Raw genomic sequence first — 72,089 nt, 5'->3', positions numbered from 1 at the left:
AAAGGAATGGCAGAAAATCTTTAATGTGATGAACAGAAAAAAAATATGCAGCCAAGAATCCTTTATCCAGCAAGTCTGTCATTCAGAATAGAAGGAGAGATAAAGGTCTTCCCAAACAAAAACTGAAGGAATTCATCACCACTAAACCAGCCCTACAAGAGATCCTAAGGAGGATTCTGTGAGTGAAATGTTGCAAGGACCACAAACTACCAGAGACATCACTACAGGCATGAAACCTGCAGACATCACAATGACTCTAAATCCGTATCTTTCAATAATAACACTGAATGTAAATGGAATAAATGCTCCAACCAAGAGACATAGGGTACCAGAATGGATAAAAAAACAAGACCCATCTATTTGCTGTCTACAAGAGACTCATTTAGACCTGAGGACACTTTCAGATTGAAAGTGAGAGGATGGAGAACTACCTATCATGCTACTGGAAGTCAAAAGAAAGCTGGAATAGCCATACTTATATCAGACAAACTAGATTTTAATTAAAGCCTGTAACAAGAGATGAAGAAGGGCATTATATAATAATTACAGGGTCTATCCATCAAGAAGAACTAACAATTATAAATGTCTATGTGCCGAATACGGGAGCCCCCAAATTTATAAAACGATTACTCACAAACATAAGCAACCTTATTGACGAGAATGTGGTAATTGCAGAGACTTTAATACTCCACTTACAACAATGGATAGATCATCTTGACACAAGATCAATAAAGAAACAAGGGCCCTGAATGATACATTGGATAAGATGGACTTGACAGATATGTTTAGAACTCTGCATCCCAAAGCAACAGAATATACTTTCTTCTTGAGTGCACATGGAATATTCTCCAAGATAGATCACATACTGGGTCACAAAACAGCCCTTCATAAGTATACAAGAATTGAGATCATACCATGCACACTTTCAGACCACAATGCTATGAAACTTGAAATCAACCACCGGGAAAAGTCTGGAAAATCTCCAAAAGCATGGATGTTAAAGAACACCCTACTAAAGAATGAATGGGTCAACCAGACAATGAGAGAAGATATTAAAAAATGTATGGAAACAAATGAAAATGAAAATACTATCCAAACAGTTTGGAATGCAGCAAAGGCAGTCCTGAGAGGAAAATACATTGTAATCCAGACATATCTCAAGAAACAAGAAAAATCCCAAATACAAAATCTAACAGCACACCTAAAGGAAATAGACGCAAAACAGCAAAGGTACCCCAACCCAGCAGAAGAAGAGAAATAATAAAGATCAGAGCAGAAAGAAACAATATAGAATCCAACAACAACAACAAAAAAGAAAGTAGAGCAGATCAATGAAATCAAGAGTTGGTTTTTTGAAAAAATAAACAAAATTGATAAACCTCTAGGCAGGCTTCTCAAAAAGAAAAGGGAGATGACCCAAATGGATAAAATCATGAATGAAAATGGAATGATTACAACCAATCCCTCAGAAATACAAGGAATTATCAGGGAATACTATGAAAAATGATATGCCAACAAACTGGACAACCTGGAAGAAATGGACAAATTCCTAAGCACCCACACACTTCCAAAACACAAACGGAAAGAAATTGAAAACTTGAACAGACCCATAACCAGCAAAGAAATTGAATCAGTTATCAAAAATCTCCCAAAAAATAAGAGTCCAGGACCAGATGGCTTCCCAGGGGAATTCTACCAGACATTTAAAGCAGAGATAATACCTATCCTTCTCAAGCTATTCCAAAAAATAGAAAGGGAAGGAAAACTTCCAGACTCATTCTATGAAGCCAGCATTACTTTGATTCCTAAACCAGATAGAGACCCAGTAAAAAAAGAGAACTACAGGCCAATATCCCTGATGAATATGGATGCAAAAATTCTCAATAAGATACTAGCAAATCGAATTCAACAGCATATAAAAAGAATTATTCACCATGATCAAGTAGGATTCATTCCAGGGATGCAGGGCTGGTTCAACATTTGCAAATCAATCAACGTGATACATCACATTAGTAAAAGAAAAGATAAGAACCATATGATCCTGTTAATCGATTCAGAAAAAGCATTTGACAAAATTCAGCATCCTTTCTTAATAAAAAACCCTCGAGAGGGTCGGGATAGAAGGAACATACTTAAACATCATAAAAGCCATTTATGAAAAGCCCACAGCTAATATCATCCTCAATGGGGAAAAACTGAGAGCTTTCCCCCCGAGATCAGGAACACGACAGGGATGTCCACTCTCACCGTTGTTGTTTAACATCGTGTTGGAAGTTCTAGCATCAGCAATCAGACAGCAAAAGGAAATCAAAGGCATCAACATTGGCAAAGATGAAGGAAAGCTTTCACTTTTTGCAGATGACATGATATTATACATGGAAAATCCGACGGACTCCACCAAAAGTCTGCTAGAACTGATCCATGAATTCAGCAAAGTCGCAGGATACAAAATCAATGTACAGAAATCAGTTGCATTCTTATACACTAATAATGAAGCAACAGAAAGACAAATAAAGAAACTGATCCCATTCACAATTGCACCAAGAAGCATAAAATACCTAGGAATAAACCTAACCAAAGATATAAAAGATCTGTATGCTGAAAAGTATAGAAAGCTTATGCAGGTAATTGAAGAAGATATAAAGAAATGGAAAAACATTCTGTGCTCATAGATTGGAAGAATAAATATTGTCAAAATGTCAATACTACCTAAAGCTTTCTACACATTCAATGCAATCCCAATGTAAATTGCACCAGCATTCTTCTCGAAACTAGAACAAGCAATCCTAAAATTCATATGGAACCACAAAAGACCCCGAATAGCCAAAGTAATTTTGAAGAAGACCAAAGCAGGAGGCATCACAATCCCAGACTTTAGCCTCTACTAAAAAGCTGTAATCATCAAGACAGCATGGTATTGGCACAAAAACAGACACATAGACCAATGGAATAGAATAGAAACCTGAGAATTAAACCCACAAAAGTATGGGTCTTGTCTTTGACAAAGAAGGAAAGAATATCCAAAGGAAAAAAACAGTCTCTTTAACAAATGGTGCTGGGAGAACTGGACAGCAACATGCAGAAGGATGAAACTAGACGATTTTATTACACCATTCATAAAAACAAACTCAAAATGGATAAAGGACCTGAATGTGAGACAGGAAACCATCAAAACCCTAGAGGAGAAAGCAGGAAAAATCCTCTCTGACCTCAGCCGCAGCAATTTCTTACTTGACACATCCCCAAAGGCAAGGGAAGTAAAAGCAAAAATGAACTATTGGGACCTCATGAAGATAAAAGGCTTCTGGACTGCAAAGGAAACAACCAACAAAACTAAAAGGCAACCAACGGAATGGAAAAGGATATTTGCAAATGACATACTGGACAAAGGGCTAGTATCCAAAATCTATAAAGAGCTCACCAAACTCCACACCCAAAAAACAAATAATCCAGTGAAGAATGGGCAGAAAACATGAATAGACACTTCTCTAAAGAAGACATCCAGATGGCCAACAGGCACATGAAAAGATGCTCAACGTCACTCCTCATGAGGGAAATACAAATCAAAACCAAACTCAGATACCACCTCACGCCTGTCAGAGCAGCAGGAGAGTATAGATGCTGGCGAGGATGTGAAGAAACGGGAACCCTCTTGCACTGTTGGTGGGAATGCAAATTGGTGCAGCCACTCTGGAAAACAGTGTGGAGGTTCCTCAGAAAATTAAAAATAGATCTACCCTATGACCCAGCAATAGCACTGCTAGGAATTACCCAAGGGATACAGGAGTGCTGATGCATTGGGGCACTTGTACCCCAATGTTTATAGCAGCACTTTCAACAATAGCCAAATTATGGAAAGAGCCTAAATGTCCATCAAGTGATGAATGGATAAAGAAATTGTGGTTTATATACACAATGGAATACTATGTGGCAATGAGAAAGAATGAAATATGGCTTTTTGTAGTAACGTGGATGGAACTGGAGAGTGTTATGCTAAGTGAAATAAGACATACAGAGAAAGACAGATACCATATGTTTTCACTCTGAGATCCTGAGAAACTTAACAGAAGACCATGGGGGAGGGGAAGAAAAAGGAAGGTTAGAGAGAGAGGGAGCCAAAACATAAGAGACTCTTAAAAACTGAGAACAGAGGGTTGGTGGGTGGTGTGAGGGAGGGGAGGGTGGTTAAAGGGTATTGAGGAGGGTACCTGTTTGGATGAGCACTGGGTGTTGTATGGAAACCAATTTGACAATAAATTTCATATTTAAAAAAACCCTCAAGAAAGTAGGGATAGAAGGATGACACTGCAAGATCATAAAATTATATATGAAAGACCCACTGCTAATATCCTCAATGGGGAAAAACAAAATGGACATTTTAGGAGAGTGACATCACCACGATGATGACACAGATTGTTCCTGACATCATTCCACCTCCCAAGAACAGCTAACAACCATTCAAGGACAACTATTCAATAACTACTGGGAGAACACCACTGGGAGTGTGACTGCTGCACCCCACTGTAAGAGAGACCAAAACAGACCACATTATAAGGGGTAAGAGGAGCAGCTACATGTTGACTTTATTGCCTTGGACTCCCTCAGGCCAGGGCAATATCATGCAGAGTGCTTCGTTAATGCTCTGGTTCATTCAGTGGGAAAAGAGAACCCAGGGAGAATAACCAGACCTCCCAGCATTGTGGGTCACTTTATAGGAACACTTATTCTGATCTCAACCTATGGAGACTGCAGGGGAATCTGCAGTGGTCAACCACTGGGAGCCCATGACAAGATGGGGAGGGGCTTACAAAATCCAGTACACATATCTTGGCAAAGTTCATACCTGAATGCCTAAGTAGTAATCCCAACCAGTGGTTTTGGTCAGTTGCAGAACCAAGTTAGTGGCACACTCTCACCACGAGCTCAGGACAGGTGCAGGTCTGCGTATTTCAGATCCTCAAATGGTCAGTTTTGCCTGCCCTAGAGCCTGACCTGGAAGCTATGTTAGCCAGTGCCACTTGTGTTAAAAGAAGGGCAAGCAAGCCAATAGTTTGCAGAGAAAAGCAGTGAACCTGTTTGACCAGGAAATTTAGGATATGGGTCAGCTTGAGTTAAGATAATAAAGAGGTTTAATAGCGTTAGAACTGCTGCTTCCATTCACTGGGCAGCAAAACTAATTCAGAGCCCTGCTCATTGCTGGTTATAGCCTCTAGCCTGCCAGACCAGGGAAACTAAGCAGAGCATATGGGATGCTGTATAGCCAACCCAACAGCTTTGCCTACATTGGCACTTTAACAGCATGCACAGTTTATGGATTTCCTTATCTGCAGAAAGGAACTAGTATCATCACTTGGCCAGGGAATTCAGTGCATATTTTTATGTGATATACAAACAACACATACAATCCCTGAGTCCCAGCCTGCTGCTCTGTCAGGGCAGGAAAGCTAATTCATATCTCCATCTACTACTAAATACAGTACACAGTCCCAACTACCTAATCAGGATGACCAGAAAACCCACACAACCTTATAGTCCATCCTACAGCTTCACTTGAGTACGGGACCAAGACACAATCAACTGTTTTCAGCCAGTGGCACACCAACCCATCTTTGACTTCCATCTTGAAGAATTGTCCCTCCCCCCAAAATAGAGAGTAATAACAGGCCCCACATGCCCACAGACATTACTGAAAGACATGCCTAGAAACCCAAAATGAGTTGGCTGGGGAAGATCTGTCTCTGCTTTTTTAGCAAACCTAAAATGTATGGAGGATAAACCTGATGAATCAAATGATACAAATGTAAGGAATAAAACAAAAAGCTCGGTAAATATGACACCACCAAAGGAAACTAATAAAGCTTTAAAACCGATCTAAAAGAAACAAAGATCTATGAATGTTAGACTAAGAATGCAGAATAATCCTCTTAAAGAAGCTGAGTGAACAAGAAGAAAATACAAACTAAATGAAATTAGGAAAACGCTACATGAACAATATGAGAAATTCAACAAATTGGTAGAAGCCCCCCCCCCCCCCACACACACACAGAAAACCTAGCATTAAAAAACACAGTAATTAAACCAAAGAATTCAGTAGAGTTTCAAAAGCAGACTTGACCATGCAGGGAAAAAAAAATATCAGTGACCTGGAGAATAGGAAATTAGAAATAATCCATTCCAAAGAGCAAAAAGAAAAAAGAATTATTTTTTTAACATTTATTCATTTTTAAGAGACAGAGACAGAGCACCAGTGGGGGAGGGCAGGAAGAGGGGGAGACACAGAATGCAAAGCAAGTTCCAGGCTCTGAGCTGTCAACACTGAGCTCGACAGGGCTTGAACTCACAAACCCCAAGATCATGACCTGAGCCAAAGTTGGACGCCCAGCAAACTGAGCCAACAGTCACCCCAAGAAAGAAGAATTAAAAAGAGTAAAGAAGGGCACCTGGGTGGCTCAGTCGGTTAAGCGCCAGACTCCGGCTCAGGTCATGATCTCACAGTTCATGGGTTTGAGCCCGCATTGGGCTTTGTGCTGACGGCTTGGAGCCTGGAGTCTGCTTCAGATTCTGTGTCTCCCTCTCTCCCTCTCTCTCTCTGCCCCTTCTCGGTTCTCTCTCTCTCTCTCTCTCAAAAATAAATAAATGTAAAAAAATTTTTTTAAAAAGAGTGGTTTATGAGAATTATAGAACACAATGTAAAGAAACAATATTCACATGATGGAAACTCCAGAAGGAGAAGAGAAGCAGAAAGGGACATTAAGAAATTATATTTAAACCTTTAATGGATAAAGTTTCCCAAATGTGAGAAAAGAAATGGACATCCAGATCTATGAGACCCAAAGGCCCCAAATAGGTTGAACTTAAATTGACCTAAACTGAGACACATTGTAAATTATATTGTCAAAAATAAAACAAGAAGAAATTGTTTTTAATGTTTATTCATTTTTGAAAGAGAGAGAGAAAGAGAGAGGGGGAGAGAGAGATAGTAAGCAGCAGAAAAGCAGAGAGAGAGGGAGACACAGAACCTGAAGCAGGCTCCAAGCTCTGAACTGTCAGCACAGAGCCTGATGCAGGGCTTGAACCCATGGACCACAAGACCATGAGCTGAGCCAAAGTGAGATACTCAACTGAGCAATCCAGGTGCCCCTAAACACAAAGAAACTTAAAAACAGTAGAAGAAACAGAAATTTTAGACACATGGGAACCTCCATAACATTACTGGCAGATTTCTTAACAGAAATACTTCAGGGCAGGACAATGGGATTATATATTCAAAATATTGAAAGATAATATCTGTCAACCCAGAATCCTATACCCAGTGAAGCTATTCTTTAGAAATGAAGATAAAAACCTGTAAATAAACAAAATCTGAGAGAGTTTATTACCACTAGACCTCCCTTACAAGATAAAGTAAATAGAGTTCTTTGAGTTGAAGTAAAAGGATGGTAATTAACATCATAAAGACATAAAAACATGGCATAAAACTCACTGGTAAACACATAGATATATAGTAAAAAATTATGTAATTAGATAATGGTGGTAATAATTCACTGACAACAATAGTTTAAAAAATAAAGGATGAACATTGTAAAAATAACCGTAATTAAAATAATCTGTTATTAGTTACATAACATTAAAAATATGTAAATTGTGGGGCACCTGGATGGCTCAGTCAGCTAAGCATTTGACTTCAGATCAGGTCATGATCTCGCAGTTCATAAGTTTGAGCCCCCCATCAGGCTCTGTGCTGACAGCTCAGAGCCTGGAGCCTACTTCTGATACTGTGTCTCCCTCTCTCTCTGCCCTTACCCTACTTACACTCTCTCTCTCTTTGAAAAATAAAGATTAAAAAAATGTAAATTGTAATAGCAATAACCTAAAATATGAGGGAGAATATAAGTAAAAGTATAAAATTTAGAAATTCCATTAAAGTTGTTATCAACTTAAAATAAGGTGTTTTCCTTTTAAGATATTTTATGTAAGCCTCATAGTGTGAGCACAAGGGAAAAATCTGTAACTATTAAACAAAAGAATATAAGAAAGAAGTCAAAGAATAATGATATGAAAAGACATCAAAACCTGAAAAAGACAGCAGGATAAGAAACCAGGAAAAAGTAAATCTATAAAACAAACAGAAAACAACAATATGGCCATGGTAAGTCCTTACCTATCAATCACTTACTTTAAATGTAAACAGGTTAAATTCTCCAATGAAAAGACACATAATGGCAAAATGAATTGTAAAAACACTATTCAATAATACATTGCGTACAAATAGCACACTGGCTTTTTTGTTTAAACATTCTTTTATTAATTTAATTTCTTTTTAAGTAGGCACCACTCCCAATGTGGGTCTTGAACTCATGAAGCTACGGTCAAGAATCACAAGCTCTACCTATTGAGCCAGCCAGGCACCCAAGCACACTAGCCTTAAAGACACATTTAGAATGAAAGTAAAAGGATTCAAAGGGTCATTTCAAGCAAATGGTACTCCTTCTCCCTCCCAAAAATACTGGGGTAGTTATACTTAGACAAAATAGACATTAAACTAAAAATTGTTAAAAAAGAAAACACAAAGGTCAAGACATAAGGATAAAGAGGCCAATCCACTAAGAAGATGTGGCTGTAGGGGTGCCTGGGTGTCTCAGTTGGTTTAGCGACCGACTTTGGCTCAGGTCATGATCTTGCAGTTTGTGAGTTTGAGCCCCATGTCGGGCTCTGTGCTGATAGCTCAGAGCCTGGAGCCTGCCTCAGATTCTGTGTCTCCCTCTCTCTGACCCTTCCCCACTCATGCTCTGTCTCTCTCTGTCTCTCAAAAATGAATAAACGTTAAAATTTTTTTTTAAAAAGGAAATATGGCTGTAAATATTTATGTGCTAAACATCACGGCACCCAAATATATAAATCAAAAACAGAGCTAAAGAAAAAATAAATAATATAATAGTAGTTGGGACTTCAGTATCCCACTCATAACAATGAATAGGTCATCCAGACAACCAATCAATAGGGAAACTGGAAAAAAACTATAGATCTGATACACTTAACAGACATATACAGAACATTCCATCCACTGACAGCAAGAACCCATTCTTTTCACATGCACATGGAAACTTTTGTAGATTATAGCATATGTTAGGCCAAAAAACAAGCATAAATAGAGTCAAGAAGACTGAAATCATACCAAGTATCTCCTCTGACCACAATGGCATGAAATCAGATATCATTAAGAGGAAAATTGAAAAATTCACAAATTCATGGAAATTCAACAACACTTTACCTGAACAACCATTGGATGAAATTCAGAAACTAAAGGAGAAATACAAGAGTTTACTGAGATGAAGAAAAAATGGAAACACAACACATTAGAAATTATGGCATGCAACAAAAGCAGTTCTAAGAGGATAGTTCATAGCAATAAATGCCTACATTAAGAGGAGAAAGAGAGTCCAGGAACAAGAAGGCATCATAGGAAGACCCTGAGCTTACCTACTACCATAGACACATTGAATCTGCTCCTACATATAAAGCAATTCTTCCCAAAGAAGAACCAAGAGCATACTGAACACCTTCAGCATGATGAGAGATAGAGAGATAACATAGAGAACAGCAGAAGAAATGGAAACATGGTAACGATAACACCACACTTGACACTGTAAACTACAGTGGGAGTGAGAGTACTGAGGCACTTGCAAGCAGATTCACCTGCCCTGGGGCATAGGGGAAATTATGTGTTTTAAAGGAGAAGTGGACTAAAAGTGAAGAAAACCCATTCATTATCCCTTGAGCATATGCCTAACTCAGATAACATCTGGAATTACCTGTAGGGTCAGAAGTGCTATTATTATGTTTCCCCCTCCACATAGATAGTGTATGGGAGAAGGGTCCAGGTGCTCTAGACAGCCTGTTGCCTCAGTAATCCCCTAACCCACATCAGGTCCAGCCATCTCCCCAAAGCAGTCCCACACCTGCACCTGCCTGAGCTTCAGCCATCCTGCCAGGGTACCCCCTGCATGGAGTGCTCCCAGATCTCCAGCCCACATCCATTTCAGCACCAGCTGTTCCCCCAAGGGTTTCCCAATGCAGAGCACCCTGGGAATCCTGGGACACCCCAAGCCCACACCTCACTTAGCTCTATTTGTACCACCACAGTGGCCTTGGTAATGAGTGCCTTAAGGTCTCAAACCCATGCTCACTAGATTTATAGCCAGGCACCATACCCACCAGGACATGTAGTCTACACAGGGTACCTTTCTACACAAAGCCATTGCTTCAGACTGCGAGAGGTAGCTGCTTTACATAACTCATAGAAACAAACACAGAAAGTCAAATAAAATGAAGAGACCAAAGAATATGCTCCAAATGAAAGAAAAAGACAAAACTTAGGGAAATAAAAACTAAAGATAAGAAGTGCAAAGTAATGGTCTTAAAGATGCTCATCAGATCTGAATGAAGAGGGAATGAACTCAGAACTTCTACAAAAAAAGAGAAAACATAAAAAAGACTCAGAATTGAAGAATACAATAACTAAAATGAAAAATACTAGAGGGAATCAACATCAGATTAGAAAATGCAGATCAGTGATCTGTAAGATAGGGTAATGGAAAATGCTCGAGCCGTATAGCAAATAAGGAATTCTTTAAAATGAGGATAGGTTAGGGGCACCTGGGTGGCTCAGTTGGTTAAGGGTCCGACTCTTGATTTTGGCACAGGTCATGATCTCACAGTTCGTGAGTTCAAGCCCCATGTAGGGCTCTTTGCTGACAGCTCAGAGTCTGGAGTCTGCTTCAGATTCTGTGTTTTCCTCTCTCTCTGCCTCTCCCCGGCTCACATTCATTCTCTCTCTCTCTCTCTCTCTCTCTCTCTCTCTCTCTCTCTCTCTCTCTCTCTCTCTCTCTCCTTCTCTCTGTCTCTCAAAAATAGAATAAACATTTAAAAATAAAATAGATAAAATAAAATTAAAAATAAAATAAAATAAAATAAAATAAGGATAGGTTAGGGATTACTGGAACAACCTCAAGCATGATAACATTTTCAACATAAGCGTCCCAGAAGAAGAAGAGGAAGGAAAGGGCAAAAAAAGAGAATGTTTTGAAGAAATAATAGCTGAAAATTTCCTAATCTAGGGAAGGAAACAGACATCCAGGTCAAGGAAGCACAGTGAGCCCAAAACAAGATGAACCCAATGAAGTCCACACCAAGACATGTAATAATTAAAACTCCAAAAATTAAGGATAAAGAGAGAATCTAAAAAGCATCAAGAGAAAAGTGACTAGTTATATCAAAGAGAAACCCCACAAGGTTATCAGCAGATTTTTCATTAGAAACTTGGCAGGCCAGAAGGGTGTGGCATTATATATTGAAAGTAATGAAAGGGAAAAAACAATACAACTAAGAATATTCTACATGTCAAGGTTATCATACATAATTGAAAGATAAAGTTTCCGGGTTCCTGGGTGGCTCAGTTGGTTAAGTGTTTGACTCTTGATCTCTGCTCAGGTCGTGATCTCATGGTTTGTGAGTTTGAGCCCCACATCAGGCTCTGCACTGGCAGCACTGAGTCTGCTTGGGATTCTGCCTTTCCTTCTTTCTGCCCCTCCCTCCTTCTTTCTCTCTAATTAAATAAACTTAAAAAAAAAAAAGAACGATAAAGTTTCCCAAACAAAAGGTAAAGGACTTTATCACCACTAAACCAGTCTTATAAGAAATATTAAAAGGACTTCTTTATTTAGAAAAGTAAAGAACATGCACAGAAAGAAAATCATGAGGGGTGCCTGGGTGGCTCAGTTGGTTAAGCCTCTTGACTTTAGCTCAGCTCATGATCTCGTGGTTTGTGAGTTTGACCCCATGTCGGGCTCTGTGCTCACAGCTCGAGCCTGCAGCCTGCTTCAGATTCTGTCTCCCTCTTTCTCTGCTCCTTCCCCACTTGCTCTCTCTCTCTTTCTCTCTCTCTCTCTCTCTTTGTCAAAAATAAACAAACATTAGAAAAATTTTTAAAAAAGAAACAAATTCAAAGGTAAAAACATAAATAAACACAGATCACTCACTTATAAAGCTAGTACAAAGGTTAAAAAAACCAAAGAAGTAAAAGCAATTGCATTTAAAATATTAAGAGGTTTACAAAATAAAGGATATATAAAATATGACATCACATACACAAAATGTGGAGGAAGGAGTAAGAGTGTAGTATGTTTAGAATGTGTTTGAACTTAAGCAACCAGCACTTAACATACACTGCAATATACTTTGGATGTTATATATCAAACTCATGTTAACCACAAACCAAATTGTCAAAAAATAAAGATAAAAGAATTCAAGTATAACACTAAAAACATCATCAATCACTAGGGAAGAATGAAGAAACAGAAAAAGAACAACAAAAACAACCAGAAAACAATTAACAAAAGGGGAATAAGCACATACCTATCAATAATTACTTTAGAGGTCGGTCGGAAGATGGCGGCTTAGAGGGCTCTGGGCTCACCGCGCGTCCTGCTGATCACTTAGATTCCACCTACACCTGCCTAACTAACCCAGAAAACCACTAGAAGACTAGCAGAACGGAGTCTCTGGAGCCAAGCGCAGACGAGAGGCCCACGGAAGAGGGTAGGAAGGGGGGAGAGGCGGTGTGCGCTGCACGGACTGATGGGAGGGAGCCGGGGCAGAGAGACAACCTGCCGGCCAAGCAGAGCCCCCGAGTCTGGCTGGCAAAAGCGGAGGGGCCAGACGGACTGTGTTCCGACAGCAAGCGCGACTTAGCGTCTGGGAGGTCAGAAGTTAACAGCTCTGCTCAGAAAGCAGGAAGGCTAGAGGACAAAGGGAGGGAGAGCTGCTGAGCCCCCGGACGACAGAGCTCAGTTTGGTGGGGAACAAAGGCGCTCCCAGCGCCATCTCCCCCGCCCAACCCCCAGCCAAAATCCCAAAGGGAACCAGTTCCTGCCAGGGAACTTGCTCCCTCCGCGCAAATACCCAACTCTGTGCTCCTGCGGAGCCAAACCTCTGGCAGCAGATCTGACTCCCTTGCTGCCACAGGGCCCCTCCTGAAGTGGATCACCTAAGGAGAAGTGAGCTAAGCCTACCCCTCCTGCCCCCATGCACCTTGCCTACCCACCCCAGCTAATACGCCAGATCCCCAGCACCACAAGCCTGGCAGTGTGCAAGTAGCCCAGACGGGCCACACCACCCCACAGTGAATCCCACCCCTAGGAGAGGGGAAGAGAAGGCACACACCAGTCTGACTGTGGCCCCAGCGGTGGGCTGGGGGCAGACATCAGGTCGGACTACGGCCCCGCCCACCAACTCCAGTTATACACCACAGCACAGGGGAAGTGCCCTGCAGGTCCTCACCACTCCAGGGACTATCCAAAATGACCAAACGGAAGAATTCCCCTCAAAAGAATCTCCAGGAAATAACAACAGCCAATGAACTGATCAAAAATGATTTAAATAATATAACAGAAAGTGAATTTAGAATATTAGTCATACAATTAATCGCTGGGCTTGAAAACAGTATACAGGACAGCAGAGAATCTCTTGCTACAGAGATCAAGGGACTAAGGAACAGTCAGGAGGAGCTGAAAAGCGCTTTAAACAAAATGAAAAACAAAATGGAAACGACGACGGCTCGGATTGAAGAGGCAGAGGAGAGAATAGGTGAACTAGAAGATAAAGTTATGGAAAAAGAGGAAGCTGAGAAAAAGAGAGATAAAAAAATCCAGGAGTATGAGGGGAAAATTAGAGAACTAAGTGATACACTAAAAAGAAATAATATACGCATAATTGGTATCCCAGAGGAGGAAGAGAGAGGGAAAGGTGCTGAAGGGGTACTTGAAGAAATAATAGCTGAGAACTTCCCTGAACTGGGGGAGGAAACAGGCATCGAAATCCAAGAGGCACAGAGAACTCCCTTCAGACGTAACTTGAATCGATCTTCTGCACGACATATCATAGTCAAACTGGCAAAATACAAGGATAAAGAGAAAATTCTGAAAGCAGCAAGGGATATACGTGCCCTAACTTATAAAGGGAGACCTATAAGACTCATGACTGATCTCTCTTTTGAAACCTGGCAGGCCAGAAAGGATTGGCACGAGATCTTCAATGTATTTAACAGAAAAAATATGCAGCCAAGAATCCTTTATCCAGCAAGTCTGTCATTTAGAATAGAAGGAGAGATAAAGGTCTTCCCAAACAAACGAAAACTGAAGGAATTTGTCACCACTAAACCAGCCCCACAAGAGATCCTAAGGGGGATCCTGTGAGACAAAGTACCAGAGACATCGCTACAGGCATAAAACATACAGACATCACAATGACTCTAAACCCGTATCTTTCTATAATAACACTGAATGTAAATGGATTAAATGCACCAACCAAAGACATAGGGTATCAGAATGGATAAAAAAACAAGACCCATCTATTTGCTGTCTACAAGAGACTCATTTTATTTTATTTATTTTTTTTTTCATAGTTGTTTGTTCTTGGAACCCTTTTTTATTTATTTATTTATTTATTTATTTATTTATTTATTTATTTATTTATTTTTTAATATATGAAATTTACTGTCAAATTGGTTTCCATACAACACCCAGTGCTCATCCCAAAAGGTGCCCTCCTCAATACCCATCACCCACCCTGCCCTCCCTCCCACCCCCCATCAACCCTCAGTTTGTTCTCAGTTTTTAACAGTCTCTTATGCTTTGGCTCTCTCCCACTCTAACCTCTTTTTTTTTTTTTTCCCTTCCCCTCCCCCATGGGTTTCTGTTACGTTTCTCAGGATCCACATAAGAGTGAAACCATATGGTATCTGTCTTTCTCTGTATGGCTTATTTCGCTTAGCATCACACTCTCCAGTTCCATCCACGTTGCTACAAAAGGCCATATTTCATTCTTTCTCATTGCCACGTAGTATTCCATTGTGTATATAAACCACAATTTCTTTATCCATTCATCAGTTGATGGACATTTAGGCTCTTTCCATAATTTGGCGATTGTTGAGAGTGCTGCTATAAACATTGGGGTACAAGTGCCCCTATGCATCAGTACTCCTGTATCCCTTGGATAAATTCCTAGCAGTGCTATTGCTGGGTCATAGGGTAGGTCTATTTTTAATTTTCTGAGGAACCTCCACACTGCTTTCCAGAGCGGCTAAACCAATTTGCATTCCCACCAACAGTGCAAGAGGGTTCCCGTCTCTCCACATCCTCTCCAGCATCTATAGTCTCCTGATTTCTTCATTTTGGCCACTCTGACTGGCGTGAGGTGGTATCTGAGTGTGGTTTTGATTTGTATTTCCCTGATGAGGAGCGACGTTGAACATCTTTTCATGTGCCTGTTGGCCATCCGGATGTCTTCTTTAGAGAAGTGTCTATTCATGTTTTCTGCCCATTTCTTCACTGGGTTATTTGTTTTTCGGGTGTGGAGTTTGATGAGCTCTTTATAGATTTTGGATACTAGCCCTTTGTCCGATGTGTCATTTGCAAATATCTTTTCCCATTCCGTTGGTTGCCTTTTAGTTTTGTTGGTTGTTTCCTTTGTTGTGCAGAAGCTTTTTATCTTCATAAGGTCCCAGTAATTCACTTTTGCTTTTAATTCCCTTGCCTTTGGGGATGTGCCGAGTAAGAGATTGCTACGGCTGAGGTCAGAGAGGTCTTTTCCTGCTTTCTCCTCTAAGGTTTTGATGGTTTCCTGTCTCACATTCAGGTCCTTTATCCATTTTGAGTTTATTTTTGTGAATGGTGTGAGAAAGTGGTCTAGTTTCAACCTTCTGCATGTTGTTGTCCAGTTCTCCCAGCACCATTTGTTAAAGAGACTGTCTTTTTTCCATTGGATGTTCTTTCCTGCTTTGTCAAAAATGAGTTGGCCATACGTTTGTGGGTCTAGTTCTGGGGTTTCTGTTCTATTCCATTGGTCTATGTGTCTGTTTTTATGCCAATACCATGCTGTCTTGATGATGACAGCTTTGTAGTAGAGGCTAAAGTCTGGGATTGTGATGCCTCCTGCTTTGGTCTTCTTCTTCAAAATTACTTTGGCTATTTGGGGCCTTTTGTGGTTCCATATGAATTTTAGGATTGCTTGTTCTAGTTTCGAGAAGAATGCTGGTGCAATTTTGATTGGGATTGCATTGAATGTGTAGATAGCTTTGGGTAGTATTGACATTTTGACAATATTTATTCTTCCAATCCATGAGCAGGGAATGTCTTTCCATTTCTTTATATCTTCTTCAATTACCTGCATAAGCTTTCTATACTTTTCAGCATACAGATCTTTTACATCTTTGGTTAGATTTATTCCTAGGTATTTTATGCTTCTTGGTGCAATTGTGAATGGGATCAGTTTCTTTATTTGTCTTTCTGTTGCTTCATTGTTAGTGTATAAGAATGCAACTGATTTCTGTACATTGATTTTGTATCCGGCAACTTTGCTGAATTCATGTATCAGTTCTAGCAGACTTTTGGTGGAGTCTATCGGATTTTCCATGTATAATATCATGTCATCTGCAAAAAGCGAAAGCTTGACTTCATCTTTGCCAATTTGGATGCCTTTGATTTCCTTTTGTTGTCTGATTGCTGATGCTAGAACTTCCAGCACTATATTAAACAGCAGCGGTGAGAGTGGGCATCCCTGTCGTGTTCCTGATCTCAGGGAAAAAGCTCTCAGTTTTTCCCCATTGCGGATGATGTTAGCTGTGGGCTTTTCATAAATGGCTTTTATGATCTTTAAGTATGTTCCTTCTATCCCGACTTTCTCAAGGGTTTTTATTAAGAAAGGGTGCTGGATTTTGTCAAAGGCCTTTTCTGCATCGATTGACAGGATCATATGGTTCTTCTCTTTTTTTTTGTTAATGTGATGTATCACGTTGATCGATTTGCGAATGTTGAACCAGCCCTGCATCCCAGGAATGAATCCCACTTGATCATGGTGAATAATTCTTTTTATATGCTGTTGAATTCGATTTGCTAGTATCTTATTGAGAATTTTTGCATCCATATTCATCAGGGATATTGGCCTGTAGTTCTCTTTTTTTACTGGGTCTCTGTCTGGTTTAGGAATCAAAGTAATACTGGCTTCATAGAATGAGTCTGGAAGTTTTCCTTCCCTTTCTATTTCTTGGAATAGCTTGAGAAGGATAGGTATTATCTCTGCTTTAAACGTCTGGTAGAACTCCCCTGGGAAGCCATCTGGTCCTGGACTCTTATTTGTTGGGAGATTTTTGATAACCGATTCAATTTCTTCGCTGGTTATGGGTCTGTTCAAGCTTTCTATTTCCTCCTGATTGAGTTTTGGAAGAGTGTGGGTGTTTAGGAATTTGTCCATTTCTTCCAGGTTGTCCAATTTGTTGGCATATAATTTTTCATAGTATTCCCTGATAATTGTTTGTATCTCTGAGGGATTGGTTGTAATCATTCCATTTTCATTCATGATTTTATCTATTTGGGTCATCTCCCTTTTCTTTTTGAGAAGCCTGGCTAGAGGTTTGTCAATTTTGTTTATTTTTTCAAAAAACCAACTCTTGGTTTCGTTGATCTGCTCTACAGTTTTTTTAGATTCTATATTGTTTATTTCTGCTCTGATCTTTATGATTTCTCTTCTTCTGCTGGGTTTAGGCTGCCTTTGCTGTTCTGCCTCTATTTCCTTTAGGTGTGCTGTTAGATTTTGTATTTGGGATTTTTCTTGTTTCTTGAGATAGGCCTGGATTGCAATGTATTTTCCTCTCAGGACTGCCTTCGCTGCGTCCCAAAGCGTTTGGATTGTTGTATTTTCATTTTCGTTTGTTTCCATATATTTTTTAATTTCTTCTCTAATTGCCTGGTTGACCCACTCATTCGTTAGTAGGGTGTTCTTTAACCTCCATGCTTTTGGAGGTTTTCCAGACTTTTTCGTGTGGTTGATTTCAAGCTTCATAGCATTGTGGTCTGAAAGTATGCATGGTATAATTTCAATTCTTGTAAACTTATGAAGGGCTGTTTTGTGACCCAGTATATGATCTATCTTGGAGAATGTTCCATGTGCACTCGAGAAGAAAGTATATTCTGTTGCTTTGGGATGCAGAGTTCTAAATATATCTGTCAAGTCCATCTGATCCAATGTATCATTCAGGGCCCTTGTTTCTTTATTGACTGTGTGTCTAGATGATCTATCCATTTCTGTAAGTGGTGTGTTAAAGTCCCCTGCAATGACCACATTCTTATCAATAAGGTTGCTTATGTTTATGAGTAACTGTTTTATATATCTGGGGGCTCCGGTATTTGGCGCATAGACATTTATAATTGTTAGCTCTTCCTGATGGATAGACCCTGTAATTATTATATAATGCCCTTCTTCATCTCTTGTTACAGCCTTTAATTTAAAGTCTAGTTTGTCTGATATAAGTATGGCTACTCCAGCTTTCTTTTGGCTTCCAGTAGCATGATAAATAGTTCTCCATCCCCTCACTCTCAATCTAAAGGTGTCCTCAGATCTCAAATGAGTCTCTTGTAGACAGCAAATAGATGGGTCTTGTTTTTTTATCCATTCTGATACCCTATGTCTTTTGGTTGGCGCATTTAATCCATTTACATTCAGTGTTATTATAGAAAGATACGGGTTTAGAGTCATTGTGATGTCTGTATGTTTTATGCTTGTAGTGATGTCTCTGGTACTTTGTCTCACAGGATCCCCCTTAGGATCTCTTGTAGGGCTGGTTTCGTGGTGACAAATTCCTTCAGTTTTTGTTTGTTTGGGAAGACCTTTATCTCTCCTTCTATTCTAAATGACAGACTTGCTGGATAAAGGATTCTCGGCTGCATATTTTTTCTGTTTAGCACACTGAAGATATCGTGCCAAGCCTTTCTGGCCTGCCAAGTTTCAAAGGAGAGATCAGTCACGAGTCTTATAGGTCTCCCTTTATATGTGAGGGCACGTTTATCCCTTGCTGCTTTCAGAATTTTCTCTTTATCCTTGTATTTTGCCAGTTTCACTATGATATGTCGTGCAGAAGATCGATTCAAGTTACGTCTGAAGGGAGTTCTCTGTGCCTCTTGGATTTCAATGCCTTTTTCCTTCCCCAGTTCAGGGAAGTTCTCAGCTATAATTTCTTCAAGTACCCCTTCAGCACCTTTCCCTCTCTCTTCCTCCTCTGGGATACCAATTATGCGTATATTATTTCTTTTTAGTGTATCACTTAGTTCTCTAATTTTCCCCTCATACTCCTGGATTTTTTTATCTCTCTTTCTTTCAGCTTCCTCTTTCTCCATAACTTTATCTTCTAGTTCACCTATTCTCTCCTCTGCCTCTTCAATCCGAGCCGTCGTGGTTTCCATTTTGTTTTGCATTTCGTTTAAAGCGTTTTTCAGCTCCTCGTGACTGTTCCTTAGTCCCTTGATCTCTGTAGCAAGAGATTCTCTGCTGTCCTGTATACTGTTTTCAAGCCCAGCGATTAATTTTATGACTATTATTCTAAATTCACTTTCTGTTATATTATTTAAATCCTTTTTGATCAGTTCATTAGCTGTTGTTATTTCCTGGAGATTCTTCTGAGGGGAATTCTTCCGTTTGGTCATTTTGGACAGTCCCTGGAGTGGTGAGGACCCGCAGGGCACTTCCCCCGTGCTGTGGTGTATAACTGGAGTTGGTGGGCGGGGCCGCAGTCCGACCTGATGTCTGCCCCCAGCCCACCGCTGGGGCCACAGTCAGACTGGTGTGTGCCTTCTCTTCCCCTCTCCTAGGGGCGGGATTCACTGTGGGGTGGTGTGGCCCGTCTGGTCTACTTGCACACTGCCAGGCTTGTGGTGCTGGGGAGCTGGCGTATTAGCTGGGGTGGGTAGGCAAGGTGCACGGGGGCGGGAGGGGCAGGCTTAGCTCGCTTCTCCTTAGGTGATCCACTTCAGGAGGGGCCCTGTGGCAGCGGGAGGGAGTCAGATCCGCTGCCGGAGGTTTGGCTCCGCAGAAGCACAGAGTTGGGTGTTTGCGCGGAGCGAGCAAGTTCCCTGGCAGGAACTGGTTCTCTTTGGGATTTTGGCTGGGGGATGGGCAGGGGAGATGGCGCTGGCGAGCGCCTTTGTTCCCCGCCAAGCTGAGCTCTGCCGTCTGGGGGCTCAGCAGCTCTCCCTCCCTTTGTCCTCCAGCCTTCCCGCTTTCTGAGCAGAGCTGTTAACTTCTGACCTCCCAGACGCTAAGTCGCGCTTGCTGTCGGAACACAGTCTGTCCGGCCCCTCCGCTTTTGCCAGCCCGACTCGGGGGATCTGCTTGGCCGGCGAGCCGCCCCTCTGCCCCGGCTCCCTCCCGCCAGTCCGTGGAGCGCGCACCGCCTCGCCGCCCTTCCTACCCTCTTCCGTGGGCCTCTCGTCTGCGCTTGGCTCCGGAGACTCCATTCTGCTAATCCTCTGGCGGTTTTCTGGGTTCTTTAGGCAGGTGTAGGTGGAATCTAAGTGATCAGCAGGACGCGCGGTGAGCCCAGCGTCCTCCTACGCCGCCATCTTCCGGAACTCCCAAGAGACTCATTTTAGATCTGAGGACACCTTTAGACTGAGAGTGAGGGGATAGAGAACTATTTATCATGCTACTGGAAGCCAAAAGAAAGCTGGAGTAGCCATACTTATATCAGACAAACTAGACTTCAAATTAAAGGCTGTAACAAGAGATGAAGAAGGGCATTATATAATAATTACAGGGTCTATCCATCAGGAAGAGCTAACAATTATAAATGTCTATGCGCCGAATACAGGAGCCCCCAGATATATAAAACAATTACTCATAAACATAAGCAACCTTATTGATAAGAATGTGGTCATTGCAGGGGACTTTAACACACCACTTACAGAAATGGATAGATCATCTAGACACACAGTCAATAAAGAAACAAGGGCCCTGAATGATACATTGGATCAGATGGACTTGACAGATATATTTAGAACTCTGCATCCCAAAGCAACAGAATATACTTTCTTCTCGAGTGCACATGGAACATTCTCCAAGTTAGATCATATACTGGGTCACAAAACAGCCCTTCATACGTATACAAGAATTGAAATCATTCCATGCATACTTTCAGACCACAATGCTATGAAGCTTGAAATCAACCACAGGAAAAAGTCTGGAAAACCTCCAAAAGCATGGAGGTTAAAGAACACCCTACTAAAGAATGAGTGGGTCAACCAGGCAATTAGAGAAGAAATTAAAAAAATATATGGAAACAAACGAAAATGAAAATACAACAATCCAAATGCTTTGGGACGCAGCAAAGGCAGTCATACATTGCAATCCAGGCCTATCTCAAGAAACAAGAAAAATCCCAAATACAAAATCTAACAGCACACCTAAAGGAAATAGAAGCAGAACAGCAAAGGCAGCCTAAACCCAGCAGAAGAGAAATAATAAAGATCAGAGCAGAAATAAACAATATAGAATCTAAAAAAACTGTAGAGCAGATCAACGAAACCAAGAGTTGGTTTTTTGAAAAAATAAACAAAATTGATAAACCTCTAGCCAGGCTTCTCAAAAAGAAAAGGGAGATGACCCAAATAGATAAAATCATGAATGAAAATGGAATGATTACAACCAATCCCTCAGAGATACAAACAATTATCAGGGAATACTATGAAAAATTATATGCCAACAAATTGGACAACCTTGAAGAAATGGACAAATTCCTAAACACCCACACTCTTCCAAAACTCAATCAGGAGGAAATAGAAAGCTTGAACAGACCCATAACCAGCAAAGAAATTGAAACGGTTATCAAATATCTCCCAACAAATAAGAGTCCAGGACCAGATGGCTTCCTAGGGGAGTTCTACCAGACGTTTAAAGCAGAGATAATACCTATCCTTCTCAAGCTATTCCAAGAAATAGAAAGGGAAGGAAAACTTCCAGACTCAGTCTATGAAGCCAGTATTACTTTGATTCCTAAACCAGCCAGAGACCCAGTAAAAAAAGAGAACTACAGGCAAATATCTCTGATGAATATGGATGCAAAAATTCTCAATAAGATACTAGCAAATCGAATTCTACAGCATATAAAAAGAATTATTCACCATGATCAAGTGGGATTCATTCCTGGGATGCAGGGCTGGTTCAACATTCGCAAATCGATCAACGTGATACATCACATTAACAAAAAAAAGAGAAGAACCATATGATCCTGTCAATTGATGCAGAAAAGGCCTTTGACAAAATCCAGCACCCTTTCTTAATAAAAACCCTTGAGAAAGTCGGGATAGAAGGAACATACTTAAAGATCATAAAAGCCATTTATGAAAAGCCCACAGCTAACATCATCCGCAATGGGGAAAAACTGAGAGCTTTTTCCCTGAGATCAGGAACACGACAGGGATGCCCACTCTCACCGCTGTTGTTTAACATAGTGCTGGAAGTTCTAGCATCAGCAATCAGACAACAAAAGGAAATCAAAGGCATCCAAATTGGCAAAGATGAAGTCAAGCTTTCGCTTTTTGCAGATGACATGATATTATACATGGAAAATCTGATAGACTCCACCAGAAGTCTGCTAGAACTGATCCATTAATTCAGCAAAGTTGCAGGATACAAAATCAATGTACAGAAATCAGTTGCATTCTTATACACTAACAATGAAGCAACAGAAAGACAAATAAAGAAACTGATCCCATTCACAATTGCACCAAGAAGCATAAAATACCTAGGAATAAATCTAACCAAAGATGTAAAAGATCTGTATGCTGAAAAGTATAGAAAGCTTATGCAGGTAATTGAAGAAGATATAAAGAAATGGAAAGACATTCCCTGCTCATGGATTGGAAGAATAAATATTGTCAAAATGTCAATACTACCCAAAGCTATCTACACATTCAATGCAATCCCAATCAAAATTGCACCAGCATTCTTCTCGAAACTAGAACAAGCAATCCTAAAATTCATATGGAACCACAAAAGGCCCCGAATAGCCAAAGTAATTTTGAAGAAGAAGACCAAAGCAGGAGGCATCACAATCCCAGACTTTAGCCTCTACTACAAAGCTGTCATCATCAAGACAGCATGGTATTGGCATAAAAACAGACACATAGACCAATGGAATAGAACAGAAACCCCAGAACTAGACCCACAAACGTATGGGCAACTAATCTTTGACAAAGCAGGAAAGAACATCCAATGGAAAAAAGACAGTCTCTTTAACAAATGGTGCTGGGAGAACTGGACAGCAACATGCAGAAGGTTGAAACTAGACCACTTTCTCACACCATTCACAAAAATAAACTCAAAATGGATAAAGGACCTGAATGTGAGACAGGAAACCATCAAAACCTTAGAGGAGAAAGCAGTAAAAGACCTCTCTGACCTTAGCCGCAGCAATCTCTTACTCGACACATCCCCAAAGGCAAGGGAATTAAAAGCAAAAGTGAATTACTGGGACCTTATGAAGATAAAAAGCTTCTGCACAGCAAAGGAAACAACCAACAAAACTAAAAGGCAACCAACGGAATGCGAAAAGATATTTGCAAATGACATATCGGACAAAGGGCTAGTATCCAAAATCTATAAAGAGCTCATCAAACTCCACACCCGAAAAACAAATAACCCAGTGAAGAAATGGGCAGAAAACATGAATAGACACTTCTCTAAAGAAGACATCCGGATGGCCAACAGGCACATGAAAAGATGTTCAACGTCGCTCCTTATCAGGGAAATACAAATCAAAACCACACTCAGCTATCACCTCACGCCAGTCAGAATGGCCAAAATGAAGAAATCAGGAGACTATAGATGCTGGAGAGGATGTGGAGAAATGGGAACCCTCTTGCACTGTTGGTGGGAATGCAAATTGGTTTAGCCGCTCTGGAAAGCAGTGTGGAGGTTCCTCAGAAAATTAAAAATAGACCTACCCTATGACCCAGCAATAGCACTGCTAGGAATTTATCCAAGGGATACAGGAGTACTGATGCATAGGGGCACTTGTACCCCAATGTTTATAGCAGCACTCTCAACAATAGCCAAATTATGGAAAGAGCCTAAATGTCCATCAACTGATGAATGGATAAAGAAATTGTGGTTTATATACACAATGGAATACTACGTGGCAATGAGAAAAAATGAAATATGGCCTTTTGTAGCAACGTGGATGGAACTGGAGAGTGTGATGCTAAGTGAAATAAGCCATACAGAGAAAGACAGGTACCATATGGTTTCACTCTTATGTGGATCCTGAGAAACGTAACAGAAACCCATGGGGGAGGGGAAGGAAAAAAAAAAAAAAAGAGGTTAGAGAGGGAGAGAGCCAAAGCATAAGAGACTGTTAAAAACTGAGAACAAACTGAGGGTTGATGGGGGGTGGGAGGGAGGGCAGGGTGGGTGATGGGTATTGAGGAGGGCACCTTTTGGGATGAGCACTGGGTGTTGTATGGAAACCAATTGGACAGTAAATTTCATATATTAAAAAATAAAAAATAATAAATAATAAAAAATAATAAAAAAACTGAGAACAAACTGAGGGTTGATGGGGGGTGGAGGGAGGGGAGGGTGGTTGATGGGTATTGAGGAGGGCACCTTTTGGGATGAGCACTGGGTGTTGTATGGAAACCAATTTGACAATAAATTTCATATATTGAAAAAAATAATTACTTTAAATTTAAATGGTCCCCATGCTCTAATCAAAATCACAGGGTAACTGAATGGATCAAAAAAAAAAAACAAAAACGGACACATCAACATACTGTGTAAAGAGAATTCAGCTTTAGACCTAACGATACACACTAAAAATGAAGCTATGGAAAAAAAAAAATCCATGCAAATAAAAATGAAAAAATAGGGGGGGAAAAAGCTGAGCTGGCAATATTTATATAAGTCAAAAGAGACTAAAACAAAGTCTATAACAAGAGAAAAAAGTACATTACATAACGATAAAGAGATCTACCCGAGAATAGAACAATTATAAATATTTATAGACCCAACATAAGAATGCCTAATATACAATCAAATATTAACAGATACAAAGGGAAAAACTGACAGTAATAGTATTACTTACATATAAGCAATAATATTACTTATATTACCCTACTTATATGGATTGAATGATCATCCACAGAGAAAATCAATAAGGAGACTGGTTTTGAAAGACACATTAGACCCGATGGATTTAACAAATATATACAAACATTCCATCTAAAGACATCAGAATACGTATTCTTTTCAAGAACATATGGAACATGGTAGGCCAAAAAACAACTCTCAATAAATTTACAAGTTTGAAATCATACCAAGTATTTTTCTGACCACAACAATTTGAAACTAGAAATCATTTATAAGAAACAAAAATGAGAAACACAAAAAGATGGAAGCTAAACAACATGCTACTAAATAAACAATGGATCAATAAAGAAATCAAAGAGGAAATAAAAAATACATGAGGACAATGAAAGGGCAAACAAAATGGTTCAAAATCTTTGAGATGCAGCAACAGCAGTTCTAAGAGGGAAATTTATAGCAATACAGGCCTCCCTGTAAAAACAAGAAAGGATCTCAAGGGCGCCTGGGTGATTCAGTCAGTTAAGCATCCAACTCTTGATTTCAGCTCAGGTCATGATCTCACAGTTCATGGGATCACGCCCCATGTGGGGCTCTTTGCCATCAGCTGTGCTGATAGCACAGAGTCCTGCTTGGGATTCTCTTCCTTGCTCCCTCTCTCTGCCCTTCCTTCACTCTCTCTGACTCTCAAAATAATTAAATGATAAAAACATTAAAAAAAAGAATCTCAAATAAACAATCTAACCCTACACCTAAAGGAAATAAAACAAACAAACAAACAATGCCCAAAGCAATGAAATAAAGACAAAAAAACAACAGAAATATCAATAAAACCAAGAGCTGGTTCTTTTTTATTGTTGTTTATTTATTTATTTTGAGAGAGAGAGAGAGAGAGAGAGAGAGAGAGAGAGAGAGAGAGAATCCCAAGCAGGCTCCACACTTTCAGCATGGAGTCCAACATAGAGCTTGAACTCACGAACTGGGAAATCATGACCTGAGTTGAAATCAAGAATTGGCCGATTAACGGACTGAGCCACCCAGGCTTCCCCCAAGAGCTGGTTCTTTAAAAAGATAATTAAAAACACAATTGATACACCTTCAGCCAGAGTTATAAAGAAAAAAAAAGAGAGAGATCTCACAAAAAGAAAATCAAAAATTAAAGAGAGGAAACAACTAACACCACCAAAATACAAAGGATTATGAGCGAATACTATGAAAATTGTATGCTAACATATTACACAACCTGGAATAAATGTATAAATTATTAGAAATATATAATCCCTATCAAAATACAGATTTTTTTGAAAAATTAGAATAAATAATACTAAAATTTGTGTGGAACCACAGAAGACCTCAAAAAACCAAAGCAATCCTGAGAAAGGAGAAGAAAGCTGGAAGTATCACAACCCCAAATTTTAAGATGTACTGCAAAGCCGCAGTAATCAAAACAGTATGGTACTGGCACAAAAACAGACACATAAATCAATGGAATAGCATAGAGATAAACCTACATTTATAGGGTCAAATTATGACAAAGAAAGCAAGAATACACAATGGGGACAAGGCAGTCTTTTCAATAAATGGTGCTGAGAAAACTGGAAAGCTACATGCAAAAGAATTAAACTGGATCACTTTCTTATACCATAAACTAAAATAAACTCAAAATGGACTAAAGACCTAAACATGATACATGAAGCCATAAAAATCCTAGAAGAGAACACAAGCAGTAATGTCTCTGCTATCAACCCTGGCAACATTTTTTAAGATAGGTCTTCTAAGGCAAGAGAAACACAGCAAAAATAAACTATTGGACCTACATCAAAATAAAAAGCTTTGCACAGAAGAGGAAACCATCAACAAAAGGACAGCCTACTGAATGAAGTGAAAATATTTGCAAATGATCTATCCAAGAAGGGATTAATATTCAAAAAATATAAATGACTTACACAACTCAACACCAAAAATTCTGATAAAAATTGAACAGAGGACCAGAACAGACATTTTTCCAAAGAAGACATACAGATGGGCCAACAGACACATTAAAGATGTTCAACATCACTCATCATCAAATGCAAATGCAAAACCACAATGAGATAGCACTTCACTACTGTTAGAATGGTTAAGATCAAGAAGACAAGAAACAAGTGTTGGTGAGGATATGAAGATAAAGGAACCCTTCTGTGCTGTTGGTAGGGATGTTAATTATATAGCCACTGTGAAAACAGTATGGAGTATCCTTAAAAAGTTAAAAATATATGGGGCGCCTGGGTGGCTCAGTCGGTTGAGCGTCTGACTTCAGCCCGGGTCACAATCTCGCGGTCCGTGAGTTGGAGCCCCGTGTCGGGCTCTGGGCTGATGGCTCAGAGCCTGGAGCCTGCTTCCAATTCTGTCTCCCTCTCTCTCTGCCCCTCCCCCGTTTATGCTCTGTCTCTCTCTGTCTCAAAAATAAATAAACGTTAAAAAAAAATTTAAAAAGTTAAAAATATAAATACCATATAATCTAATAATTCTGCTATTGGTCATTTGCCCAGGGAAAACACAAATACTAATTTGAAAAGGTATGAGCTTCCCTATGTTTATTACAGCGTTATTTACAAGAGCTGAGATGTGGAAGCAACCTAAGTGTTCATGAATAGACAAATGTATAAGGAAAGTGTGGTAATATATATACATAGTGGAATATTACTCGGCTTTAAAACAGAATGGGATTGTGCCATTTGGGACCACATGGATGGTCCTGGAGTGTATTATGCTAAGTGAAATAAGTCCGGCTGAGACAGACAAATACAACTCGATTCCACTCATAAATGGGATCTAAAGAGTGAATAAACAGAAACAATCGGACTATAAATACAGAGAACTGATGGTTGCCATGATGGAAAGGAGCAGGGGGATGGGCAAAATGGGTGAAGGAGAGGGGGGGGGATACAGGTCTCCAGTTATGGAAGTAAATTACAGAAATAAAAAGCAGACCATAAGAAATATAATCAATGATATGGTAATGATGATGTAATTGGACAGATGGTGACTATACTTGGGGTGAACATAGCATAAAGTATAAACTTCTCAAATCACTGAATTGTATACTTGCAACCATACTTAATAAAACAAAGAGACATACCATCTCCCAAGACTGAATCAGGAAAAAATAGAAAATCTGAACAGACTGGTTATTAGTAAAATAAGAGAATTGGCAACCAAAAAAAATCCCAAAAAACAGAAGTCAGGACCAGATGGTTTCACAGGTGAATTCTGTAAAACATTTAAAGAAGAGTTAATACTTTTCCATAGGAATAAACTTCTTAATATGGCTCTTGGTAATCATTTTTGGATAGGACACCTAAAGCACAAGCAACAACAGAAAAAATAAGTGGATCTACATCAAACTAAAAAACTTCTCCACAGCAAAAGAAACCACCAACAAAGTGCAAAGACAGTGTACAGAATGGGAAGCCACATATCTGATAAGGGGTTAATATCCAACATATATAAAGAATTCATTTAACTCAATAGCACAATAATAAATACTCCAATTACAAAATGGGCAAAGGACCTGAACAGACATTTTCCAAAGAAGGTATGTGAAAAGCCAATGGGTACATGAGAAGATGCTCAATATCACTAGTCATTAGGGAAATGCAAATCAAAACCACAGTAAGATTACTTCCTGCCTATTAGAATGGCCATCATCAAAAGACTAGAGATGACAAATACTGGCATGGATGTGGGAAAAGAGAATCCTGTGCATTGAAGATGGGATTGTAAATTGGTATTGCCATCATGGAAAACAGTATGGAGAATCTTCAAAAAAATTAAAAATAAAAACTACTATATAATTTGGCATAAAAGGTATTATGCTAAGTGAACAAGGTTAAAGAAAGATACATAGTGTATAATCTCACTTATGTGTGGAAGCTTAAAACAAAACAAAACCCTACCAAATTCATAGAAAGAGAGATCAGATTTGTGGTTACCAGAGGTGGAGGGTGGGGGAAGTTACAAACTTCCAGTTATAAGAAATAAGTACTAGGGCTGTAATGTACTACATCATAACTATAGTTAACACTGCTGTATGATACATAGGAAAATTGTTAAGAGTAAATCCTGAGTTCTCTTCATAAGGAAACCTGTTTTGTTTTTTTTTCTTTTTTAATTGTATCTATATGAAATGATAGATGAACCTATTGTGGCAATGATTTCACAATATATGTATATAAATGAAACCATTACGATACATGCCTTAAATTTATACAGTGGTGCATGTCAACTATTTCTCAATAAAACTGGAAAAAAACGAACAAAAATTATGCATTTTGAGAAAAGGAAACTTGAAAGGCCAATAATCATCTGAATAGGTGCTTTTCACTAGACATGTTACAACCACAACTTATGTCATTTATTGGTCACACGGCAAGGAACTACATGTGGCTTCTCGGATCTGAAAGCTATCTCTATCCACAACCACACAAACTTTCAATCCACAACGACAAGGAATAAACTCTGCTAATAACCTGGAGCACCTTATAAGCAGATCTTTCCCATCTGAGCCTCCAATGTGACTTCAGCCCTGCCTGGCTCATAGCCCTCAGAGACCCTGAAACAGACGAATTAGCTAGATTGCTGCCAGGAGTTCTGATGTACACAGACTGAGAGGTAATAAATGTGTTTTTGTTTAAGACACTAAATTGTGTTAATTTGTTATACATAAATAGAAATCTTATATAATCATTGTTCTCAGTTTCTTCAAAGGTAATGTGGAGATAATAGTATTTAGTTCACAGTACAGTTTTGAAAATTAAATATATATTCATTTATATCATATTTGAAAACCATTATTCTTTTATTTTTCCATATCTGAATTTAATTTCTTTTATGACTCCTCATTCCTTTGGGTGTCAGGAATACAAATTCAGTTAATTCTTAATTTTCCTGCAATATATATATATATTATTAATCTGATTTCTAGGGCTGGCAGTTAGAGTTGCAACAACCTTCAGTTTTCAGGGGGTTATGTGCCTTACAACCAATGAGGAGATGTGCACTTTTCTATTGAATAAAACTAGTGTTTTGCCATAGCATCTTTTGAAAAATGGGTTTGGATATTAAATTTATTTCTGAACAAGTGTAGGCTGGTGCTTTCTTCTACAATTCTCTTTGCATTGCATTATTTTATCTGTTTTTGCTGTAAAAGTGTAATTCTGAATGATACCTAAGTACTTTTGGACTCTACTCTTATAGAGATAAATTTAAAAGAAACTTATCCTAGAAGGCACTGTTTTACACTTGCTCAGGAAAAAAAATCAAATGGTTTACCAGAAAGTTCACAGTGCTTTGTTAACAAATTGCATAAAGTGTTGATCTTTTATTCCACTATCGGATAAAGCTTCTTATTAGTCAATGCACTAGAGACTGCCAGTCCAATAAAATCCATTTTTCAGACATACACCTATCTTTTTCCTCTGCGTTTTTAAGAAAACATAACTCTCTTACTTTAAGTTACCCTAGCACATACTGAGTCACACTCACTGTGCATTCTCATTGGTGTCTTTTTATAATTTTTAATTTTGGAAAGTTCTTCTCTAAGTTATAGTGTATGCCATGCTAATAGTTAACAGTTATTATCAATTTACTTTTATAAATTGGCCATGCAATGCAACAACAGTTAACAGTGAAAAGTAAAATTAGTCTTACATTTAAAATGTGTGAAATATAGATGAACAAAATTATATTTCCTTGCTATTTTTTTTCTCAGACACCACTAGTTTGTAGACTGTAGAAAACCACCTGTGTTCTTTGGACAAATTTTAAGAAAACTACTCATGGGGAAGAATGTAAAACATTTTACTTGTGCTCCTTGGCTCCTGAGACATGATTTATGCTTGTGTCAGGATAGTATATTAAGATGTTAATTTTTGTCTCCTCACATATGTAAAAGGGAAAAATGAAAAAAATTCTAATATCCCTTTCCCCATCTCTCACCCATTAAAACATTCTCATCAAGCCTAGTTTTCTAAGGTATAGGCTTTTCTTATTTCCAGAAGAACTGTCTTTGAGTTTCCAAATCCTATTTAGAGAAAATCTTCAGCCAGCTGATGAATCGCTCAGCATCATTAAAGGCAGCAAGAATATTTCTAATTATCCTGTTATAAAAAAAATCTGCTGTGAAGGGCAAATCTCAGCTTTAAAAGTTGTCAAAAGTTGGCATAGAACAGAGGACAAGACCAATAGTTTCTTGTAGCAGAAGCAGGAAAGACAAGCCGTGTCCATCACCATGTACTAAGGGCTCTTCCCATTTCCAGAGACAACATAAATCCCTTTGAGTTCTGTCCTAAGCAATAGAAAAGAACAAGGACCCCCAAGATTACCTACACTAGATGCCTCAGTATCCATGATAAGTAGGTAGGGTGCTCCCATGAGATTTAATTTCATTTAGAAATTTTAAAACATAGTTGTTTTTTGTATATAAGTTTTATGAAACAAACTCTCATCTATCTATATGTTGGATATCTGACAATAAAAAAAAATACAAATGGATAAATGAAGGTTGAAAAAGGTAGAAAGAAAACTTAAATAAGAAAAAGGCCCCTTGGCTGGTAACTTGGGACTCATTTAGTAATGAGATTGCAATATTCAGTTTTACTCATAAATAAAGTATTCTTGATCCTCTAAAAGTTTTTCAGTAATGTCATAGTGAGATATAAAAGTGGTGAGAAGAGATTACGACCACTGAATCTTTATTTGGTTACATATTATGGGAAACAATTCTCTTTAATCCTTTGTCAGACTTAAACCTAACAAAATCTCAGGGTTACCTAAGATTTATAGATGCTATAGATAAAGGTCTCTTTACTCCTCAATAGGCACTAAATAGTACTTCTTTTAGGAGGTAATAAATGGTTACTGGTGAATCTTTTAAATTCCTCAGTGATTTTATTTACTTACTTACTTATTTATTTATTTATTTATTTATTTATTTATTTATATTTATTTTTAAGTTTATTTTGAGAGAGAGAGGGCATGCATGCACATGTGTACATGAGCAGGAGAGGGACAGAGAGAGAGGGGGAGAGAGAGAATCTTAAGCAGGCTTCCGCTGTTAGTGCAGAGAACAACATGAGGCTTGAGCCCATGAACCGTGAGATCATGACCTGAGCTGAAATCAAGAGACAGATACTCAACTGACTGAGCCACCCAGGACCCCCAGGTATAAAGATAATTTTAAAAGTTGTTTAGCTAATTTATGCCTAAAATATGTACTGCATTTTTCACAAATGCAACTTAAAATGTAATCTTGTTAGCTCACAGTACAATGTTACTTATATTCTGTTAATTATTATATATTCACAACTTTAAAACTTTAATTAAATTAAAGGTGAATTAATATCTGAAATGTATGACTTTTATGTTCTGCACAGTTCTGCCCTTTTCCTTCTGAGGATGTATCCTCGAGTTGTCTTTCTTTGATTCAGAGAATGATATAACCACATGTTGATTATCCAGGAAACTATACAAAAATGTTGGCAGTGGGAGAAGATATTGAAACCATCAGGCAAACTGAGCAAATATTTTAACATTAAGTTTTGAAGTACAAAAAACATGTATAGAAATAATTCTGAAAAAATCTAATGAACTCATTATATTTTGTGGAAATACTTTTCTATTTTGAAGTGTAAATGAAGTGTCTTCCCTCAAATTTCAAGTTAAAATTTAAGTATAACCAATTTTTCAGGAATCCTTGGAATCTTGATTCTTTAGAAACAAATAAACAAGGATATTATAATTTTATGTTAAAAATGACTGGATTTAAACTCTTCTAAGAAACTAGGACTTAAAAATCAGGTCCTTAAAGTCCTTAAAAGCAGGACTTAAAAATCATGAAAAACATTAACAAAAGATATATGGGGCTTCCTTTTTCTAGCAGAGGCAGCTTCAGCAATTAGCATCAATTAATTAACTGTAAATTTAGATATAAACACAACAAGAATGAATAAAATAAAAACAACATGGCAAAGAGACAACAAAGTTTTCATTAATACCCTAGACACATCTGATTGAAATCACAGAAAACCAAAGAGAAAAATATAAAAGTAGACACAAATAATTACCTTTAAATGACTGACATCTGACAGCTAGAAGACAGTAAAATATCTTCAATCTGCTGGGGGAAAAATGTGCCTTCTTAGATATCTATTACCAGTGACAGTATCTGTCAAGTTTGACGACAAAATAGAATTGAGATAAATAAAAACTGAGAGTTCACTACCAAGAGACTCACAGTAAAGGGAATTTTAGAGGATGTATTTCACCTAATAGGAAATGATTCCAGTAGAGGCTATGTGTGACTCAAGTAATGAAGGAAACCTGAAATAACAAAACAAAACGAAATGAGATAAATAAAAAAAAATCTGTGTTAAATAATGATAGGGATTCTTTATAACTTACAATTTTCCTTCTTATAGAGATGAGAAAATGAGAGACTAGTAAGTTAAATAACAGCTAATGATTTTAAATTATATAGTGGAAACAAAATCCTCAGGAGTGATTCTCTTTTTTTTTCTAATTTTTTTTGATGAACATGCAAAACTTGTATAATAAAATAGAAATTATGAAACTGATTGAGTATGGAGATTATTATCACCAATAAGAATTAATTGAGTTCAGTCCTCAAATTTAATGAGTGTCTGCTAAAGTGTTATCACCATTTTTTTTTTACAGCTTCAGATTAATTTGGGACTGATGTGCATCAAAATATGTGGTAAATGAACAAGGTTAAGTAATCAGCATGCATAAATCCAGATTCTTCTTTGCCATTCTAATAAGCTGGAGTACTTAATGAAGTTCACCAAACAGATCAGAGAATACACTTGTAATAAATGATGGACATAATTCACATCAACATTGTAAACAATATATAAATTTAATTTTTGGCTTATATAATAATTATGTATTCTAAATTTAAGTGTAATTAGAATTTTTTAAAAGGCTTCCTATATCCCATTTAAACTTTTCTCACAAATCATTTATGATTCAAAAGCCTGAGGAGTATGTGAGTCCCAAGGAAGGGATTTCTTTACTACTTCAGTAAAAATTACTCATTTCCAAAAGAGTAAGTATTCTTCTCAATCTTCAAGGCTAGGATTTATATGATTAACAGACATCTCATGATCAAATTAGAAATACTAACATCAGCAACATTTTCCAACTATCCATCATGGAATAAATTTACTAATACTACATTTATAGTTACAAACTATTTGAATAGTAAATGCTTTCCTATATATTTTTTTCTATGTTTCACGATGATTGAATTATTTACTAAGAGAGCATCTATATAATGTGTCTCCTGTTACATTTAATTGACGCATTAAACTCTGATTTTTACTCTCTGAACTTTTAGGAGAGAAGTTTTAAATTTTTATTTGGGTTTGAGGGTGCCTTGATGACTCAGTTGGGTAAGCCTCTGACTTTGGCTGGGGTCCCGATCTCATGGTTCACGAGTTCAAGCCCCGCATCGGATTCTGCCAATGTCTATCTGATCCTCTGTTTTCCTTTCTCTCTGCCACTTACCCACTCACATATGTGTGCTCTCTCTACCTCAAAGTAAATAAACATTTAAAAAATGTTTTCATTTGGTTTTTACATATATTAGAAAAATTCATAAATGCCATGGTGTGGTGAAAAGAAATATGGCAGAGAGAATTAATACTTTTGATCTGATAAGACAGTGTAAAAGGCAAAAGCCAAGAAGAAGTGGCAAATAAGGAGAGAGCGTAATCTATAAGGGAAGAAGCATAGGTTTTGAGTATAAGGTCAATTACATACTACAGATCTATATTGTAAAGCTAAAAAGTCTTGTCTTTAGGGTACCTGATTTGATAAGTAACAGAATTAACACTGAATTGATAGAAGCAGATAGAAAATCAAATGAGTCTGGCAGGTTTAATGAAGCCAACAAAGAGTAAGAAAAATTAGTTTGGAGCCTACTACAACAATTCAAGGTTGAGGGGTATTATAAGCTAATAAAGTAAATGAGGTATTTTGAATAATAATGATAAAAATAAAAATTATATGAGAACTGAAAGTTACTACATGAATAGTATATGCATGCTTTTTTGAAAAACAAAAATATTAAGAAATGATTTCCAATAAGTAAAACAGGGGAAATAAACAGATAACTTCTCTAAAAATGGAGAATGAATAATTGAGGTATCACTAATAGAAGTAAAGGGCTTAGGAAAAAAGATTCATTTATTCATTGACTAATTTAACTGGTATTTATAGATTTTCTACTATGCATAGAGAATTATGCTATATGATGGGTGTAAAAGTATGAAGAACAAAAAGAGTTGCTGCCCTAGTGGAATTTAAAGTTGATGTGTGAAATAGGCATTCATTAAAAAGTTCACACGGAGATGTGAAATTACAACCACAATTAAGCTTACAAAGAGTTTCATGTTGGTAGGAAGCACACTGTAAGGAAGATTTGGTCTGACGGAAGAGTGGGAATGATTTTCTGAAGTTCACTTGGGATAGAATGACAGTAGGCAAAAGCTTAAGGCTATGACCAAACGTTGAAGAATTCCCACAGGAAGACACGGTGATAAAATACTTCAATAAAAAGGTCTTAGCAGAGTTTTTTTGTTTGTTTTGTTTTTGTTTTTTTTTTAAACTGAGAAGAATGAAGAAAGATTTTATAAAATGAGTTGCTGGTCAAACAAAAATGATATTTAAATAAAAATGTGAAATTTTGGATTTTCCTTAAATGTGGCACCCTGATAAGCATTGAGATAACAGGTGAAGTAGCTCACTATAGACTTTACCTTTCTAGTCCTTTTTTATAATAAAAATTTCCCAGATGTAAATGTATCATTTTCCAAATATCATATTTAGGATTTTAGACTATCTGAATTACACAAATAATGAGATTATTACTGCTACAATTTCTGTTATAACACAATACACTCTCTTCCTGCAAAGCATCTTATATAAATTACCACAATCTTAATGTTAAATGTTATTTTAACACTTGTGTTTGAACTCCAACATAGAATTATATTACTTACTTTATTAGCTCATTTACCACCTACTATGCTATATTATTAGATCATACTTTGAACATGATTTGTTTGGGGTTACTTCTGGTAGTAATTTAAGCACCCCTTTGGCATGCCATTTACTGTCTGTTTCTATAACTGTTGCATATCTGTGGTCTTTGTTAAAAAAATAAGCTAATTCAATCATTCTTTAAGACAAGTGTTAGATTCAGATGAGGAATTGATTAGTCCCGAAGTCATATTACCATGTAATTTGTAAATTCTTTATCAAAAAGAATGTATTCAAGCCATCACCTTTTATTGGATTATTTATGCTAACATACATTTTAAATGATTTTTATAACTTTTAATAATTTATGACCTTTTCCTTCTATATTTACAATACACGAAGTAATCAGATCTGTCTACTCTCATTGTTTATATGTAGGCTTTATAATTACAGACATAAATATCATTTAGTATACCTATAACTAGCAGCAGTGGTAACTGATTCACATCTTCCACATTCATCAAATTTACATAATATATATAACTTACATTATATATATATTTATATATATGTATGTGTGTGTATATATATATATATATATATATTTATATACACACATGCCTTACTGTGTATTGTAGATAATATGATTATATATATAAAAATTATATATACAAAAATTAAGAAGTGAAACTATTTGCAGATAACATGATAGATAGTATATACAGAAAACCCTAAAGACTCCACCACAAATCTGTTAGAATGAATAAACAAATTCAGAAAAGTTTTAGGATACAAAGTCAATAAAAGAGATATTAAGAAAAGAAGCCTATTTACAATTGCATCAAAAAGAATAAACTACTTAGGAGTAAACTTAACATAGGAGTTGGAAGAGCTGAATACTGAAAACTATAAGGTATTGAAAGAAATTGAGACACAAATGGAAAGACATCTGTGCTCATAGATTGAGAATATTGTTAAAATACCCATACTACCCAAGCAATATATTTTCAATGCAATTCATATAGAATTCCAAAGGCATTTTTTTTTACAGAAATAGAACAATCCTAAAATTTGTATAGAACCACAAGACACCAAAAGTCAAAGCAACCTTGAAAGAGCAAAGCTAGAGGCACCATGCTTCCTGATTTCAAACTATATTACAAAGCTATAGTAATCAAAACAGTATAATATTGGCATAAAAATACAGGCCCATAAATCAGTGGAAGAGAATAGAGGGCCCAGAAATAAATGCAGGCATATTTGGTGAATATACCACAAAGGAGCCAAGAATATTCCACTGGTGGAAAAAGACAGTCTCTTTAATAAGTAGTACTGGGAAAACTGGACAGTCATATGCAAAAGAAATGTAACTGGATCCCTATGTTACACCATGCATAAAAATGAACTCAAAATGGATTAAAGACCTGAACCTAAGACCTAAAACCATAAAATTCCCAGTAGAAAACCCAGGTGTTAAGCTCTTTAACAATGGTCTTGGTGATGATTTGGGGAGTTTGGGAGCAACAAAAGCAAAAATAAACCAGTGGAACTACCTCAAACTAAAAAGCTTCTGCACAACAGAGGAAATCGCTTACAAAATGAAAAGGCAACCTATGGAATGAGAGAAAATATTTTCAAACCTTGTATCTGATAAGTGGTTAATGTTCAAAATATACAAAGAACTCACACAACTCAATAGCAGTAATCATCATACTCATCTGATTTAAAAAAAAAATGGGCAGAAGGTCTGAATAGACTTTTCCAATGAAGATTTACAGATGATCAACTGGTACTTGAAGATGTGACCAACATTGCTAACCACCAGGGAAATGTAAATCAAAACCACAAGGAGGTATCCTCTCACACCTGTTATCTATTGTCAAAAAGAGATGAAATAGAAAGTGTTGGTGAGGATGAAGATAAAAGGGAATCCTTGTGTATTGTTGGTGGGATTGTACACTATTAAAACTATGACGGAGTTTCCTCAAACAAGTAAAAATAGAACCACATATGATTCAGCAATTTTACTTCTAGGTATTTACCCCAAAGGAAATGAAAACACTAACTTGAGAAGATGCAAGCATTCTCATGTTTACTTCAGCATTATTTATAATAGCCAACACATGGAATCAAGTGTCCATCGAGAGGCAAATAAAATACGATACACAGAGACATAAAAAAGAAGGAAATCTCGTCATTTGCAACAACGTGGATAGACCTTGAGGGCATTATGCTAAAGGAAATAAGTCAGAGAAAGACAAATACTGTATGATCTCATTTATATGTGGAACCTAAAAAAAAACTAACAGAAAACCAACAAAACCCCACTAGCTCATAGATGCAGCAAATAAACTGGTGGTTGCCAGAGTGGAGGGATAGAGTTGATAAAATGGGTGAAGGTGGTTGAGTGGTACAGCCATCTGGTTATAAAATAAATAAGTCATAGTGACTATAGCTAACATACTGCATTGCATATTTGAATATTACTAAAAGTGTGGATCTTAAACATTCTCAAATTCAGACAAAGCGTTTATAATTGTATGTGATGATGGATGTTAACTGGATACATTATTGTGATTATTTTGCAATGGATACAAATATCAAATCATGATGTGGTAAATCTTAAATTAATAGAATGTTATATGTAAATTATATCTCAATTTTTTTTAAATAAGCACCTAAAGCCTGTAACTGGTTACATGAACCACTGATGTGATTTATAAGGTATTTGCAGATTAGAATTTTTACACACTGGTGGCTTTTTTACGGCATCATAGAATTTTTACAAACAGGTAGTTTTTACCCCACTAGGATTTTCTCTTTCTTTGCTTGTGTGGAGAAGAATAAATACACACACCAAAACAAAAACCAGCAAGGATTTGTAAATGGAACATTTCCTGAGAAGGGGTAACACCAAGCATTATTCTACTAGAAATGCATCAAAGCCCAAATAGGTGCTATCTCTAAAGACTCTATGCCAAGCGATTCAAAAGCACAGCACCATCACCACAGTCTTTTGGTTCAGCTATTAAAACTCAGAAGGAAAAAAAAATTAAGAATCACATTAAATTATACTAATGGAGAGCAAAGAGAGGTACTGAACTGAGTTATATATAGGTATATTTCTTTAAATCTTACTACAATTATTTGATATTGTTCTATGAATATAGAACTATCTAGTGTTCAAACTAATATCCTAAGAGATATACTTTGGTCAGGAAAAGTATAAAATGAATGGAAAAATAAGTTAAAACTCAGCCATCCACTCCTATTAAGAGCCAAGGTTTTCAATTAGACCAGACCAGACTCTAAGCACCACCCTGAAATACTCAAATTACAAAATAGTACTTCAGAGTTCATTAACATAGCATCTAGGATTATCCTTGCAAACCCCAGTTAAATAATGGGAAGGACTCTATATTTTCTCTGTATCTTACCATGGATAAGACAGTAAGAAATTTTGAAGTCACATAGTCCATTCATCCACATATTAATCCTGTCTTTTTTCCATATATTATGACATTTTAAAAATCTTGTTTGCCAAGAAGAGACCAATCCAACCAATTCTTAGAGATAGAAAAGAGCTCACAGGGTGTGTGCCCTTATACACAAACCAACCAATTCTGAGTCTATACACCAAACTCCCTTTACCTAACTCTTACACACCAAGCCCGTATTTCCATGGCTCAGATCATCCCAGAACCAGGAACAAGGCAACTAGAGACCAATCTTATGGCCATAAGCCTGCCAGAACTATTCTTACTAACCAGCCCTATGCTGTTTGTTCTATTTTGCCTTGCCTTTGGAAACCCCATTAAAAGGTTTAGCTCAGGCTGTCCCCAGGCTGCTTTTGCCTCCTGATCAAAACCTATGCTTCTCTTGTGGCTCTACACAACATAGCATTTTCTGTTTTCTTTGGAAATGTAAGTTATTAATTCCCCTTTCAAAAAGAAAAAAGAAAAAAAAGAAGACTTTAATAAGATTATTTTTCATGCCTCACAAAGGCAAAAATTTAAAAAGTTTGACAATACACTATTGACGAATCTATAGGAAAACACCCTTTTATAAACTGCTGGAGGGCATGTAGCAATATGTAAAAAAATGTACATGTTGATGTACTCTTTGGGCCAATAATCTCACTTTTAAGAATGTATCATAAATGTAATTTTTATTTGTAGATGTGTATTGCTAAATAAATACAAAACCAAAATTGGCACTATTATTCATTGGGTCATTATGTGTAACAGCAAAATGTTGTAAACAATCCAAACTCCCATTCATAGAAGACATCCTTACAATAGAATAGTATGTGGCTATTAAGAATAAAGGGAAGGTTGCTAAAAACCAGTATGTAGTTATTATGAGAATATATTTAGCATTAGAAGCACAGTGAAAAGAATGAGAATAAGACTTTGCTAAGAATTTCTTTTTATATTATTTGAGAGTTGAAGCATATTAAAATTATATATATTCCAAAAATAAAATAAATCTAACTTGGTTAAAAACTCAGATCATGAAATCAAATACAAAAGAAGACCCTGATGTATGGAACCACAAAAAGAAAAAAAAAAAACAAAAACAGAAAACAAAAAACAAAAAACAAAAACCCTGAATTCCCAAAGAAATCTTGAGAAAGAACAAAGCTGAAAGCACACTCCTAAATCTCAAACTATCTTACAAAACTATAGTATTCAAAATAGTATCGTGCTGACAAAAAACAAACACAGATCAATGGAACAGAATAGTGAGCCCAGAAATAAACCCATGCTTATATGGTCAATTACACTATGTCAAAGGAGGCAAAGGCGGGGCGGGGGGCGGGGTGACACGAAGACGGTCTCTTCAATAAATGGAGCTGAGAAAACTGGTCAGCTACATGAAAAAGAATGAACCTGGATCACCTTCTTACACCATACACAAAAATAAACTCAAAATGGACCAAGGACCTAAAAAAGACATACCAACAAAATTCTTCAAACAAAACATGAGCAGGAAACTTTAGGCCACTAGTCCTGGCAATATTTTTTGGATCTATCTCTTCAAGCAAGGGAAACAAAAGCATAAATAAACAACTAGGACTACATCCAACTAAAACTTTTTGCACAACCAAGGAAACCATTTACAAAATAAAAAAGCAATGTGCTGAATGGTAGAAGATATTTGCAAATGATATATTCAATAAGGAGTGAATATACAAAATATATATTTAAAAAACTCCTACAACTCCATGGAAAGAAAATAATCCAATTTAAAATGGACAGATCTGAATAAACATTTTTCCAAAGAAGACATACAGACAGCTGATACATGAAAAGCTCAGTATCACTCATCGTCAGGCAAATGCAAATCAAAACCACAATGAGATACCGCTTCACACCTGTCAGAATGGCTACTATCAAAAATACAACAAATATTGGTGAAGATGTGGGGAAAAAATCCTTATGCATTGTTGGTGTATATATTTATGCATTATGCAGTTTTAAAAGAAATAAGTCACAGGATATGAAGTACAGTACAGAGAATGGACTCAATATCACTGTAGTAACTTAGTGTGATGACAGATGATAACAGACTTACCATAGTGATCATTTCATGCTGTATATAAATGTTGAATCACTATGTTCTAAAGCTGAAACTAATACAATATTGTATGCCAACTATATTTCAATAAAAAATTAAAAAAATTAAGAAAGCAATGTAAAAAATATCAAATATTTCCTATGAACTAGGTAATCTACTCTTCATAGGCGTGTATGTATGTATGCATGTGTGTATGAGTGTGTATATATGTATGTTTTTACAGAAGTTCTCCTGAGTATATATAAAAAATAAGACATATTTTCAAAGGAAAAAGAGAAACCTAATAGCTTATTAAATTGGTATAATGAAGCTATATATTATGCAGCTTTGAACAGAGTTCTTAGACTACATTATTATAGGGATATAGCTCAAACCAAAATGAACTCTAGAGAAGACTTAAATGTCACTTAGAAGGTTATTTGCATTTTAAAATGCTTTATCTGATTATGAATACTAGGAGATAAAATGTGTTAAATGCATAGAAAATAATATGGTTAAATTATTCCTAAAATATGTTCAATTTCAGAATCAGACTCTTCTGAATAATTTTTAACTCAGATATTGTTACTTTCATTTTACACATATTTTCGTGTTGGTGGCTGCTTGCTTATGTTACAATGAATGACAATCAAGTCATTCTATTTTTGGTGAGGTTATTCTTTTAATTGTTCAGATGCATGTTCATGCAGTGTATCAAGAACTGAAACATTTGCTGGGTTAAATCAGTATCTTGGATGTCTAGTCAAAATGAATTTTAACCAGCCTCATTTCTTGTTCATATTCCCTGAGCTGTGGAGAAAATTCTGCTTTCAATATTGTAAAGGAAATCTCTCCCCTTTCATGTTTGTGTAGTTCTCTTACACTAGTGAAGTTCCTTCTCTTGAAAAGACAGATTTTTTTATGTTCTATGCACATAATTGAAGTTGCAATAATATAAACAGCTATGACCAAAACTGTACATAATTGAGTAATACCTATGATATTATTGCCTAGCAAGCAGAATTTGTTAAAGCAAGCAAATAAATGTCAATTGAAGTAATTTTTCTTAATAGATACTAGAATGTGGAAAAATACATCATTTGGAATTTATGAAATATGGTGAATCAGTTTCCAACTTTTGTTTTAATATCCTGGAACACTTCATATGGTTCAAAATGTAAAAATTATTTATTCGTTGAATGTTATTCATTCATTGAATGTTTGCAGGAGCCTGGGTGGTTCAGTCAGTTAAGCATCTGATTCTTAATTTTGGCTCAGGTCATGATTTCATGGTTTGTGAGACTCAGCCCTGAGCTGGGCTCTGCGCTGCCAGCACTGAGCCTGCTTGGGATTCCCTCTCTCTCTCTCTCTCTCTTTCTCTCTCAAATAAAGTTTAAAAAACAAATAAAAAAAAAGTTTGAAGAATCCCTCCCATCGTCATAGTCAATAATCATTATCGTATATGGTATAGTTTTCAATATCTTACAGTTCTTTTAGGCCAATTAGGTAGTTCATCAATTGTTGATTTAATTATGATTACTTTTAACATTTTTACTAAAAGCATTGGTTTTATCAGTATTTCAATATTATCATCACAGGGTATACCTACATTCTAACAGTGATTTCAAATAAAATAAAATTCAAGCAAAATATTTTCAGAAGGGATAAAACTTTAACTTACATTGACAAATTTTTTTTATTTCTAAGTATTTCTAAGTATACTAAATACATATACACACCCCATATATATGTATATATATGTATGTATATACACACATATTTATATTCAGAGTTCTTAGGTTAGTTCATAAATGTTAATGGTTGTACATATACAATATTAAATATTATGCATAATATGAAATATTATGTATGAAGATGTAAGACATGAGTTATTCAGTTATATTTCAGTTGTATACCTCCTTAGGTATACAAACAACAGCGACCACAAAATAAGAGGAGACAATGTAGATGCAGGCTTTCACAGAGGGGTTTGCCCAAAGCTAAATTTTCACACATTTTCTCTTCCTCTCTTGACCTACCCTGTGTTCTGTTTTCATCTAATCCCACGGTTTAAAACCACATTTAGTTGGGTGTTCTCAATTTTCTATATCAGGTGCATCTAACTCTACTGAGCTACAGACTCTAGACGGACACTGTCACTCTTACTTAGATCTTAATGCACACCACATCCTAGACATGTCCTCACACCAATCCCCAAGGCCGGTGACCCTTTGCTTTCCTCCTGATTTCTCTGCAGCTCTCACAGAAAGAGATAACAGTGAGATTAAAGCCCAAGTTTTCATGGAAAGCCTTCATCGACCTTCTCTGTATCCTATGACCTGCGTGTGCTCCCGATGCAAGAGGTCCTGAACCAATGCCAGGATATGAAATATGAATATTAAGAAATATCATATACAATATGAAATAACATATATATGAAATGTCATATACAATATGAAATGTCATATACAATATGAAATGTCATATACAATATGAAATATCATATATATGAAGACATAGACATAAGTTATTCAGTTATATTTCACTTGTATACCTCCTTAGGTATATAAACAATAGCGACCACAAAATAAGAGGAGACAATGTAGATGCAGGCTTTCACAGAGTGGTTTGCCCAAAGCTAGATTCTCACACATTTTCTCTTCCTCTCTTGACCTACCCTGTGTTCTGTTTTCATCTAATCCCACAGTTTAAAAACCATATTTAGTTGGATGTGTTCTGAATTTTCTACATTGGGTCCTTCTAACTCCCCTGAGCTACAGACTCTAGACGTACACTGTCACTGTTACTTAGATCTTATGGGACACCACAGCCTAGACATGTCCTCACACCAATCCCCAAGGCCGGTGACCCTTTGCTTTCCTCCTGATTTCTCTGTAGCTCTCACAGAAAGAGATAACAATGAGATTAAAGCCCAAGTTTTCACGGAAAGCCTTCAATGCCCTTCTCTGTATCCTATGATCTGCATGTGCTCATGATGTCAGAGGTCTTGAACCAATGCCAGGATATGAAATTTTATATATAGTATAAAATACTATATATAATATGAAATACTGTATATAATATGAAACAATATATGAAATATAATATGAAATACTATATATAATTTGAAATACTAACATAAAAAATATATAATGTGAAATATTACATATAATATTTGAAATATATATAATATGAAATATATATAATTTGAAAATATTGTATATAATATGGAATATTATATATAATTTGAAATAATGTGATATGAAATATATAATTTGAAATAATATATAATATGAAATATGCATAATATGAAATATACATAATATTATATTCATATTATATATTTATACTATATATTATTTATATTTATATTATATATAATATGATAGACTATATATAATATGAAATACTATATATACTAGTATAGACTATGCTGTTAGACTATATATGTGAAATAATATATATACTATGAAATAATTTGTATACTATGAAATACTATATATACTAGGATAGACTATATATAATATCAAATATTATATAAACTATGATAGACTATATATACTATAAAATACTATATATAATATGATAGACTATATATACTATGAAATACATACATACTATGAAATACCATATATACTATGATAGTCCATATATACTATGAAAAACTATACATACTACGAGATACTACATATACTATGATAGACTGTATATACTATGAAATACTACATATACTATGAAATACTATATATACTAAGAAATATAGTGTAGCGTAATATATACCATGAAATACTACATATAGTATGAAATACTACATATAATGTGAAATACTATATATAACATGAAATAGTATATATAACGTGAAATACTATATATAATCTGAAATACTATATATAATATGAAATACTATATATAATATGAAACTTTATATATAATATGAACTATTATATATAATATGGAAATATGGGATTAAATGAAAACAGAACACAGGGTAGGTCAAGAGAGGAAGAGAAAATGAAAATCTAGCTTTGGGCAAACCACTCTGTCTGTGAAAACATGCATCTACATTGTCTCTTCTTATTTTGTACTTGCTGTTGTTTGTATATCTAAGGAGGTATACAACAGAAATATAACTGAATAACTTATATCTTACATCTTAATATATAATATTTCATGTTATGTACAATATCTCATATTATGTATAATATCTCATATTACATATATCTCATAATATGTATAATATGTCATATTATGTAAAATTAGTCATATTATGTGTACTATGTCATATTATGTATAATATCATATTATGTACAATATCTCATTATGTATCATATCCAGGCATTGGTTCAGGACCTCTGGCATCAGGAGCACATGCAGGTCATAGGATACAGAGAAGGGCATTGAAGACTTTCTGTGAAAACTTGGGCTTTAATCTCATTGTTATCTCTTTCTGTGAGAGCTGCAGAGAAATCAGGAGGAAAGCAACGGGTCAACGGCCTTGGGAATTGGTGTGAACATATGTCTAGGATGCGGTGTCCCGTAAGATCTAAGTAACAGTGACAGTGTAGTTCTAGAGTCTGTAGTTCAGTGGAGTTAGATGGACCCGATGTAGAAAATTCAGAAGACATCCAACTAAATGCGGTTTTAAACTGTGGGATTAGATGAAAACAGAACACAGGGTAGGTCGAGGAAGAGAAAATGCATGAAAATTTAGCTTTGGGCAAACCACTCTGTCTGTGAAAACCTGCATCTATATTGTCTCCTCTTATTTTGTGGTCGCTGTTGTTTGTATACCTAAGGAGGTATTCAACGGAAATAAAACTGAATAACTTATATCTTATGTTTTCATATATAATATTTCATATTATATGTAATATTTCATATAACATGTAATGTTTCATTTTATATGTAATGTTTCATAATTTTTGTAATATTTCATAATATATATATTTCATATTATATGCAATATTTAATAATATATGTAATATTTCTGATTATATATATTTCATATTATATAATGTATATTTGTATATACATTACTTATATATCATGTATAATATATATTATATGTATATAATATATATGTATATAATGTACATATAATAAATATATATATTATGTATAATTATGTATAATATGTATATAATATTATGTATATTAATATATTATACATATTTCATATTATATACATACAACCATTAACATTTATTAACTAACCTAAAAACTCTGACCATATTATTTTAAAATTATAGTAAAAGATGTTAAAACATAAAATATTTATTACGAAAAATGGAAAAATTTATTAGGCCTATGTGATACAAAAATATTTCATTCAATCACAGATCATAAACTCAATTCATGCTAATGTAAGGAAGACATTATTACAGACATGTGGAAAGTGGCGGCCCTGTAGTACCATACACTATAGTGAGTTTATTTTTGAACTAAACATAATCCAATCCTCAGGTAAGCTTCAAGTCATTTTATAGCACAAAAGAATAGTTATGCTGATACCTGAAATTGGTGGAAAAGTGAATCCAGCCTGCGTACTGACTAGTTCATAGTAAAATTTTATACAAGTTTGTTAAATGAATAATTAGTGCTCAAGAGCAAGAATATGCAAAATACAATAACTGGACCCAATCTGGTCCACCACCTTTGTTTGTAAATAATGTTTTATTGGAATTCAATAACGTTTATTTGCTTATTGACTGTCTAGGTCTGTTTTCATGCAAAAAAATTGAATAGTTACGATAGTGACTCTGTGGCCTTTTACCAATAAAGTTGGGAGACTCCAGCTGTATTTCAGCAGCTGGATGCAGATGAACGAAAGACCTCAGGCAAGACCAGAACTATGCAGTCAACTGACAAAATCAGATAATAAATCACAATATTTTTAAAACATTAAGTGTTGGGGTGGAATGTTCTACAGTAGTAGGTATCTGAAACAGTTAATGGGAAAAAAAAACAAGGTAAAGAATAGAGGGCCCCATATATTTCTATTGTGTAACTACAGAAGATAGATATATAGCTGTAGACAGAGGTATATAATAATGAGTTTTTATTTGTAAAGAAAATGTACTTAAATATATAGGTATTTGAACAGTGATTGAGTTACTTGTCTTGAGTGTTCTTTGTAGTTATTATTACATACATTTTTTACGTGTAGAAAACATCATTGAAATTTTTTCCTGCATTTTTACTACATTTTTGCTATTATTATATTTTAAATTTTTGGCAATTAAATGATATGACTATCTAGAATTTACTTCAAATATTCAAGGGATAACATTGGTCTTGAGTTGACACTTGAAGTAGGTGGTCATGCATAGGGGTTTCTTATTACTACATTCTGTATTTAGGGTATGTTTAAAAGTTCCATATGAAAAGGTAAAACATCTGTATTGATTTATTATTTTTTAATTCCAATGCTCAATTCTTTTAGAATTTGTTACATATACTTTAACATTTAATATCTCTTCAAACATTGAAATAATTTATTCAGATAAAATCTTATAAAGTTTGAATACGATAATGACATTTCAGGTAAATTATGACACCTAAGAACAATGTTTTAAAGAGGGTCATTTTCCAAGTCAGTGATTCTTAAAGGAACCCTGGGGAAGGAAAGGGATCTAGTGATACCTAGAAAATGATTTACTTAATTTCAGTAAGGAAAGTTGATAAAACGTCTTAAATATCTCTAACCATCTGTTCAAAACTATTACTTTTCCTATGAGAATTGTCAAAAAACATTATTGATACTTATGCTTTTGTAGGAGCATCTTGTATATGCAAGAAACCTGGAATTAGGAATTTGCCAATTTTTTAAATAGTTTTAACAGAATATTCTGCCTGTCTTTATCTTTATAAATGTAACCCAGAAGTGAAATTGACTGTTTAATAGTAACTCCATTAAAGCATGTCCTATATGTTTCCTCACCCTGTAGAATGAGCAGAATTACACAATTATAAATAGTTTTTTGTACATTTGAGTAAAGTTTTCTCAACTGTGGTCTGCTGTGAGAAGACTGTTCTATGCTTAGGAACAGCCAGTGTAAAGGCCACATGGCAGGAGGTCAGTATCAAATCAGGCAAAGCTGACAATAGTAGAAATGTTCTGATCATTATCCAGAAGAGTACATTCTTTTTCAGACTTAAAGGAAATAAAAGTTATGGTTTTTGTCAGTGGTAAAGTTTTTCAGATGTCTCTATAGTCAAACTGACTCTCGAGGCTGTGCTCTTGATCACAATTCCCAATAGTATAGGCATGAGACGTTATCACACCTAGTATATTCATCTCCTTTCCCTCAGATGTCTGGAATTTACCACACATATACAAACTGGAAGAAGCTAACCCAACTCCTGGCCACTGTGTGTGTGGAGAGAAAAACAGTGCAACAGAGATTCCAAAGCTTGGGTAAGAAGTACTTCTTTTCCTCTCTGGACAATAGGAGGCACCCCCCTCACAATATTTGCCACCAATGCACAAAGCATTAACTTGATTTTGAAGGCTATTGATTATTAATATCTGTATATATTATGCTCCTTATTTTAATTTGGAATCTCTATATGCTTCTTGCCAAATAGAAACTCGACAAAGCAACAAGTAGCCAGTATTGATTAAACCAGTAGTAGTTCAGTATAATCTTTCCCCTTTTAACTTTTTTTTTTAATTTTTTTTTTCAACGTTTTTTATTTATTTCTTTTGGGACAGAGAGAGACAGAGCATGAACGGGGGAGGGGCAGAGAGAGAGGGAGACACAGAATCGGAAACAGGCTCCAGGCTCCGAGCCATCATCCCAGAGCCCGACGCAGGGCTCGAACTCACAGACCGCGAGATCGTGACCTGGCTGAAGTCGGACGCTTAACCGACTGCGCCACCCAGGCGCCCCGACCCCTTTTAACTTTTTAACCTTGGTCTAAAATAACATTAACTTCTGCCAACGTATCTGCAACAGCAGCAAAATTTAGGAAATTAGAACTATAGAGTCTATTCTATCCTGTTTTCCAGGCCACTGATTTATAGTATAGATTTTCATTTTGAGAATACTTTTTTTTTCAGAAAAGTATCCATTTAGAAACAGTACATTGCCATATTAAGATTTGTTTTTTGTTCATGTTTAAATAATGATTTGCCATGATGGTTGAAAACTTATAAATAGCTTAAAATTTGCTTTTAAAGTGTATGGAGTATTTTTTTTGTTTGTTTTAAAAAAAAAAAGTCACTTACCAAACTGTTGTAAGGCATTACTCAATTTATACACTAAAACATGCTTGGCCTAAAAAAATTATAATATGTGATTCTTTCTTTTAGATCATAAAATCATTTTTGTGTATTTTATGTGTTCTATTTATTCAGCTACTAGCCAATTCTCAATTTTGAACAACTTTTACATGTAGGGTTCTGGGATGAACGCTATAAGGTATACAAGTAAATGTAAGGCAGAGAGATCTAAAGGAACAGGTATAGGCCCCAAAAGGTAATTCATATAGATGAAAAACCACAATGTGATATAAAATATAAAAGGTAATTTGCATCTGGTACAAACATATGTTTGATAGGGAGAGTTCTAAGATGATTCCCCCAATCTCTGTACCCTGGTGTACATACACTGCATAATTCCTTGGGAATATGGTGGAGTTCACCACTGTGATTAGTTTTTGTCAAATGGCACAGCTGATTTTAAGAAAGGGAGATTATCTTGGGTTACCCTGACATAAACAGGTTAGTGTTTGAATAACAGAGTTCAGTCAGACTGGTTGCAGAGGAAGAAGTCAGAGTAATGCCCTCCAGATAACCTAGGAGAAAGTAAACATCCATGTTGGGACACCCTACAGGCGCCCTGCGATATGAAATACAGGCATCTTGGAGTTGACAATGACTCCTAGGCTGACAACCAGCAAGGAAATGGGGACCTAGTCCTACAGCTAGAAAAAAACCTGATTTCTCCCACAGCCATGGGAGCTTGATAAAGGACCCTAAACTTCAGGTGAAAAATACCTTGATTTTAGCATGTGAGACTCTGAGTAGAGAATCTAACAGGCCATGCCCTGAATTCTGACTCAAGAATTGAGAAAATAAAGGAATGATTTTTAAAAATATTTAACTATTTATTATTATGCTTTACTTTTTGCATGGAAGTAATACCTAGATACAACAGAAGAAAACTAATATCCATAATGAACAATAGAAAAGTAAAGGGAAAGAAGCTTGAAAATCTCCCTTTATCAACACCTTAACACCTACTTACCTCCATGAAAGATAAAGCACTGTTAGTAGATTGAATCTCATCTGTTCTATGAATTTATATACACATGTATGTATTCATGTGTGTGTGTGTGTGTGTGTGTGTATATATATATATATATATATTTTTTTTTTTTTTTAAGTGGATCAAGCCAAAAGCTACTTATTTTTCACCTAAGTGTCATAGAGATCTCTCCATGCCAGTATATGGAGATCTACTTCATTCCCACACACCTTCTCTAAACCCCACCCTACCCCCCAGTTAATGGACTTCCACTTTATTCAGACTTTTCTTATTATAAACATTTTGGCAATGAGTGCCATCATAAAGAGATTTAGGGCATGCATGACATTTCTTTTGGATATAATTGAAGTAAAATTGCTAGTTCAAAGTATATGCCATTTAAAGTTATAACAGACAACTGCTAAATTGCCTTACCAAATAATTCACTTGTTTACATTTCTGTCAGTAGACAGTAGTGTCTCCTCACATACCTTCACCAATATTCTAAGTTAGCAGTCTTTTAATTTTTGCTAATATGGGTGAAACATTTATGTCATTTCACTTTGAATTTCTCTCCGAGTAGGAAGGTCAAATATTCTTTTAAATGACTATTGATTTTTTAGATTTATTTTTGGATATTTTAGATTTCTAGCTTTTGGTGTCATATGACATAGTATACAAGTATCATGGGATTTAATCCATTACTCTTTTTTATATGGCTTCCAATTTTTAGTTCTCCAGTTCTTAAATGCCATTTATATGGAAGAAATAAGAGAATAAAGTGGAAGATTATTAAGAATAATGAAGTTTCATCCTTACTGAAAGCTAGTGGTTTATCAAAAGGCAAGAACGTGGTTTATTTTTCAAATTATTTTTTAATATGGTAATACAAAATTTACCATCTGAACTACTTTTTTTTAGTTTATTTATTTATTTGGAGACAGAGAGAGAGAGAGAGAGGGAGAGAGAGAGGAAGAGAGAGTACATGCATGCACCGGGGAGGGGTAGAGACAGAGAGGGAGAGAGAGATTCTCAAGCAGGCTCCGCATTATCAGCTTGGACCCTGACAGGGGGCTTGAACCCAAAAAACTGCGAGATCATGACCTGAGTTGAAATCAAGATCGGATACTTAACTGACTGAATCACCCAGGTGCCCCGACCATCCTAATTACTTTTAAGTATATGTTTCAATAATATTAAGTATACATATTAAATTTAATAATGTTAAGTTGTGCCGCTGATCTCGAGAACTTGTTTATCTTGTAAAACTAAAACTCTATACTCATTCATTAATAGCTCCCCATTTTCCTGCCTCCCCCCAGCCCCTGGCAACTACGATCCAACTTTATATTTCGATGAATTTGACTGCTCTGGATATTTCACATAAGTGGAATCATACAGTATTTGTCTTTTTGTGACTAATTTCACTTAGTATAATTTTCTCAAGGTTTATCCATGCCACAGCATGTGTCATAATTTTCCTTTTTAAGGATGACTATTAATTCATGGTGTATATATACCACATTTTGCTTATCCATCCATTCCTTTATGAACACAAGTTGCTTCTACCTCCTAGCTATTGTCAATAATACCGCTAAGACTTGTGGTATTTTGTTATACAGTTTTAGAAAACTAATAAACATGGTTTTACTTTATTTAAGGGCTTCAGCATTAACATAATAATTATAATTTTATTAATCAAGATAGAAAACAAAGTGTGGGAAGTGCCAGATATATATGATAAAATCTGAGTTGATATTCTGCTTAAAACTTGGAGCTCTACAACAGCCAAACTAATGCACAATAAAATATTTTTAAGAATACTTATAAACATATTCCACAAATCAATTTTACTATCCAAAGAGCACACATGCTCTAAAATAACTTAAATGACTAGAGGCATCCAACTATATTTTTTAATGGTACTGAAATCAAAACAAAACTACATCTATGCAGCAACTCACTAGTCATCAGAGTAAGAAAGATAAATAGAATGTGAAATGAACTGACCTAAATGATTTACACAATCTACATCGTATGTCTGTCTTTTGCTTCAAATAGTGTTCTAATTTCCACTTGAATGATAGTTCCTATATTTTATTTGAATTATTAAAGCTAAATAACATAAATCTTAGTGTGCCTCATTGATGGTTCAGTTAGTAGTCCACCTAGAGAGTTATAAAACAAGTATGGCACATATAGCCCAAAATCTTGCTTTTGGTTTTAAATACAATATTAAAAATATTGTAACTCAATGAACATTGGGGTTGTAATTTTATCAGTTTATAAAAAATACAATTTACAGGTTTTTGATCACTTTAAACCATACCAAAATACTCCTTAAAATTTAGGATACAGAATTACTTCTCTTTGAATTCATCACTATTTGCCCTAACATACCACGTAGCTTCAGGCACCCTTATTCTGGCTTCCACTCAAAGTTTTCTTCATGATATACCTCTTTTCTTGTTTCTACTTAATCTTATTTCCTACAAGGAAAAAATTTAAAGTTGGAAGCAAAGCAATTCAAACACTCTAAACGTGGTTAAGCCTTTCTATCCATTTTAGATTTCTGTACATGCCCCATGTATTGTCCCTCACCCAATGAACTACTCAATTATAATATTTAATTGCTTGTCTTAGCACATACTCAATGCTTTGCCTATATTTTTGCTTTAATGGAACACACTAAAATGTAATGTACTTTCATCTTCTATTTATGCCAGGGCTAACTTTGTCCATTTATTAATGTTATTTCTGATTCGGAACTGATAGGCATAGCTTCTACTTCCTCTGGGACACCATAATAATCCACACATAAAAAAAGAATACAGTCCTTTTTTCTATAAACATGGCAGAATATTGAGTAAATATAAATTCCATAGAAATAAAACTATAGGAAAAGATAGGCTAATGAAAAGAAAAAAATAGGAGAAAAAAATTGTCTTCAGATTTTCTCTTCACGCACTTCCTTTTGAGACTTTTTGTGACTTTTTTCTTTTTGTGACTTTCATCATTTCATGACCCAATAATGGCTAGAGGTGTGTAATTTGAAATAAATCACCAATATGCATAACAAAGATATAAGCTATGTACACTTTTATCTTGAAAGTGGACTAAAATTGGTTAAGCTGTATGCAAAATATTTTTGTTGTTGAATTAAGAAAACAAAATATTATGTAGGATATAAGCTACTGAGATTATTCAGCAGGTGTTTGCTTCAGGTAGTCATAACTTCTTCTGAAATATCTTTTGGCATCAATTTCAGTTAAACAGACTTCATAGGAATCTGGTTGCTGGGGAGAATTTACTGAAATTTTTGATATCCTGTTGTTTGGTAAGAATTATATTATTTTTCTGGTGAAAATAAGCTGGGAATATTCTCCTTAACATGGTGCATTTTCAGAGATTCAAAGGCATAAGTGCAATAATGCTTATTCTGTCACACCGAAATCACAAAAGCCACTAAATTATTCTAATTTTTATACGTAACTTTTGCCTGAATAAAGCGTTCTTTCAATGTGTCATATGCCTTTCTAAAACAACGTTATTTATAAAAAAATTACTGGGCAACCCTGCTATACATGATGTCTGCATGTATTCATTAATTGAATATACACTGAGTGCCTTCTATATTACAAAGATTGTTCAAGGCCTGAAGATATCATTATGAACAAGGTAGGAAAAGTTCCTACTGTCAAGAAGCACACGTGCTCACTGAGAGTCAGCCAACAAGCAAACAAGCAGACAAGTAAGTACCCCATAATGTGGGGTAGTTGTTAAGTGTACAAAAACAAAATAGAGAAGGGCACTAGAGTCATGGTGAGGATGCAAGGGGATGCATGTTCTTTTAGATAAAGCATTCAGAAGAGGTCAATAAGAGTGGGTGAATTTGAGCAAAGGCTTACATGAATTAAGAGGCACAGTCATTGGGAGAATGTTCTGAAGAGAGGAAACAGTAAAGCCTCTCTTCAGTGGCCAGTATGCTAACCGGAGGAAAAAGGCAGAGTATTAAAACAATTAATGTTTTTTAATTTATTTTTGAGAGAGAGAGACAAGAGTGCGAGCAGGGGAGGGACAGAGGGAGAGGGAGACACAGAATCTGAAGCAGGCTCCAGGCTCCGAGCTGTCAGCACACAGCCTGATGTGGGACTCAAACTCATGAACTGAGAGATCATGACCCAAGCAGAAGTCGGATGCCCAACAGACTGAGCCACCCAGGTGCCCCTCGTTAGCATTTTTCAATGCTATAATGTGGCATACTACCTATAGGAGAGGAGAAGTGGAAGCAAGGAACTCTTTTTTTTTTAAATTTTTTTTTTAACGTTTATTTATTTTTGAGACAGAGAGAGACAGAGCATGAACAGGGGAGGGGCAGAGAGAGAGGGAGACACAGAATCGGAAGCAGGCTCCAGGCTCTGAGCCATCAGCCCAGAGCCCGATGCGGGGCTCGAACTCACGGACCGCGAGATCGTGACCTGAGCTGAAGTCGGACGCTTAACCGACTGAGCCACCCAGGCGCCCCGCAAGGAGCTCTTTTAGGAGGCTTTGCCATATATGGCTAAAATGTTGATGGCTTGGACTACAGTGGCAGCAATACAGATGGCTTCATATAGGATGTATGTTAGCAGAGAATGAGTCTTGTTGATGTATCGGATATGAGCTTCCAAAAAAAAAAAAAAAAAAAGAATTCGTGAATAGATTTTTGCCTGGGCAAGTGGTTAAATTGTTTATTGAAATGTGGGGTCGTGGGTAGAAAGAACAGGTTCAGGGTTAGGGCAAAAACAAGAGATTTGTTTTAGACATGCTCACATTGAGTTGCTTATCAGATATCCAAATGAAGATGTCAAATAGATATTTGTGTATAAAAGTATAAGAGTATAAGGCTCACAAGAGAAATCACCGTTGTAAATATTTAATGTAGACATGTTTAATGACATGGGGCTAGATGAGATCAGTTTGAGAGTGAGTAGAGAACAGAAAAGTCATTAAATGATTGAGAATTATATGTACACATTAGAGTTAAAAACAAAATACAAAGACTACTACTGGTAGTAGTATAATTATGTAAAATGCATATTTAAAAAGTAAAGGAATAAAGCAAAAAATATTGACTTCAAATATTTGGAGTGTGCAGATTTGGATTATTTTCCAAAGTCCCTATAATGTGGTTATGTTAAGCTTACATTTTTAAATATATGTTGAGAGGTTAGCTAAGCTACTCCATGGTATTTCTGCCTTGGCATCCATTTTGTGTAACCAAGTGGCCTATGGGGGCCTTGAACTGACACCAGTCTCTCATGCAAGCATGTACCCTACTTAGCCCACAGAGTCACAAATAAATGTAAGTTCCTGATTTGATCCCCCTACAATGGCCTTTGAAGTAAACAGTCTCCCCACCTCCAAGGGCCCCTTGTGCACCCCTTAGATAAGACTGTAGAAAAGCTTACCAAAACCCCATTCTTTTTGGTTCGAGTTGACAAGTTGGTCTTAGCCTGGAATCCCAAAGCACTCTACCTGAGAACTCTAAGAAAGGCTTGTGCCCCAGTTTCTGCTGTGCTTTCTACCTACATTCTACCTAGACCTCCTTATGTGACCTCTCAAAACATGCCCTGTTTTTTCTCCTGGACTTGTGCATAATAAACTTCTGTTTCAATTCCCTTGTGGTCTTTAGTTAGTGAACCACAGCTCAGTATCCCATAGCCAAAGATATACTTCACAAATGTTAATTTAACAAAGTCAAAATAATTGGTGTCACCAACAGGATTGATAGAGTCATATTTGCAATCAAACATGACCATGCCATTTAGCTGCAAATGGCATATTGACGTGCTCTCTCAGGTGGGTAATTCTATCTGGTAGGGGTCACCTGCCTGCTGATGTCTATTGCACTGCTTTGTGCTACTGCATACTGCCTATGAAGGGTGCTGTAGAGCTTCCCATCTTCAATTGCAAGCTCTGGGGGAAAAAAAGCAACCAGAGTCCCCCCAGACTTGGAGCATTGCTCATCAGAGCTTATTTGAAGTGTTGTAGATGTGTTTTCTACCTATTAATGCCCAGGGCCAGGGGTAAATTCCCCCAGCAGGTGTTAGACATTGGGTGTGTTTTCCAAGAGACTAAGCACAGGTCCAGCTGCCCACTGTTAGGAAAATTTGCTAAGATATTTGCAGGATCCTCTTGTTAGTTAAGGGCCTTAGTCAACAGGTGGGATATGTAAGTGACAACCCCCGCCCAAGTTACGGGCTACCAAATAAAGGTGTCAAGCAGTGCCCTTAGAGGAAGATAGAGACTCCCCTTCCCTGACCACTGTGCTTGTAGTTAGCACTGGGAGTGAGTGCTGACTAATATGGTTGGGGCATCCTCACTTGGAAGGACATGGCCCCTCCCAAAGGCAAATCTGTCTGGGGCCTGCATTCCCTCTGTCACCGCATACCTTGCTGCTGTTGCGCTTCATTCCCCACCCTTTGTGACATCGTGGGGTGAAATAAGATCTAATGGCCCAATATGAATGGCCTGGGCATCTGGCACCTGCACCACCTAAAATGCCCAAGGAAGTTAACAAGCTCCTCACTAAATGCAAAACACCCATGGAAGTACTTGGTTGCTGCTCAGCACCACGTGTACCAAGTTGTCAAGTGTTGGTCTCTGCTCTTGGGGTCTTGGGGCCATCCCCAATGATCTTGCTGCCATTGTGTTAGTGGAGGTTGATTCTAATCCCAGTAAGGTTGGGACACCCTGGAGAGGGAAGCAGCTGCCTACTAGAGTCTGGTCACTGGGTACATCCACCACAGATCTTTCCAATAAGGTTTGTCATGGTCAAATCCATGGGCAATAATAGAAAATTAGGAACTGAAACTTGAAATCCAGCAATTATCAGACACCCTTACCAATCACAGAAAGACACTACACCATAATCTGAGTCTGATGCAACACCTACATGACTCACTGCATAAATCAAATGGTGACAGATAAACGACTGACATTAGAGTCCTGGTGGCTGAACAGTATGGAATCTGTTCTGTACAGGGCACCTCTTGCATGTACACTACAACTCAGGACAGCTACAGGCCAACCTCGAAAGTGGTCTCATAAAGTGCATAAGTCATAGAGAATAGCTAAAATTTTTCAACAAATTCTCATGCTCTCAGGTCCCTGATTAGTCCTCATAGCTCTAACCACTCACCTGGGAGCAATGGCTAAGAATGGGATTTCAAATGGGATTTCAAACTATTCATCCTAAGCCTTGTCATTTTTGCTTTAAATGTGTTTTACAATACCTTCAGAAAACAATATTTATGTCCTTTAGCATATGTGCTACCCAATAGATTTTATTCCTGATGCCAAAGCATCACAGAATGAATGCTTCAGAGTTTAGCTAAATTATTCCATAATATTGCTGCCTCCACTCCACATCTGTTTTGTATGGCCAAGTGGCCTCGAACTAACCATAGCCCCTCTAGTGCCTGCCCTAGATAACTGCCAACTCACAAATGAATGTAAGTTCCTAATGTGACTCGTCAATGGCCCTTGTGATAGCCTCCCCCACCCCCCAGGGCCTTCCCCTTGTGCACCCCTCAGATAAGAGCCCCACAAAACACTGTTCTCTTTGGTTTGATCAACCTAGTCTTCACTGGGAACCCCAAATAGGCCCTAAGAGGCAAATGACCCAGGTCCTTCTGTGCTCTCTGCCTGCACCCTGCCTTGACTTCCCTGCATGGCCCCTCAAGGTAGCATGCCATGTACCTCCTCCAGGAGTTGTGAATAATAAACTATTTTACTTCTCCTTGTGGTCTTTTGTTGAACTACTGCTCAGTAACTAACACCTCGTGGTTCTACTTAACAAATGTTAACAACATGAAGTAACATAATTAACTGTACAAATAAAAATTTAAAAGTGTGCATTTTGGTAATCTTTCAAACTTTGCATAAGCCCAATATTTTAGTAGGTTTCTATATTTAGGGAGAAAAAATGTGTGGTAGAGAAAATGGATGATGCTGGAGTAGATAATTCGACCCTGACATTTCGTAAATTCCTACCTGAAGTTATTTAGAAATAACTCATACTTTAAATAGGGTCATTAGTAGATTTATTAACTATCAATTCATTTACTTAAAAATGACACTAGGCTGAATTTTAATGCCAGAAAATCTTTGCACTACTTTCCCCAAATTCTCTTTTCCTCTATCTTTCAGAGTTAGAGTTGACCAGAAGAAGCATTTGTGTGACATTTGAAGGGCAGAAATGAAGCAACAGTAATTACTCCTGAAGATCTTCAGGACCAGATATACTGAAGGGGAATTGTAGAACTGTTCAGCATTTCACCTGTCCTTGCTCTTCTCAATGTATCTAGCTTTCTTCACAATTATTGGTTCTGTTAACCAATAGCAGTCCCATCTCCTTGAAGAGATGCTTGAATAGGGACCCAAAGACATTGTGCCTCCTCAAGAGTCTTTAGGCTTCCATTGACCTCTCCATGGGCTTGTATTTTCCTTTCCCCAATTTTGCTGCTTGATACGTATGATTCTGACTTGTTTGCCTGTTTCAGAGGACTTGTTTATTGTCTCCTCCTCTGACTTTCCTTCTCTCCCTCAAAAATTTCAATTCTTCTATCTCCTCCCACAATTATTTCTTCTAATAAATAAAAATAATCCATAACACTCAAAATGCTTGGCTTCCCTGACTGAGCCCTGACTGATAAAGAAAACATATTAGTTGCTTAGGTTTTTGCTATTTACTACAATTTCATCCTGTAGTTTATATTATGTTGCTTTAAGCAATTACCTCCATTTTCACACTGTGATAAAAAAGAAAATGAGAAAATCTACTGGTATATAATTTTATAATTGGGTAGTATGTTTTTTAATTAATATTTTTCATGGTACCTGTCACGGTAATTAAATAAGTTAAAAATAAATAGTTGATTCATTTAATAATAACTCAGAAGTGATTAATATTTCACTTCATTTGAAAAAAGTGGAACTCTTCCAAGAACATAAAAATAAATAAATTATATGACATTAAATAAGACTTGTTTGGCTTACCATATGTATTATTACTTGTATTGTTAAGTGTGCATGTCAGTGTGGGCTCCTGTGTGAAAATTTAGTTAGTTGCAAATTTGGTCAAATCAAGGCCTTCATAATGGCTACCTCTAAGGATCTAATATAGTTGAGACAAGTTTTCTGGAAACATGACACAAACTCCTAATTTAAAAATATTTAATAATTTAATAATGGTAACTATTTTTTCAAACACACAAACATTTAATAATAAAGCACTAAATTCATGTCATTTACTCTATTTTTGAAATTAATAAAAATATCATTCATCATAAATTACTTCTAATAAAAAAGGAGATAATATTGTACACTAAAAGTAACAAAAAATGGGTTGGACTTGACTATATTATGAAAAATATTTCTCAGTGGAAATATATTTCTGTGTAGCAAAATACTGTATTTAGTCACAGAATTGTTAAGATCAGGTTTTCCTATCATAGTACTAGTCTAGGGGTGCCTGGGTGGCTCAGTTGGTATAGCACATGACTTAATCTTGGGGTCATGAGTTTGAGAGACACACTGAGTGTAGAGTTTACTTTTAAAAAACAGTTCTAGGGGCGCCTGGGTGGCTCAGTCTGTTAAGCACCTGACTGCGGCTCAGGTCATGAGCTTGTGGGTTCGAGCCCAGTATAGGGCCCTGTGCTGACAACTCAGAGCCTGGAGCCTGCTTTGGATTCTGTGTTTCCCTCTCTCTCTCTCTGCCCCACTCCTGCTCTCTCTCTCTCTCTCTCTCTCTCTCTCTCTCTCTCTCTCTCTCTCTCAAAAAATAAATAAACTTTAAAAAATTTTTAAATTAAAAAAAAATAATAGTTCTAACCTATTTTTCTTTACTTTTTTCATGCCTCTTATATCAAAATTAAGAAATTCTCATTGAAAATTTATATTATGGTAATGTCAGTTGTGGAGAAGGATATCAGTAGGAAGTCCCAGACTTTATTCCCTCACAAAATTACTAGTTTAACATTGACATTAAGACCAAAATACTTTTAGGAGGTGTTGAGAATACTGTAAGAAGTTGCAAACCCCAGATGAGCACCAAACTGACACCAGTCATATTGAAATAGGTAAGAAAAACAATTTATTTTCCCCACCTCAGCCCCTGCTTCAAGCTGGCACAGCTCAATACTGAGAGAGATCTCCTAAATCTATAATTTCTCACAGGGAAAGCAGAGGTAAAAGTGAAACATCCATCCAACGTACTGGGCTTTTGGTTCACTTCCTCAGTGGCTGGTTTCTGTCTCACCTCACATGAACACTGGTGGAATCTGCATCATTTGGTAGGGGTATCAGGGAACAAAGGAAAAAGAATGGATGTTTTACTGTTTGAGAAACTTGCAGAATCACTAGCTGAGACAAACGGTGAGGTCTTTGTCAAAGCCAATTCATAAAGAATGGCAGAGTGACTGTTTCTTCAAATGTGTAGATACCAAAGTAAAGCTACAAGGAACATGAAGAATCATGGAAACATGATAAAAATCAAAGGAAAAAGAAATAATCTCCAAGTACCTAACCTTACATAAATAGAGATCTATGGATCTCCTAATTAAAAAAAAAAAAAAAAACCTCAATAATCTCTTCAGGTAGCTCAGTGAGTTACAAGAGAACATAGACAATTAAGTGAAATTATGAGAGAAATACATGAACAAAATGAGAAAGAACATATAAAATGAGATAGAAATTATAAAAAGGACCAACAGAAATCCTGGAGCTGAAGAATGCAGCAACTAAACTAAAAAATTCAGTTGAAGGCTTCAGTAGCAGACTTGATCAAGCAAAATAATGAAGAAAAAAAAAAACTTGAAGAAAGGCACTGAAATTTTCTAGTCAGAGGAAAAAAATGAAAAAAAAAAAGAAAGAAAAAAGAACAAGAGTAAAGAAAGCCTAAGGGACATATAAATCTCCTTCAAATGAACTAATACATGCAGTATGAAAATATGGGAAAAGGAAGAGAGAGAGAAAGGTATAGAAAGAATAATTAGAGAAATAGTGGCTGAAAACTTCCCAAACCTGGAGAGAAACTTGGGTTTCCCCAAACCCAGACCCATTAAGCTCAAAAGATTCCAAATAATATACACCTAAAGAAGTCTACACTTAGATACATTGTAATCAAATTTTTCTAAGTCTAGGGCAAAAGAGAGAATTTTGAAAACAGCAAGAGAAAAGCAACTCCTAGTATAAAGTGAACTCCTATCATAAAGCCGTCAGTTAGTTTATCAACAGAAATTGTGCAGGTCAGCAGGGAGCAGCAGGATATATTCAAAGTACTTAAAGAACAGAACTGCCAACCTAGAAAACTATATGCAGCAAACCTTCAACTATAAAGAGGATATAAAAATTTTCCCAAACAAAAGCTGAGGGAGTTTATCATCACTAAACCTGATTTACAGGAAATTCTTGAGAGTTCTTCAAGTTGAAATTAAAGCATACTAAACACCAACACTAAAACAAATGAAAGTATAAAACTCAACTCGTAAATATAAACATACAGATGAATACAGAATATGGTTATGTTGTAATGGTGGTTTGTAAATCACTTCTAATCCTAGGATAAAAGATAAATGACAAAAATATTATGAATAACTATAAGTACAAAAATGTTAATGGATATATAATATTTAAAGATGTAAATTATGACATCAATAACAAAATAAGAGAGGAGAAATAAAATTCTAGATTTTGTATCTGGTTGAAGGGTTACCAGCTTAAATTAGAAGATGTTTTATATAAGCCTTATGGTATCCACTAGAAAATATCTATAGGAGTTACACACACACACACACACACACACACACACACACACACAGAGAGAGAGAGAGAGAGAGAGAGAGAGAGAGAGAGAGAGAGAAAGCAAAGCACATCAATTAAAAATCAATAAAACATAAAAAAGAGTAGGAAGAATGGGAAAAAAGGAACAAATAACTACAAGACAACAACAAGAAACAATAGTAAGTTCAATAGTAAGTTCTTATCTAATAATAATTAAACTAAATCAATTCTAAATCAATTAAACATCCCAAAAGACAGAGTGGTTTCAATGGGTAAAAAATAAGATCAAACTCTGTTTAATACAAGAGACTCACTTTACACTTCAGGACACACACAGGCCGAAGTGAAGGGATAGAAAAAGATATCAAATGCAAATGCTAACCAAAAGATAACAGAGGTAGCTATATTTTTATTGGACAAAATAGATTTTAAGTCAAAAACTGTCACAAAAGAAAAAAAAGGTTATTATATAACAATAAAAGGATCAATTCATCAGGAGCATATAACAATTATAAATATATATATCCCAACAATAAAGAATGTAAATAATTTTAAAAAAATGATCTGAAAGAGAAATAGAAATGAAATAATAGAAGACTTCAATACCTCAGTTTCCATAAGGGATAGATTATCCACACAAAAATCAATAAAGAAACAGTGGAGTTGAATAACACTATAGACCTAGTAGAGTTATCAGACACATATAGAAAATTCTACTCAACAGCAGCAGAATATACCTTTTTCACAAGCATACATGCAATATTTTACTTATAACACATTAGGTTTTAAAACAAGTCCTAACAAATTTAAGAAAGTTGAAATCATATCAAATATCTTTTCTGACCACAGTGAAATGAAACTAGAAATCAATAAAGGAAGCAATCTAGAAAAGTATTACAAATATATGGAAATTAACACATTTGAACAAACAATGGCTAAAAGAAGAATCAAAGGAATATTAGAATATATCTGAAAACAATTGAAAAGGAAAACCAAACATACCCAAACATGGAATGTTGCAAAAGCAATACCAAGAGAAAAGATGATAGCAAAAAATGCTTACATTAAAGAAGAAAGATCTCAAGTCACCTAACTTTATACCTCTTGGAGCTAGAAAAAGTACAAATGAAGGCCAAAGTTTACAGAAGGAAAGAAATAACAATGGTAAGAGCAGAAATAATGCTCTTACCGTTAGAAAAATCACAAGAAAATCACAAGAAAAATCAAAGAAACTAAGTTTGTTTTTTTTGAAAATGTAAACAAATTGACAAATCCTTAGACTAGACTAAGAAGACTCAAATAAGTAAAATCAGAAATAAGAGAAATTATAGCTAATGCCATATACATTTTTTAAAAAAGATCATAAGAGGGGACTATGGATAATTTTTTCCTGACAAAGTATATAACCTAGAAGAAATGGATACATTATCAGAAACATATAACCCACAAAAGCTAAATCATGAAGAGATAGAAAATCTGAACAGCTAACTGATAATAGAGATTGAAAGAGTAATCACAAATTTCCCAACAAATAAAAGCTTCAACAGTGAATTCTACCAATTTTTTGAAATATTAAAGTAACTATTTTCTAACTCTTGAAAAACAATGAAAATGAAGACATGCCCAAACTCCTTTTATGAGGTCAGCATTAACCTTATACCAAAACCAGTGAAAGAGACTATAAGGGAAATTATTTGTTTATTTGTTTATTGGTTCATTCATTCATTCATGGCAATATATCTGATAAATATAGATGCAAATATCTTTAATACTAGCACACCAAATTCAACATCATATTAGAGAATCATACACCATGACCAATTGGGGTTTAACCCGACAATGGCTCAGCATATCATATTAACTAATGTGACACAATATATTAACACAAAGAAGAAAAAGTCACATGACTATCTCAATAGATGCAGAAAAAGTATTTGCAAAACTCAACACCTTTTCATTATAAAAACTCTTGGGGCGCCTGGGTGGCGCAGTCGGTTAAGCGTCCGACTTCAGCCAGGTCACGATCTCGCGGCCCGTGAGTTCGAGCCCCGCGTCAGGCTCTGGGCTGATGGCTCGGAGCCTGGAGCCTGTTTCCGATTCTGTGTCTCCCTCTCTCTCTGCCCCTCCCTGGTTCATGCTCTGTCTCTCTCTGTCCCAAAAATAAATAAAAAAGCGTTGAAAAAAAAAAAAAACTCTTAAGTGAATTATTTGGCGTGTGTGTGTGTGTGTGTGTGTTAAGTTCTTTATGTATTTTGGATATTAACACTTTACTGAACATGTCATTTACATATTCTCACATCTGGTAGGTTATCTTTTAGTTTTGTTGATTGTTTCCTTTGCTGTACAGAAACTTTTCATTTGATGTAGTCCCAATAATGTTTTTGCTTTTGTTTCCCTTGCCTCAGGAGACATATCTAGAAAAATGTTCCAGCTGATGTCAGAGAAATTACTATTTGTGCCCTCTCCTAGATTTTTATAATTTTAGGTCTCATATTTAGGTCCTTTACCCATTTTGAGTTTATTTTTGTATATGGTGCAAGAAAGTAGTCATTTCACTCTTTTGTATGTAGATGTCCAGTTTTCCCAACACTATTTGCTGAAGAGACTATTTTCCCTATTGCATATTCTTGTCACTTTTGTCAAAGATTAATTTACCATATAGTCATGAGTTTGTTTCTAGTTTTTCTAGTTTTTCCATTGACCAATGTGTCTATTTTTTCTCCAGTGCCATACTATTTTGATTACTACAGATTTGTAGTAGAACTTGAAATCTGGAACTTCTATAATACCGAAAATACAAATAATCCAATTAAAAATGGGCAGAAGACATGAACAAATATTTCTCCAAAGAAGACATCCAGATAGCCAACAGACACATAAAAAGATGCTCAATATAACTCATCATCAGGGAAATGCAAAACAAAACTACGAGATATCACCTCACACTTTTAAGAATGGCTAAAATAAAAAACACAAGAAACTACAAGTGTTGGTGAGGATGTGGAGAAGAAGGAACTCTCGTGCACTATTGCTGGCAATGCAAACTGGTGCAGCCACCATGGAAAGCAGTATGAGGGTTCTTCATGAATATTTACCTAAAGACTACAAAAACACTAATTGAAAAAGATATATGCACCCTTATGTTTATTGCAGCATTATTTGCAATAGCCAAATTATGGAAGCAGTCCAAGCATCCATCAATAGATGGATGGATAAAGAAGTGGTATATATACACAATGAAATATTATGCAGTCATAAAGGAGAATGAAGTCTTGCCATTTGCAACAACATGGATGGAGGTACAGAGTATAATGCTAAGCAAAATAAGTCAGAGAAAGACAAATAACATATGATTTCACTCATATGTGGAATTTAAGAAACAAATGAACAAAATGAAATACAAATGAGCAAAGGGAAAAAAGAGAGACAAACCAAAAACAGACTCTTAGCTATAGAGAATAAATGTTTACCAGAGGAGAGGTGGGGGGGGGGAGATGGATGGAATGGGTGAGGGGGAGTAAGAGTATACTTACTCAGATGAGCACTAATATATAGAAATATTGTAAACCAGAATCTAAGATAATACTGTATGTTAACTGTACTTTCATTTAAAAAAAATCTCTTAACAAAATAGATATGAAAGAAATATGCCTCAAAATTATAAAGACCGTATATGATAAGCCCACAGCAAACATCACTCTCAACATTGAAAATATGGAAGCTTTTCTTTTAAGATCAGGAACACCGAAAGGATGCCCACTCTTGCCACTTCTAATTGATATAATACTGGAAGTCCTAGCCAGAATAATTAGGCAAGAAGAAAGATTTTCTAGAAAAATTCAATTCAGAAATAAAATTGCCTTTTTTTTTTTTTTGCAGATGGCATGGTCTTATGTGTAGAAAACCCAAAGTTTCTACCAAAAAACAGAGCTTATAAACAAATTCAATGACTTTGAGTCAGTTAAAAAAATCTATTTCTATGCACTAAAAATCTGAAAAGAAAATTAAGAAAACAATCTCATTTATAATAGCATCAAAAAGAATAAAATCCTTAGGATTAAACTTAAACCTAGACTAAACAAAGGATATGAAAGGCTGGTATACTAAAAAACTACAAAATAGTGATAAGAGAAGTGAGAGAAGAAACAAACAAATGGAAAGACATCTTGTGTTCATGGGTTGGAAGAGTTAATATTGCAAAAATGTCTACACCACCCAAAGCAACCTACAGATTGTGTATAATTTCTATGAAAACCCTAATGGCAGTTTAAATTTTTTTTAACGTTTTATTTATTTTTGAGAGAGGGAGAGACAGAGCATGAACAGGGGAGGGTCAGAGAGAGGGAGACATAGAATCCAAAACAGGCTTCAGGCTCTGAGCTGTCAGCACAGAGCCCAACGCGGGGCTCGAACTCATGGACCGCGAGATCATGACCTGAGCCGAAGTCGGACGCTTAACCGACTGAGCCACCCAGGCGCCCCCCTAATGGCAGTTTAAAATAAATTTTATAAATCATAAAATTCATATTGAACCACAATAGACCCTAAGTAATCAAAGTAATCTTGACAAAGAAAAAGGTGAAGGCTTCATACTTCCTGATTTCAAAATATTTTAAAAAGCTACAGTAATTAAAACAGCATGGTACTTGCATAAAATCAGACATATGGACCAATGGAATAGAATAGAACCTAGAAATAAACCCACACATATATAGTCAATTGCTCAAGTTTGCCAAAAATATACAATGAGGAAAGGATAATCTCTTCAACAAACGGTTCTGGGAAAACTGATTATTCACATGCAAAACAATGAAATCGGACCTTTATTGTATATAATACACAAAAAATAAACTCAAAATGGATTAAACATTTAAGTGTAAGATCTTAAATCATAAATCTCCTAGAAGAAACACAGGGGGAAATGCTCATTACCTTGTTCTTGGCAATATTTTCATAGATAGGACACCAAAAGCATGGGCAGCAAGAACAAAAATAAGTTGGACTACATCAAACTAAAAAGCTTCTAAACAAAGAAAACTATAAACAGATTAAATAGTAAACATATAAAATAGAAAAAAAATATTTTCAAACCATATGCCTTTAAGAGGTTAATACCTAAAATATATAAGAAACTCCTACAACTCGATAGCAAAAAACCAAATAGTCCAATTAAAATTTGGCAAAGGACCTGAATAGACATTTCTCCAAAAAAAAGACCTAAAAATGGTGAATAGGTATATGAAAAGGTGCTCATCACCAGGGAAATACAAATCAAAACCAAAATGCGATATCATTCCTAACAGGTGTGAGGTAATATTATCAAAAATACAAGGCAGTAAGTGTTGACAAGGATGTGGAGAAATTAGAAGCCTTGTACACTGTTGGTGGGAATGTAAAATGATGTGACCTTTATGGAAAACAGTACAGTGATCAGAGATTCTTCAAAAAGGAAAAAATAGAACTATCATATAATCCAGTAATCCTACTTCTGGTATACAAAAGAATTGAAGTCAAGATTTTGAAGACATATCTACACTCCTATTTTTATTCTAGCATTATTCACGATGGCCAAGATATAGAAATAACCTAAATGTCCACTGATGGCTAAATGCATGATAAAAATGTGGTATATACTCACAGTGGAATATTATTTAGACTTGTAAAGAAAGGAGGGGTGCCTAGGTGGCTCAGTTGGTCAAGCATCAGACTGTTTCGACTCAGGTCATGATCTCACGGTTCATGAGTTTGAGCCCTATGTGGGGCTCTGTGCTGATGGTGAGCCTACATTGGATTCTCTCTCCACCCCCCCACCTCACCTCTCTGCCCTTCCCATGTGCAGGTGCTCTCTCTCTCTCTCTCTCTCTCGCTCTCGCTTTCTCTCTCTCTCAAATAAACTTTTTTAAAAAAGTTTACAAGAAAAGAAAGGAAATTCTGCATTTTGCAATAAAATGGAATTACTTGGAGGATGTTATGGTAAGTGGAAGAAGGCGGGCACTGATGAACTGTATGACTGTGTGACTCCACTCATATGAGGTATTTAAACTTTTCAAGTACATAGAAACAGAAAATAAAATGGAGGTTGTCAGGGGTTGGGGTGAGGGGTCAATGGAGAGTTTCTGCTCAAAGTGTACAGCATTTCAGTTATGCAAAATGAATAAAGGCTAAGGATCTGCTGTATGACAATGCTGTATTGTATACTTAAAAATCTGTGGAGTAGATCTTATTTTAAGTGTTCTTACCACAGTGAAAAAAATAAAGTGTCAGTGGCAACTCATTACGTTCTGAAAATGTGTTATGATACCCTGTAGATACTGCATTTCTTTTTAATTATAAAATATAATTATAAATGATAATATATTTTCCTATTATATCTATATATGTTAAAAAATAAAACATAAATGAATTATATATACCTTCTGAATAATTGCAATGTTTCCTAATACATTTGCAAGCAGCCACTCTTGAGAGCTATCAATCTCACAATTCACAGAGACCCAGGAGACTGGAAAGTCAAGTGACTGAAAAACACTTGTCACTTAAATATTTCCAAAGGGAAAGGGAAATAAGTGAACTTCTAAAATGTGCTATTTATTAGAAATAGAAAGATATTAGGAATAAGATAAGACCATTAATGTAAAAAAGGTAAAACGAAACTATGTTTTGTCATATGATTAAAAATATACTAAGTGATAGCCATAAGTTTTCATTCTGAGAGTAGTAAACTGCTCATTCTTATTTATTCACCACCAAACAATCAGAGCTTTTCCAAAGGAGAGAGGTAGAGAAAGTGGGAATGGCTTCCCAGTATACATTTCTTACTGAACTAAATTATGACTCCACAGAGTCAGACTTCATTTTAATTTGACATGTCCAAAAGAAAATGCCATTTTTATAGCCAGAGGTAACTGGAAGTTGGCATATTTGTTATTATGTAACATAAACACTTCAAACTTGTTTGTAAATGACTTAGTTTACTTCATGTATTTTCATATGTAACTTGATAGCATAAGCAGTATTTTAAGCATATTTTAATTTCCATTAAGTAGAAATGTAACAAAAATACATATTTTAAAGTCCTTATGAGAATTCATTTTGAAAAACATTTATAAGATGTATTTTCTTCCATTATCTTGAAATAGTTCGATTTTATTTTCATGAATATATTTTTTAAATGTTCTAAAGAAATATTTTGGCATTCTTTTTGTATGGCATACTTTTTTGGTGAATTTAACTACTCAGCTTCTGTTGGATGAGATTTAACACAATTAATGTTAAACTGTTCCTAAATTTCAGAAATTATCAGAGTAGACTATTTCCTTTTAAATAATATTGTAGCATAATGTGGTTTTAAAATTATCAAAATATGATTTTCAAAGCCAAAGATAAAATAAGACATTGTTGAAATTCTGGTAAAAGAACAATGCAAAATAATTCCAATAATGACAAATTCACTCATCACAAACATAATGTAATATAATGGAAAACACTCTATCCGAAAGATCTACAAAAAGAGAAAAGCTGTAATTATACTATAAAGATTAGAATTTTTGCAAATGATATTATTCTTAGAAAGCAGATGTCTTAGTCACTTTGGGCTACCATAACAAAATACCATACACTGGGTGGCTTAACCAGTGGATATTTACATTCTTAGACTTCTGGAAGCTCAAAGTTCAAATGAGGGTACCTGCATAATGAGATTCTGGTGACAGTTCTCTACCTGGATTCCAGCTATATCTTTCTTGCTATGTCTTACACTGCAGACAAAAATAAACTCAAAATTAATTGCAGACCTAAATGTGAGATCCAAAACCATAAAATTCCTAGAAGAAAATATAGGCAGTAATTTATTTGAAATTGGCCATAGAGAAGTTTTTCTAGATATTTTTATTTTGGCAAGGGAAACAAAAGCAAAATTAAACTATCGGGACTATATCAAAATAAAAAGCTTTTCAAGAGCAAAGGAAACCATCAACAAAACAAAAAGGCAACCTACTAAATGGGAGAAGATATTTTCAAATGATATGTCCAATAAGGGGTTAACATCCAAAATATATAAAGAACATACACAACTCAACACCAAAAAAAAAAAAAAATCAAATTAAAAAATGGGCAGAGGACCTGAACAGACATTTCTCCAAGGACAACATGTAGATTGCCAACAGACACATAAAAAGGTGCTTAACATCACCAACTATTGGGGAAATGCAAATCAAAACCAAATGAGATATCATCACCTCAAACCTGTCAGAATGGCTAAAAGTCTGAGATTCTAATGTATTTTCTTTCTTTATAATGTACCTCATTTAACTACATGCCTAAAAAACAATTTTATTTTGTATATTTTTAAATATACAAAATATTGTCAATTACTCAACATTAATCTGGTGATGTTGCAAAAACACAGGGTAAGTAAATGAGCACTGTATGCAAATGAGTTCAATATCTTACTGTCTGAAGAGAGAGATAGACAACTGTTCAGTGTTTCTCAGTAGAATGGGTACTTTTATTTTCTGACTTCAGTCATTGCCTGATTTCTTAAAATATAGTATTATTTCCTAAAATTACAGTCATCAGATTTTTGGGGGTTCACTCAGAGTTTTTAGAAAGAATCCTAACTTGAGATAAGAAAAATTTAAACAAGCTCAGTTAAATATATTTTCTGTTCAGTATAAAGTGACCCATTCTGTTATTCTTGACCTTATATACTCGTATGTCATGATTAAGAGTATGATCTTTGAAAGCACACACACATGTCCAAATCCTGTTGTCTCTGCTAGATCTGATTTGCATCAAGTTGCTTAATATCATATCCATAAAACAGGCAAAATATTTCAACCCACTATACAGGACTACCAGAAAGATTAAATAATTTGATACTTGAAAAGCACTTAGCATCATACCTGGACAACAGTAAAAATTATGTATTTCTTAATAACTGGCATTCTGCCTCAGTAGACATTCTGTCATCCTATCCTGAGCTTGCCAATTCCCTGAGAACATTCAAGGACTGCTTATTATTTGAACTGTTCAAAACTATTAAATACTATTACAAAACAAATCAAAATGCTCTAAGTAGAAAAAGACATGAGAGGCCAAAGATTTTCAAAGACTCAGAAGGTGATAAAAACCAAGAAATAACGGTGAGAAAATATTAAAAATTGAGGTTAAATTAAGGATTATAAAAGTGAATATACACAATACATAATGCTCTAAAAGAATAAAAGGACAACAAAAAATATTTTACAATCCAGAAGAACTGATAAAAATAATTTGAGAAAAAGGACTAATACTGAATACAGGAAAATAAGAGCCATTATATATATATATATGTGTGTGTGTGTGTGTGTGTGTGTGTGTGTATACACACACACACACACACACATATATATATATATATAATATTTTTGAAAAAATATAAAAGGAAAAGGAACAAATTATAAA

This window comes from Neofelis nebulosa, chromosome 3, assembly GCF_028018385.1.
Source record: "Neofelis nebulosa isolate mNeoNeb1 chromosome 3, mNeoNeb1.pri, whole genome shotgun sequence".
In the NCBI taxonomy this organism is placed as follows: Eukaryota; Metazoa; Chordata; class Mammalia; order Carnivora; family Felidae; genus Neofelis; species Neofelis nebulosa.
This window is presented reverse-complemented; position numbering follows the sequence as displayed.